Below are 72,089 nucleotides of genomic sequence, written 5' to 3'. Positions count from 1 at the left end.
AGTGTCCCGCTACGTGCACCCCTCTGACCAGATGGGCAGCTCCTCACCGGATGTCACCGGCAGCGATGAAGACGGGCTCCTTGCTCTCCTGGCTGGTAATGCTGTCCACCGAGAACTGCGAGATGTTGTCACAGCTGTTGGTGTGGATCTCTGGGAGCTGGAGGGGGAGAGGACAGTAAGACCACGCTGCTCCACAACGGTGGGGGGTGGTCCAAGAGGGCGGCACTCACCTCCACCTGCAGCTCCCCAATGTCATCCACAGACCAGGCCTCGTCGTCGTTGTCATAGTTGGGCACAGTGGTGAAGCTGCTTGCCCTCTGCTCGTGGGTGATGCCACACTCTGGAAGGTTCTCCACCGAGCGCGTGCTGCGAATCCGATTCTCTGGAATCCGGGCTGGAACCGTGGAGGTTTCAAAGTTCTCACACTCGAGAACTTCCACGTAGATTAAATATGGAGCCTAGAACACGACCATAAGTGTTACCCCTTTCCCATCAGTCATGGTGGCTACAGCCAGAGCAGGCCCTGGGAGGGACGTACCTTGTCCTTGGAGTTTAGGACCACGGCCTGGGTGTGGGGCACTCGCACGACATGGTGGTCGAAGCCGGCCGTAGGGAGCCAGACGCGGGCCGGCAGCTTGTGGTTGAGCAGCGAGAGCTCCGAGATGAGGCGCTGTGTCTTCTGCTCCTTGGTGGGGAGGGTGGCCAGTCTCTTTCCGATGGCCATGAGAGACTTGATGAACTCCCTCTCCGGAGCGAGCCGCACAGGCTGAGGAGGAAAGAGACAGTGACGGGAGGTCAAGAGGGGACCGCTGGGTCACCCACAACAAATCCGAGGAGCCGCCGTCCGACCCAGGACCCATCACTCCTCATCTCCACAATGCAGGAAGGATCAGCAGGCCTCAGCCACACTCCCAATATAACCACCCCCATCATCTGCCCAGCCGACACACAAGACAGAAGAGAGACAGGAGTGTTGGGAGTCATTGGTTCTCCACCCTCAATCACATCCTACAGAGAAGCAGCATTTCCTCTGCCCGGCGGCCATGATGACTGATAACAGAGGGCGGACAGGACTACAGAGCTGGGGAAGGTCCCAGACCCTCAGCATCAGCACAACGGAACTAAACCCAGCACAGACAAGATGGCGGAGGACAAACCTGTCACCCATCATGCACTGCAGCTGACCACCTCCAGGGTTTAGTTTCATCATGGCGGCTGAAGAGGTGGACCCCACCGCTGCTGTACTACCCCGTCCTGACATGCGGCCGTAGCAGACACAACATGCATGAGCGGCAGCAGACACAAGACAAGGGGGCGGGCAGAAGAAGCCAGAGGGCGGCCATGATGGCGTACAGGACGGGTGCAGATGTGGGGGCTCCGCCCCCCAGACCTCACGGCTCCGGCTGCCCCCTGCATGCGAGGGAGGGGGCTGCACTTTATTTCCGCAGAGGAAATGCTGATGGGACAGAAAAAGCCAGTAAGACCCTCAGCCGACTACACGAAGACCGTCACTTACGGAGGAGAAGGACCTATCGAGGCTTTCCGAGCTGGAGGAGAGGTCCTGGGGAGGAGGGGGATGGGTGCGGGGAGAGAAAGGGAGAGGTTTAGCAGCTCCGGTTATCATGACATCATCAGTACCCCAGACCTCCCCCCACCGAGACATGGGGGGAGGAGGGGGCAGATAATATGAAGAAGCAAGTCCCAAATCTATCGAGGGGAACTGACCTCTCAGATGGGGGGAGGGGTGTCCAGTATTAGAAGGGTCTGCCACCTGAGCCTGATAGCGGAGGCCACCCCCCTCCTCCCCATGGCGGACACAGACCGTGGAGTCAGAAGAGGAAAAACAGCGCCCCCTGTACGTCCTAATACTGGAGAGGGAACTGCGGCTGACAACAGAGAGCAACAACTCAACCAAGCACAGAAAGGAGCCAAGCATGAGGGCACATCATCTGCTCCGCTCGCCGCCCCCTCCCAGACCCTGCCGCTCGCCGCCCCCTCCCAGACCCCGCCGCTCCGCTCGCCGCCCCCTCCCAGACCCCGCCGCTCCGCTCGCCGCCCCCTCCCAGACCCCGCCGCTCCGCTCGCCGCCCCCTTCCAGACCCCGCCGCTCCGCTCGCCGCCCCCTCCCAGACCCCGCCGCTCCGCTCGCCGCCCCCTCCCAGACCCCGCCGCTCCGCTCGCCGCCCCCTCCCAGACCCCGCCGCTCCGCTCGCCGCCCGCTCCCAGACCCCGCCGATCCTATCGAGGGGAACTGACCTCTCAGATGGGGGGGAGGGGTGTCCAGTATTAGGAGAAGGGTCTGCCACTTGAGCCTGATAGTGGAGGCCACCCCCCCTCCTCCCCATGGCGGACACAGACCGTGGAGTCAGAAGAGGAAAAACAGCGCCCCCCCGCCGCTCCGCACACCGCCCTCCTCCCAGACTCCGCCGCTCCGCTCACTGCCCCCTCCCAGACCCAGACCCCACCAATCCGGTTACAGCCCCCTCCCGGACCTCGCCGATCCACTCGCCGTCCCCTCCCAGACCCCACCAATCCGGTTACAGCCCCCTCCCAGACCCCACCAATCCGGTTATAGCCCCCCCCCCCCCCCCTCAGACCCCATTGATCCGCTCACCGTCCCCTCGGATCCACTCGCCGTCCCCTCCCAGACCCCACCAATCCGGTTACAGCCCCCTCCCAGACCCCACCAATCCGGTTATAGCCCCCTCCCAGACCCCACCAATCCGGTTATAGCCCCCTCCCAGACCCCACCAATCCGGTTATAGCCCCCCCCCTCAGACCCCATTGATCCGCTCACCGTCCCCTCCGATCCACTCGCCGCCCCCTCCCAGACACCACCAATCCGGTTATAGCCCCCTCCCAGACCCCACCAATCCGGTTATAGCCCCCTCCACTCGCCGCCCCCTCCCAGACCCCGCCGATCCACTCGCTGCCCCCTCCCAGACCCCGCCGATCCACTCGCTGCCCCCTCCCAGACCCCGCCGATCCACTCGCCGCCCCCTCCCAGACCCTGCCGCTCGCCGCCCCCTCCCAGACCCCGCCGATCCACTCGCTGCCCCCCTCCCAGACCCCGCCGATCCACTCGCTGCCCCCTCCCAGACCCCGCCGATCCACTCGCCGCCCTCTCCCAGACCCCGCCGATATACTCACCACTCGCTGCCCCCTCCCAGACCCCGCCGATCCACTCGCCGCCCCCTCCCAGACCCCGCCGCTCCGCTCGCCGCCCGCTCCCAGACCCCGCCGATCCTATCGAGGGGAACTGACCTCTCAGATGGGGGGGAGGGGTGTCCAGTATTAGGAGAAGGGTCTGCCACTTGAGCCTGATAGTGGAGGCCACCCCCCCTCCTCCCCATGGCGGACACAGACCGTGGAGTCAGAAGAGGAAAAACAGCGCCCCCCCGCCGCTCCGCACACCGCCCTCCTCCCAGACTCCGCCGCTCCGCTCACTGCCCCCTCCCAGACCCAGACCCCACCAATCCGGTTACAGCCCCCTCCCGGACCTCGCCGATCCACTCGCCGTCCCCTCCCAGACCCCACCAATCCGGTTACAGCCCCCTCCCAGACCCCACCAATCCGGTTATAGCCCCCCCCCCCCCCCTCAGACCCCATTGATCCGCTCACCGTCCCCTCGGATCCACTCGCCGTCCCCTCCCAGACCCCACCAATCCGGTTACAGCCCCCTCCCAGACCCCACCAATCCGGTTATAGCCCCCTCCCAGACCCCACCAATCCGGTTATAGCCCCCTCCCAGACCCCACCAATCCGGTTATAGCCCCCCCCCCTCAGACCCCATTGATCCGCTCACCGTCCCCTCCGATCCACTCGCCGCCCCCTCCCAGACACCACCAATCCGGTTATAGCCCCCTCCCAGACCCCACCAATCCGGTTATAGCCCCCTCCACTCGCCGCCCCCTCCCAGACCCCGCCGATCCACTCGCTGCCCCCTCCCAGACCCCGCCGATCCACTCGCTGCCCCCTCCCAGACCCCGCCGATCCACTCGCCGCCCCCTCCCAGACCCTGCCGCTCGCCGCCCCCCTCCCAGACCCCGCCGATCCACTCGCTGCCCCCTCCCAGACCCCGCCGATCCACTCGCTGCCCCCTCCCAGACCCCGCCGATCCACTCGCTGCCCCCTCCCAGACCCCGCCGATCCACTCGCCGCCCTCTCCCAGACCCCGCCGATATACTCACCACTCGCTGCCCCCTCCCAGACCCCGCCGATCCACTCGCCGCCCCCTCCCAGACCCTGCCGCTCGCCGCCCCCTCCCAGACCCCGCCGATCCACTCGCTGCCCCCTCCCAGACCCCGCCGATCCACTCGCTGCCCCCTCCCAGACCCCGCCGATCCACTCGCTGCCCCCTCCCAGACTCCGCCGATCCACTCGCCGCCCCCTCCCAGACCCCGCCGATCCACTCGCCGTGGATGCACACAAGCCCACTCTAGGCACACATCTTTAGTACCCCAGTCTACCACAAGGGGATGCGGCAGATAGCTCAGCTTAGTAATTCCAAGGGATGACAGAGGCAAAGACAAGAGACCAAGGGGTCATGTAAGCTTTACTGGGGACCTCAAAGTCCTCTGTGCTGCAGTGATAGGAAGTACAAGGAAAAAATGTGGCCCCAAGTCACAGTCTAGGCTCAACCTGCGGCCGTCCAGCTGTTGCAAAACTACAGCTCCCACAATGCCCTTCTGTAGGATGATAGCTGTAGGCTGTCCGTGAATGATGGGAGTTGTAGTTTTGCAACAGCTGGAGGGCCGCAGGTTGAGCATGCCTGCTCTAGACTAACACCTATAAAGAGAGGACTCCCATCATCCCCCTGTGACTTCCTACTCTCATCATCCCAGCGACCCTACTCTTTCCATCCTCCATGTAACCAGATCACCTCTAACAATATGTTCACGGCCATCATCTCTGTGATAACGAGGCGCTGCCGTCTCCCCATCACAACCAATCACAGGGCAGCTTTCTTCTTCCATAACACTAAGTGAAAGCTGCATGGCGATTGGCTGCAGCTTTACAGCGTCATAGACCTCACCCCCCCCCCCCATTATCCATGTGCATACCCTCCAGCAGATGGCGCAGCCATGAGTGCCCTCTACACACCCAGGGGCCCGCCCGCTCCTCACCTCCTCGTCATTCTCCACCTTGGGGTTGCTCGCCGTCCTCTTCAGGTTGCTGCTGAGGCTGATGCTGGCGGTGGCGTCAGATTTGGACCTCTGATGGGTCCTCTTGGAGGGGGACAGGCCGGTGTCGGGGGCCAGGCCCAGCGCTGGCAGCTCCCGCTTCTTGTGAGCCGGCTTCAGCTCATCAGACAGGATGAGTTTGCGCAGCTTGGTCCCGCGGGAATAGCGCTGCGCGGAGATGTGCATGTCGGAGGAGTAGGCCCCCAGGAGCCAGGCGCACTGCAGGGAGAAGTTGATGCTCTGCCGGCAGCGGTGGACCACGTACGGCTTTATGGCGTCGCCCACGTCCTCGTCCATGTGGATGTACATGTTGAGGAGCTGCGGCAGGTAGAAGTCCACGTCCTCGTTCCTGAAGTAGAAGAGGCGATTCCCGATGTAGGCCTGCACGCCCGGCTCCTTGGAGTTGTACAGGTACGAGATCGCCATGGAAATGTCAAAGAGCTTGCACTCAAACAGACGCAGGAGCCACGACTGCTTGGCCGAGTTATTCTTCTGCCTCCGCCGGGCGTTCTTCACGCTGTTGATGTCCGTCACAGCCTCGTCCTCCTCACAGATCCTCTCCCCATTGGTGGTCTGCTCTTCGGCCCCCAGTTTCTCCAGGCTCTCCGAGGAGGCGCTGTGCATCAGCTTCACCTGCTCCAGGACATCCTCGCAGGCTTTCTGCGCCACGTCCGGGTCTATCACCAGAGACACCACCCCCTCTGTAATGACGCAGAGAGGGGCGCTGCTGCCCGCCAGGGGCGCCTGCTCTGAAGGCTTGACGGCGGCCGGCTCCACCATGGCGTCTCCCATATCACCCCACAAATCGGATCTGGAAAGGACCAAGCAGAAGAAGGTAAGAGGAGATCAGCGAGGAGCCGTCCAGGCATCACCCGTCACACAGAGAACCCCCCATGTCCTCCGACAGTCAGGGGCGCCCCCAGCTGCTCTGCCTCAGACCCCCACAGATATGGACGGGCGTCACTCCGCGGCCAGGATGTGCCGAGAGTCGGAGGACAATGGCTGCAGGAGCTACATGGAAACTGAGTGACACCTGAGCCGCAGCGTCCGGGCGATGACGACAACACAAAGCAAACATGTCAAACAAGTCTACATACACCCTGCGGAGGCTGCCGGCAAAGAGCGCAAGCTCCTGGGATCAGCCCCCATCCACACAGCTAGAGCGCAAGCTCCCGGGCTCAGCCTCTCTCCAGACAACTAGAGCGCAAGCTCCCGGGCTCAGCCTCCATCCACACAGCTAGAGCGCAAGCTCCCGGGCTCAGCCCCCATCCACACAGCTAGAGCGCAAGCTCCCGGGCTCAGCCTCCATCCACACAGCTAGAGAGCAAGCTCCCGGGCTCAGCCCCCATCCACACAGCTAGAGCGCAAGCTCCCGGGCTCAGCCTCTCTCCAGACAACTAGAGCGCAAGCTCCCGGGCTCAGCCTCCATCCACACAGCTAGAGCGCAAGCTCCCGGGCTCAGCCCCCATCCACACAGCTAGAGCGCAAGCTCCCGGGCTCAGCCTCCATCCACACAGCTAGAGAGCAAGCTCCCGGGCTCAGCCCCCATCCACACAGCTAGAGCGCAAGCTCCCGGGCTCAGCCCCCATCCACACAGCTAGAGCGCAAGCTCCCGGGCTCAGCCTCTCTCCAGACAACTAGAGCGCAAGCTCCCGGGCTCAGCCTCCATCCACACAGCTAGAGCGCAAGCTCCCGGGCTCAGCCCCCATCCACACAGCTAGAGCGCAAGCTCCCGGGCTCAGCCCCCATCCACACAGCTAGAGCGCAAGCTCCCGGGCTCAGCCTCCATCCACACAGCTAGAGCGCAAGCTCCCGGGCTCAGCCCCCATCCACACAGCTAGAGCGCAAGCTCCCGGGCTCAGCCCCCATCCACACAGCTAGAGCGCAAGCTCCCGGGCTCAGCCCCCATCCACACAGCTAGAGCGCAAGCTCCCGGGCTCAGCCCCCATCCACACAGCTAGAGAGCAAGCTCCCGGGCACAGCCCCCATCCACACAGCTAGAGCGCAAGCTCCCAGGCTCAGCCCCCATCCACACAGCTAGAGCGCAAGCTCCCGGGCTCAGCCCCCATCCACACAGCTAGAGCGCAAGCTCCCGGGCTCAGCCCCCATCCACACAGCTAGAGCGCAAGCTCCCGGGCTCAGCCCCAATCCACACAGCTAGAGCGCAAGCTCCCGGGCTCAGCCCCCATCCACACAGCTAGAGCGCAAGCTCCCGGGCTCAGCCCCCATCCACACAGCTAGAGCGCAAGCTCCCGGGCTCAGCCCCCATCCACACAGCTAGAGCGCAAGCTCCCGGGCTCAGCCCCCATCCACACAGCTAGAGCGCAAGCTCCCGGGCTCAGCCCCCATCCACACAGCTAGAGCGCAAGCTCCCGGGCTCAGCCCCCATCCACACAGCTAGAGCGCAAGCTCCCGGGCTCAGCCCCCATCCACACAGCTAGAGAGCAAGCTCCCGGGCTCAGCCCCCATCCACACAGCTAGAGCGCAAGCTCCCGGGCTCAGCCTCCATCCACACAGCTAGAGCGCAAGCTCCCGGGCTCAGCCCCCATCCACACAGCTAGAGAGCAAGCTCCCGGGCACAGCCCCCATCCACACAGCTAGAGCGCAAGCTCCCGGGCTCAGCCCCCATCCACACAGCTAGAGCGCAAGCTGGACACACATCACTATATACAGTGTACAGGGGGGACACATCACTATATACAGTGTACAGGGGGGGACACACCACTATATACAGTGTACAGGGGGGGGGACACACCACTATATACAGTGTACAGGGGGGGACACACCACTATATACAGTGTACAGGGGGGGACACACCACTATATACAGTGTACAGGGGGGGGGACACACCACTATATACAGTGTACAGGGGGGGGACACACCACTATATACAGTGTACAGGGGGGGGACACATCACTATATACAGTGTACAGGGGGGACACACCACTATATACAGTGTACAGGGGGGGGACACACCACTATATACAGTGTACAGGGGGGGACACACCACTATATACAGTGTACAGGGGGGGACACACCACTATATACAGTGTACAGGGGGGGACACACCACTATATACAGTGTACAGGGGGGGACACACCACTATATACAGTGTACAGGGGGGGACACACCACTATATACAGTGTACAGGGGGGGGACACACCACTATATACAGTGTACAGGGGGGGGACACACCACTATATACAGTGTACAGGGGGGGGGGACACACCACTATATACAGTGTACAGGGGGGGGACACACCACTATATACAGTGTACAGGGGGGGACACACCACTATATACAGTGTACAGGGGGGGACACACCACTATATACAGTGTACAGGGGGGGACACACCACTATATACAGTGTACAGGGGGGGACACACCACTATATACAGTGTACAGGGGGGGACACACCACTATATACAGTGTACAGGGGGGGACACACCACTATATACAGTGTACAGGGGGGGACACACCACTATATACAGTGTACAGGGGGGGACACACCACTATATACAGTGTACAGGGGGGGACACACCACTGTATATACAGTGTACAGGGGGGGACACACCACTATATACAGTGTACAGGGGGGGACACACCACTATATACAGTGTACAGGGGGGGACACACCACTATATACAGTGTACAGGGGGGGACACACCACTATATACAGTGTACAGGGGGGGACACACCACTATATACAGTGTACAGGGGGGGACACACCACTATATACAGTGTACAGGGGGGGACACACCACTATATACAGTGTACAGGGGGGGACACACCACTATATACAGTGTACAGGGGGGGACACACACTGTATATAGTGTACAGGGGGGGACACACCACTATATACAGTGTACAGGGGGGGACACACCACTATATACAGTGTACAGGGGGGGACACACCACTATATACAGTGTACAGGGGGGGACACACCACTATATACAGTGTACAGGGGGGGACACACCACTATATACAGTGTACAGGGGGGGACACACCACTATATACAGTGTACAGGGGGGGACACACCACTATATACAGTGTACAGGGGGGGACACACCACTATATACAGTGTACAGGGGGGGACACACCACTATATACAGTGTACAGGGGGACACACACCACTATATACAGTGTACAGGGGGACACACACCACTATATACAGTGTACAGGGGGGACACACCACTATATACAGTGTACAGGGGGGGACACACCACTATATACAGTGTACAGGGGGGGACACACCACTATATACAGTGTACAGGGGGGGACACACCACTATATACAGTGTACAGGGGGGGACACACCACTATATACAGTGTACAGGGGGGGACACACCACTATATACAGTGTACAGGGGGGACACACCACTATATACAGTGTACAGGGGGGGGACACACCACTATATACAGTGTACAGGGGGGGACACACCACTATTATACAGTGTACAGGGGGACACACACACTATATACAGTGTACAGGGGGGGACACACCACTATATACATTGTACAGGGGGGGACACACCACTATATAACAGTGTACAGGGGGGGACACACCACTATATACAGTGTACAGGGGGGGACACACCACTATATACAGTGTACAGGGGGGGACACACCCACTATTATACAGTTTACAGGGGGGGACACACCACTATATACAGTGTACAGGGGGGACACACCACTATATACAGTGTACAGGGGGGGACACACCACTATATACAGTGTACAGGGGGGGACACACCACTATATACAGTGTACAGGGGGGGACACACCACTATATACAGTGTACAGGGGGGGACACACCACTATATACAGTGTACAGGGGGGGACACACCACTATATACAGTGTACAGGGGGGGACACACCACTATATACAGTGTACAGGGGGGGACACACCACTATATACAGTGTACAGGGGGGGACACACCACTATATACAGTGTACAGGGGGGGACACACCACTATATACAGTGTACAGGGGGGGACACACCACTATATACAGTGTACAGGGGGGGGGCACACCACTATATACAGTGTACAGGGGGACACACACCACTATATACAGTGTACAGGGGGGGACACACACCACTATATACAGTGTACAGGGGGGGACACACCACTATATACAGTGTACAGGGGGGGACACCCCACTATATACAGTGTACAGGGGGGACACACCACTATATACAGAGTACAGGGGGGGACACACCACTATATACAGTGTACAGGGGGGGGACACACCACTATATACAGTGTACAGGGGACACACATCACTATATACAGTGTACAGGGGGACACACACCACTATATACAGTGTACAGGGGGGGACACACCACTATATACAGTGTACAGGGGGGGACACACCACTATATACAGTGTACAGGGGGGACACACCACTATATACAGTGTACAGGGGGGGACACACCACTATATACAGTGTACAGGGGGGACACACCACTATATACAGTGTACAGGGGGGGACACACCACTATATACAGTGTACAGGGGGGGACACACCACTATATACAGTGTACAGGGGGGACACACACCACTATATACAGTGTACAGGGGGGGACACACCACTATATACAGTGTACAGGGGGGGGACCACCACTATATACAGTGTACAGGGGGGGACACACCACTATATACAGTGTACAGGGGGGGACACACCACTATATACAGTGTACAGGGGGGGACACACCACTATATACAGTGTACAGGGGGGGGGGGGGACACACCACTATATACAGTGTACAGGGGACACACACCACTATATACAGTGTACAGGGGGGGGACACACCACTATATACAGTGTACAGGGGGGGACACACCACTATATACAGTGTACAGGGGGGGACACACCACTATATACAGTGTACAGGGGGGGACACACCACTATATACAGTGTACAGGGGGGGACACACCACTATATACAGTGTACAGGGGGGGACACACCACTATATACAGTGTACAGGGGGGGACACACCACTATATACAGTGTACAGGGGACACACATCACTATATACAGTGTACAGGGGGGACACACACCACTATATACAGTGTACAGGGGGGGACACACCACTATATACAGTGTACAGGGGGGGGGACACACCACTATATACAGTGTACAGGGGGGGACACACCACTATATACAGTGTACAGGGGGGACACACCACTATATACAGTGTACAGGGGGGGACACACCACTATATACAGTGTACAGGGGGGGGACACACCACTATATACAGTGTACAGGGGGGGACACACCACTATATACAGTGTACAGGGGGACACACACCACTATATACAGTGTACAGGGGGGACACACACCACTATATACAGTGTACAGGGGGGACACACACCACTATATACAGTGTACAGGGGGGGGGACACACCACTATATACAGTGTACAGGGGGGGGACACACCACTATATACAGTGTACAGGGGACACACATCACTATATACAGTGTACAGGGGGGACACACACCACTATATACAGTGTACAGGGGGGGACACACCACTATATACAGTGTACAGGGGGGGGACACCACTATATACAGTGTACAGGGGGGGACACACCACTATATACAGTGTACAGGGGGGGACACACCACTATATACAGTGTACAGGGGGGGGACACACCACTATATACAGTGTACAGGGGGGGGGGACACACCACTATATACAGTGTACAGGGGACACACACCACTATATACAGTGTACGGGGGGGGACACACCACTATATACAGTGTACAGGGGGGGACACACCACTATATACAGTGTACAGGGGGGGGACACACCACTATATACAGTGTACAGGGGGGGACACACCACTATATACAGTGTACAGGGGGGGGACACACCACTATATACAGTGTACAGGGGGGGGGGGACACACCACTATATACAGTGTACAGGGGACACACACCACTATATACAGTGTACGGGGGGGGACACACCACTATATACAGTGTACAGGGAGGGGACTCAGACATATACACACACACCAGAGGGCAGCGCTCGCCCCGGGCTCCCCCTCACCTGCTCAGCCGGTCACTCGGTGTTTTCCATCACGGGTTCAGTGCTCTGCGCTCCCGGCCCAGCTTCTTCCTCCGCCATCTCCGGCTCTCCTCCTAACACCATAGAGACAGACAACATAGGCTAGACAGCGCACCATAGAGTCTAAGCTCCTCCACTGACAGTCGGCATAGAGCGGCCCCCAGATAACCAGAGAGTATGAAACGCAGTTACAGAGCGCCCTCAGAACACCAGCGAGTACGGGAGCCAGGTATTGAACGTCATGGAAAGCACCATAGAGAAAAAGTAGCTGGGTAGACGCGCCGGAGGATTGGAGGAATCCAAACCGGCTGCTGTCTCCTTATTGACCCCACTGGTGAATGGACTACAACTCCCAGCGCGCACAGGACAGGTCCTCCTTTATCAGTACTGTACCAAGGCCTGGAGCCATGTTTATTAGACTGGCAAATGTCAATGTCTGTGACAAGATGAGCGGGAGTTCAGCGGGGGCGGCCCCTGATCACAGGAGGAGAGCATGTAGTCCTGATAGACAGTCCCTCGCAGAGCGGGACCAGCACCAGTCATGATGTATTCCTGCCGCCCAGCCATATTGGTGGTAACCCCTCTCTCCCAGCGTGGCTGAAGTGCTTACCTGGACGGCAGTTATATCAATAGGGTCTCGGGGTGCACCTCTAATGCCAGAAGCCCCTGACCCTGAAGTGCATTATGGGAGATGTGGTCACCACCTACAATGCTGTATAGTAAAGGAAACCGTCAGCATGGAGGACCAGGGATCCGCAGGGTTATTGCTGCTAGTAGCTGTGTTAACAGGAGACACCATAATGGTGAGCTCAGTCATCCCTACAGCACATGAAATAACCGGAAGGAGTGGCGGTGATCTGATGGAAATGACGAGCTCTGGAGAGGACAGGACTCGCTCATCTCTACACACATGAAATAATCGGAAGGAGCGGCGGTGATCTGATGGAAATGACGAGCTCTGGAGAGGACAGGCCTCGCTCATCCCTACAGCACATGAAATAATCGGAAGGAGCGGCGGTGATCTGATGGAAATGACGACCTCTGGAGAGGACAGGCCTCGCTCATCTCTACACACATGAAGTAACCGGAAGGAGTGGCGGTGATCTGATGGAAATGACGAGCTCTGGAGAGGACAGGCCTCGCTCATCCCTACAGCACATGAAATAATCGGAAGGAGCGGCGGTGATCTGATGGAAATGACGACCTCTGGAGAGGACAGGCCTCGCTCATCTCTACACACATGAAGTAACCGGAAGGAGTGGCGGTGATCTGATGGAAATGACGAGCTCTGGAGAGGACAGGCCTCGCTCATCCGTCCACACATGAAATAATCGGAAGGAGCGGCGGTGATCTGATGGAAATGACGAGCTCTGGAGAGGACAGGCCTCCCTCATCCCTACACACATGAAGTAACCAGAAAGAGCGGCGGTGATCTGATGGAAATGATGACCTCTGGAGAGGACAGGCCTCCCTCATCCCTACACACAAGAAATAACCGGAAGGAGCGGCGGTGATCTGATGAAAATGACGAGCTCTGGAGAGGACAGGCCTCCCTCATCTCTACACACATGAAATAACCGGAAGGAGCGGTGGTGATCTGATGAAAATGATGACCTCTGGAGAGGACAGGCCTCGCTCATCCCTACAGCACACATGAAGTAACCAGAAAGAGCGGCAGTGATCTGATGGAAATGACGAGCTCTGGAGAGGACAGGCCTCGCTCATCCGTCCACACATGAAATAACCGGAAGGAGCGGCGGTGATCTGATGGAAATGACGAGCTCTGGAGAGGACAGGCCTCGCTCATCTCTACACACATGAAGTAACCGGAAGGAGCGGCGGTGATCTGATGGAAATGATGACCTCTGGAGAGGACAGGCCTCCCTCATCCCTACACACAAGAAATAACCGGAAGGAGCGGCGGTGATCTGATGGAAATGACGAGCTCTGGAGAGGACAGGCCTCCCTCATCTCTACACACATGAAATAACCGGAAGGAGCGGTGGTGATCTGATGGAAATGATGACCTCTGGAGAGGACAGGCCTCGCTCATCCCTACAGCACACATGAAGTAACCAGAAAGAGCGGCAGTGATCTGATGGAAATGACGAGCTCTGGAGAGGACAGGCCTCCCTCATCCCTACACACATGAAGTAACCAGAAAGAGCGGCGGTGATCTGATGGAAATGGCGACCTCTGGAGAGGACAGGCCTCGCTCATCCGTACAGCACACATGAAGTAACCAGAAAGAGCGGCGGTGATCTGATGGAAATGACGACCTCTGGAGAGGACAGACCTCCCTCAACCCTTCACACATGAAGTAATCAGAAGGAGCGGTGGTGATCTGATGGAAATGACGAGCTCTGGAGAGGACAGGTTTCGCTCATCCCTACACAAATGAAAAAACCGGAAGGAGCGGCAGTGATCTGATGGAAATGACGACCTCTGGAGAGGACAGGCCTCGCTCATCTCTACACACATGAAATAACCGGAAGGAGCGGTGGTGATCTGATGGAAATGATGAGCTCTGGAGAGGACAGGCCTCGCTCATCCCTACACACATGAAATAATAAGAAGGAGCGGTGGTGATCTCATGGAAATGACGACCTCTGGAGAGGACAGGCCTCGCTCATCCCTACAGCACATGAAATAATAAGAAGGAGCGGCGGTGAAATGATGGAAATAATGAGCTCTGGAGAGGACAGGCCTCGCTCATCCCTACACACATGAAATAATAAGAAGGAGCGGCGGTGATCTGATGGAAATGATGAGCTCTGGAGAGGACAGGCCTCGCTCATCCCTACACACATGAAGTAACCGGAAGGAGCGGCGGTGATCTGATGGAAATGATGAGCTCTGGAGAGGACAGGCCTCGCTCATCCCTACACACATGAAGTAACCGGAAGGAGCGGCGGTGATCTGATGGAAATGATGAGCTCTGGAGAGGACAGGCCTCGCTCATCCCTACACACATGAAATAATAAGAAGGAGCGGTGGTGATCTGATGGAAATGACGACCTCTGGAGAGGACAGGCCTCGCTCATCCCTACATCACATGAAATAATCGGAAGGAGCGGCGGTGATCTGATGGAAATGATGAGCTCTGGAGAGGACAGACCTCCCTCATCCCTACACACATGAAATAACCGGAAGGAGCGGCAGTGATCTGAAGGCAATGACGAGCTCTGGAGAGGACAGGCCTCCCTCATCCCTACACACATGAAATAACCGGAAGGAGCGGCGGTGATCTGATGGAAATGACGAGCTCTGGAGAGGACAGGCCTCGCTCATCCCTACAGCACACATTAAAAAATAACCGGAAGGAGTGGCGGTGATCTGATGGAAATGACGAGCTCTGGAGAGGACAGGCCTCCCTCATCCCTACACACATGAAATAACCGGAAGGAGTGGCGGTGACATGATGAAAATAGCGAGCTCTGGAGAGGACAGGCCTCGATCATCCCTACAGCACATGAAATAACCGGAAGGAGCGGCAGTGATCTGAAGGCAATGACGAGCTCTGGAGAGGACAGGCCTCGCTCATCCCTACAGCACATGAAATAACCGGAAGGAGCGGCAGTGATCTGAAGGCAATGACGAGCTCTGGAGAGGACAGGCCTCCCTCATCCCTACACACATGAAATAACCGGAAGGAGTGGCGGTGATCTGATGGAAATGATGAGCTCTGGAGAGGACAGGCCTCGCTCATCCCTACAGCACACATGAAATAACCGGAAGGAGTGGCGGTGATCTGATGGAAATGACGAGCTCTGGAGAGGACAGGCCTCCCTCATCCCTACACACATGAAATAACCGGAAGGAGTGGCGGTGACATGATGAAAATAGCGAGCTCTGGAGAGGACAGGCCTCGATCATCCCTACAGCACATGAAATAACCGGAAGGAGCGGCAGTGATCTGAAGGCAATGACGAGCTCTGGAGAGGACAGGCCTCGCTTATCCCTACAGCACATGAAATAACCGGAAGGAGTGGCGGTGATCTGATGGAAATGACGAGCTCTGGAGAGGACAGGCCTCCCTCATCCCTGCAGCACACATGAAATAACCAGAAGGAGCGGCGGTGATCTGATGGAAATGGCGAGCTCTGGAGAGGACAGGCCTCCCTCATCCCTACACAGATGAAGTAACCGGAAGGAGCGGCGGTGATCTGATGGAAATGACGACCTCTGGAGAGGACAGGCCTCCCTCATCCCCACACACATGAAATAACCGGAAAGAGTGGTGGTGATCTGATGGAAATGACGACCTCTGGAGAGGACAGTCCTCGCTCCTCCCTACATACATGAAATAATCGGAAGGAGCGGCAGTGATCTGATGGAAATGATGAGCTCTGGAGAGGACCGGCCTCGCTCATCTCTACACACATGAAATAACCGGAAGGAGCGGCGGTGATCTGATGGAAATGATGAGCTCTGGAGAGGACAGGCCTCGCTCATCCCTACACACATGAAATAACCGGAAGGAGCGGCGGTGATCTGAAGGAAATGGCGAGCTCTGGAGAGGACAGACCTCCCTCAACCCTTCACACATGAAGTAACCGGAAGGAGCGGCGGTGATCTGATTGAAATGACGAGCTCTGGAGAGGACAGGCCTCGCTCATCCCTACACACATGAAGTAACCGGAAGGAGCGGCGGTGATCTGATGGAAATGGCGAGCTCTGGAGAGGACAGGCCTCCCTCATCCCTACACACATGAAATAACCGGAAGGAGTGGCGGTGATCTGATGGAAATGGCGAGCTCTGGAGAGGAAAGGCCTACCTCATCCCTACACACATGAAATAACCGGAAGGAGTGGCGGTGATCTGATGGAAATGGCGAGCTCTGGAGAGGACAGGCCTCCCTCATCCCTACACACATGAAATAACCGGAAGGAGTGGCGGTGATCTGATGGAAATGGCGAGCTCTGGAGAGGACTGGCCTCGCATATCCCTACAGCACACATGAAATAACCGGAAGGAGTGGCGGTGATCTGATGGAAATGGCGAGCTCTGGAGAGGACAGGCCTCCCTCATCCCTACACACATGAAATAACCGGAAGGAGTGGCGGTGATCTGATGGAAATGGCGAGCTCTGGAGAGGACAGGCCTCCCTCATCCCTACACATATGAAGTAACCGGAAGGAGCGGCGGTGATCTGATGGAAATGACGACCTCTGGAGAGGACAGGCCTCCCTCATCCCCACACACATGAAATAACCGGAAAGAGCGGTGGGGATCTGATGGAAATGACGACCTCTGGAGAGGACAGTCCTCGCTCCTCCCTACACATATGAAGTAACTGAAAGGAGCTGCGGTGATCTGATGGAAATTACGAGCTCTGGAGAGGACAGTCCTCGCTCATCCCTACACATATGAAGTAACCGGAATGAGCGGCGGTGATCTGATGGAAATGACGACCTCTGGAGAGGGCAGTCCTCGCTCATCCCTACACATATGAAGTAACCGCAAGGAGCGGCGGTGATCTGATGGAAATGACGAGCTCTGGAGAGGACAGGCCTCGCTCATCCCTACACATATGAAGTAACCGGATTGAGCGGCGATGATCTGATGGAAATGAGCTCTGGAGAGGACAGGCCTCCCTCATCCATACACACATGAAGTAATCGGATCGAGTGGCGATGATCTGATGGAAATGGCGAGCTCTGGAGAGGACCGGCCTCGCTTATCCCTACACATATGAAGTAACCGGAAGGAGTGGCGGTGATCTGATGGAAATGGCGACCTCTGGAGAGGACAGGCCTCCCTCATACCTTCACACATGAAATAATAAGGAGCGGCAGTGATCTGATGGAAATGGCGACCTCTGAAGAGGACAGGCCTCGCTCATCTCTACACACAAGAAATAACCGGAAGGAGCGGCGGTGATCTAATGGAAATGACGAGCTCTGGAGAGGACAGGCCTCGATCATCCCTACAGCACATGAAATAACCGGAAGGAGCGGCGATGATCTGATGGAAATGATGAGCCCTGGAAAGGACAGGCCTCGCTCATCTCTACACACATGAAGTAACCTGAAGGAGCAGTGGTGAACTGATCGAAATGGCGAGCTCCGGAGAGGACCGGCCTTGCTCATCTCTACACACATGAAATAATCAGGAGCGGTGGTGATGTGATGGAAATGGCGAGCTCTAGAGAGGACCGGCCTCCCTTATACCTTCACACATGAAATAAAAAGGAGTGGCGGTAATCTGATGGAAATGGCGACCTCTGAAGAGGACAGGCCTCGCTCATCCCTACATACATGAAGTAATCGGAAGGAGCAGTGGTGATCTGAAGGAAATGACTAGCTCCGGAGAGGACCGGCCTCGCTCATCTCTACACACATGAAATAATCAGAAGGAGCGGTGGTGATCTGATGGAAATGGCAAGCTCTGTAGAGGACAGGCCTCCCTCATCCCTGCATCACATGAAATAATCGGAAGGAGCGGTGGTGATATGAAAATGGCGAGCTCTGGAGAGGACAGGCCTCGCTCATCTCTACAGCACACATGAAATAACCGGAAGGAGCGGTGGTGATCTGATGAAAATGGCGAGCTCTGGAGAGGACAGGCCTTGCTCATCCCTACAGCACATGAAATAACCGAAAGGAGCGGTGGTGATCTGATGAAAATAGCGAGCTCTGGAGAGGACAGGCCTCGCTCATCCCTACACACATGAAATAATCGGAAGGAGCGGTGGTAATATGAAAATGTCGAGCTCTGGAGAGGACAGGCCTCCCTCATCCCTACATCACATGAAATAACCGGAAGGAGCGGTGGTTATATCATGAAAATGGCGAGCTCTGGAGAGGACAGGCCTCGATCATCCCTAAAGCACACATGAAAAAACTGAAAGGAGCGGCGGTGAACTGAAGGCAATGACGAGCTCTGGAGAGGACAGGCCTTGCTCATCCCTACACATATGAAGTAACCGGAAGGAGCGGCGATGATCTGATGGAAATGGCGACCTCTGGAGAGGACCGGCCTCGCTCATCCCTACACATATGAAGTAACCAGAAGGAGTGGCGGTGATCTGATGGAAATGAGCTCTGGAGAGGACCGGCCTCGCTCATCCCTACACACATGAAATAACTGGAAGGAGCGGCGGTGATCTGATGGAAATGATGAGCTCTAGAGAGGACCGGCCTCCCTCATCCCGTCACACATGAAGTAATCGGATCGAGTGGCGATGATCTGATGGAAATGACGAGCTCTGGAGAGGACAGGCCACCCTCATCCCTTCAGACATGAAATAACCGGAAGGAGCGGCAGTGATCTGATGGAAATGGCGAGCTCTAGAGAGGACCGGCCTCCCTCATACCTTCACACATGAAATAATAAGGAGCGGCAGTGATCTGATGGAAATGGCGACCTCTGAAGAGGACAGGCCTCGCTCATCTCTACACACAAGAAATAACCGGAAGGAGCTGTGGTGATCTGATGAAAATGGCGAGCTCTGGAGAGGACAGGCCTCACGTATCCCAACACACATGAAATAACCGGAAGGAGCGGCGGTGATCTGATGGAAATGGCAAGCTCTGGAGAGGACAGGCCTCGCTCATCTCTACAGCACATGAAATAACCGGAAGGAGCGGTGGTGATCTGATGAAAATGGCGAGCTCTGGAGAGGACAGGCCTCGCTCATCCCTACAGCACACATAAAATAACCGGAAGGAGCGGCGATGATCTGATGGAAATGATGCGCGCTAGAGAGGACAGGCCTCGCTCATCCCTACTGCACATGAAATAACCGAAAGGAGTGGCAGTGATCTGATGGAAATGAGCTCTGGAGAGGACAGGCCTCGCTCATCCCTACACACATGAAATAACCGGAAGGAGCGGCGGTGATCTGATGGAAATGAGCTCTGGAGAGGACAGGCCTCACTCATCCCTACAGCACATAAAATAACCGGAAGGAGCGGCGATGATCTGATGGAAAGGGGCGAGCTCTAGAGAAGACAGGCCTCCCTCATCCCTACACACATGAAATAATCGGAAGGAGCGGTGGTGATCTGATGAAAATGATGAGCTCTAGAGAAGACAGGCCTCCCTCATCCCTACAGCACACATGAAATAACCGGAAGGAGCGGCGATCTGATGGAAATGATGAGCTTTGGAGAGGACAGGCCTCGCTCATCCCTACACACATGAAGTAACCGGAAGGAGCGGCGGTGATCTGATGGAAATGGCGAGCTCTGGAGAGGACAGGCCTCCCTCATCCCTACACACATGAAATAACCGGAAGGAGTGGCGGTGATCTGATGGAAATGGCGAGCTCTGGAGAGGACTGGCCTCGCATATCCCTACAGCACACATGAAATAACCGGAAGGAGTGGCGGTGATCTGATGGAAATGGCGAGCTCTGGAGAGGACAGGCCTCCCTCATCCCTACACACATGAAATAACCGGAAGGAGTGGCGGTGATCTGATGGAAATGGCGAGCTCTGGAGAGGACAGGCCTCCCTCATCCCTACACATATGAAGTAACCGGAAGGAGCGGCGGTGATCTGATGGAAATGACGACCTCTGGAGAGGACAGGCCTCCCTCATCCCCACACACATGAAATAACCGGAAAGAGCGGTGGTGATCTGATGGAAATGACGACCTCTGGAGAGGACAGTCCTCGCTCCTCCCTACACATATGAAGTAACTGAAAGGAGCTGCGGTGATCTGATGGAAATTACGAGCTCTGGAGAGGACAGTCCTCGCTCATCCCTACACATATGAAGTAACCGGAATGAGCGGCGGTGATCTGATGGAAATGACGACCTCTGGAGAGGGCAGTCCTCGCTCATCCCTACACATATGAAGTAACCGCAAGGAGCGGCGGTGATCTGATGGAAATGACGAGCTCTGGAGAGGACAGGCCTCGCTCATCCCTACACATATGAAGTAACCGGATTGAGCGGCGATGATCTGATGGAAATGAGCTCTGGAGAGGACAGGCCTCCCTCATCCATACACACATGAAGTAATCGGATCGAGTGGCGATGATCTGATGGAAATGGCGAGCTCTGGAGAGGACCGGCCTCGCTTATCCCTACACATATGAAGTAACCGGAAGGAGTGGCGGTGATCTGATGGAAATGGCGACCTCTGGAGAGGACAGGCCTCCCTCATACCTTCACACATGAAATAATAAGGAGCGGCAGTGATCTGATGGAAATGGCGACCTCTGAAGAGGACAGGCCTCGCTCATCTCTACACACAAGAAATAACCGGAAGGAGCGGCGGTGATCTAATGGAAATGACGAGCTCTGGAGAGGACAGGCCTCGATCATCCCTACAGCACATGAAATAACCGGAAGGAGCGGCGATGATCTGATGGAAATGATGAGCCCTGGAAAGGACAGGCCTCGCTCATCTCTACACACATGAAGTAACCTGAAGGAGCAGTGGTGAACTGATCGAAATGGCGAGCTCCGGAGAGGACCGGCCTTGCTCATCTCTACACACATGAAATAATCAGGAGCGGTGGTGATGTGATGGAAATGGCGAGCTCTAGAGAGGACCGGCCTCCCTTATACCTTCACACATGAAATAAAAAGGAGTGGCGGTAATCTGATGGAAATGGCGACCTCTGAAGAGGACAGGCCTCGCTCATCCCTACATACATGAAGTAATCGGAAGGAGCAGTGGTGATCTGAAGGAAATGACTAGCTCCGGAGAGGACCGGCCTCGCTCATCTCTACACACATGAAATAATCAGAAGGAGCGGTGGTGATCTGATGGAAATGGCAAGCTCTGTAGAGGACAGGCCTCCCTCATCCCTGCATCACATGAAATAATCGGAAGGAGCGGTGGTGATATGAAAATGGCGAGCTCTGGAGAGGACAGGCCTCGCTCATCTCTACAGCACACATGAAATAACCGGAAGGAGCGGTGGTGATCTGATGAAAATGGCGAGCTCTGGAGAGGACAGGCCTTGCTCATCCCTACAGCACATGAAATAACCGAAAGGAGCGGTGGTGATCTGATGAAAATAGCGAGCTCTGGAGAGGACAGGCCTCGCTCATCCCTACACACATGAAATAATCGGAAGGAGCGGTGGTAATATGAAAATGTCGAGCTCTGGAGAGGACAGGCCTCCCTCATCCCTACATCACATGAAATAACCGGAAGGAGCGGTGGTTATATCATGAAAATGGCGAGCTCTGGAGAGGACAGGCCTCGATCATCCCTAAAGCACACATGAAAAAACTGAAAGGAGCGGCGGTGAACTGAAGGCAATGACGAGCTCTGGAGAGGACAGGCCTTGCTCATCCCTACACATATGAAGTAACCGGAAGGAGCGGCGATGATCTGATGGAAATGGCGACCTCTGGAGAGGACCGGCCTCGCTCATCCCTACACATATGAAGTAACCAGAAGGAGTGGCGGTGATCTGATGGAAATGAGCTCTGGAGAGGACAGGCCTCGCTCATCCCTACACACATGAAATAACTGGAAGGAGCGGCGGTGATCTGATGGAAATGATGAGCTCTAGAGAGGACCGGCCTCCCTCATCCCGTCACACATGAAGTAATCGGATCGAGTGGCGATGATCTGATGGAAATGACGAGCTCTGGAGAGGACAGGCCACCCTCATCCCTTCAGACATGAAATAACCGGAAGGAGCGGCAGTGATCTGATGGAAATGGCGAGCTCTAGAGAGGACCGGCCTCCCTCATACCTTCACACATGAAATAATAAGGAGCGGCAGTGATCTGATGGAAATGGCGACCTCTGAAGAGGACAGGCCTCGCTCATCTCTACACACAAGAAATAACCGGAAGGAGCTGTGGTGATCTGATGAAAATGGCGAGCTCTGGAGAGGACAGGCCTCACGTATCCCAACACACATGAAATAACCGGAAGGAGCGGCGGTGATCTGATGGAAATGGCAAGCTCTGGAGAGGACAGGCCTCGCTCATCTCTACAGCACATGAAATAACCGGAAGGAGCGGTGGTGATCTGATGAAAATGGCGAGCTCTGGAGAGGACAGGCCTTGCTTATCCCTACAGCACACATAAAATAACCGGAAGGAGCGGCGATGATCTGATGGAAATGATGCGCGCTAGAGAGGACAGGCCTCGCTCATCCCTACTGCACATGAAATAACCGAAAGGAGTGGCAGTGATCTGATGGAAATGAGCTCTGGAGAGGACAGGCCTCGCTCATCCCTACACACATGAAATAACCGGAAGGAGCGGCAGTGATCTGATGGAAATGAGCTCTGGAGAGGACAGGCCTCACTCATCCCTACAGCACATAAAATAACCGGAAGGAGCGGCGATGATCTGATGGAAAGGGGCGAGCTCTAGAGAAGACAGGCCTCCCTCATCCCTACACACATGAAATAATCGGAAGGAGCGGTGGTGATCTGATGAAAATGATGAGCTCTAGAGAAGACAGGCCTCCCTCATCCCTACAGCACACATGAAATAACCGGAAGGAGCGGCGATCTGATGGAAATGATGAGCTTTGGAGAGGACAGGCCTCGCTCATCCCTACACACATGAAGTAACCGGAAGGAGCGGCGGTGATCTGATGGAAATGGCGAGCTCTGGAGAGGACAGGCCTCCCTCATCCCTACACACATGAAATAACCGGAAGGAGTGGCGGTGATCTGATGGAAATGGCGAGCTCTGGAGAGGACAGGCCTACCTCATCCCTACACACATGAAATAACCGGAAGGAGTGGCGGTGATCTGATGGAAATGGCGAGCTCTGGAGAGGACAGGCCTCCCTCATCCCTACACACATGAAATAACCGGAAGGAGTGGCGGTGATCTGATGGAAATGGCGAGCTCTGGAGAGGACTGGCCTCGCATATCCCTACAGCACACATGAAATAACCGGAAGGAGTGGCGGTGATCTGATGGAAATGGCGAGCTCTGGAGAGGACAGGCCTCCCTCATCCCTACACACATGAAATAACCGGAAGGAGTGGCGGTGATCTGATGGAAATGGCGAGCTCTGGAGAGGACAGGCCTCCCTCATCCCTACACATATGAAGTAACCGGAAGGAGCGGCGGTGATCTGATGGAAATGACAACCTCTGGAGAGGACAGGCCTCCCTCATCCCCACACACATGAAATAACCGGAAAGAGCGGTGGTGATCTGATGGAAATGACGACCTCTGGAGAGGACAGTCCTCGCTCCTCCCTACACATATGAAGTAACTGAAAGGAGCTGCGGTGATCTGATGGAAATTACGAGCTCTGGAGAGGACAGTCCTCGCTCATCCCTACACATATGAAGTAACCGGAATGAGCGGCGGTGATCTGATGGAAATGACGACCTCTGGAGAGGGCAGTCCTCGCTCATCCCTACACATATGAAGTAACCGCAAGGAGCGGCGGTGATCTGATGGAAATGACGAGCTCTGGAGAGGACAGGCCTCGCTCATCCCTACACATATGAAGTAACCGGATTGAGCGGCGATGATCTGATGGAAATGAGCTCTGGAGAGGACAGGCCTCCCTCATCCATACACACATGAAGTAATCGGATCGAGTGGCGATGATCTGATGGAAATGGCGAGCTCTGGAGAGGACCGGCCTCGCTTATCCCTACACATATGAAGTAACCGGAAGGAGTGGCGGTGATCTGATGGAAATGGCGACCTCTGGAGAGGACAGGCCTCCCTCATACCTTCACACATGAAATAATAAGGAGCGGCAGTGATCTGATGGAAATGGCGACCTCTGAAGAGGACAGGCCTCGCTCATCTCTACACACAAGAAATAACCGGAAGGAGCGGCGGTGATCTAATGGAAATGACGAGCTCTGGAGAGGACAGGCCTCGATCATCCCTACAGCACATGAAATAACCGGAAGGAGCGGCGATGATCTGATGGAAATGATGAGCCCTGGAAAGGACAGGCCTCGCTCATCTCTACACACATGAAGTAACCTGAAGGAGCAGTGGTGAACTGATCGAAATGGCGAGCTCCGGAGAGGACCGGCCTTGCTCATCTCTACACACATGAAATAATCAGGAGCGGTGGTGATGTGATGGAAATGGCGAGCTCTAGAGAGGACCGGCCTCCCTTATACCTTCACACATGAAATAAAAAGGAGTGGCGGTAATCTGATGGAAATGGCGACCTCTGAAGAGGACAGGCCTCGCTCATCCCTACATACATGAAGTAATCGGAAGGAGCAGTGGTGATCTGAAGGAAATGACTAGCTCCGGAGAGGACCGGCCTCGCTCATCTCTACACACATGAAATAATCAGAAGGAGCGGTGGTGATCTGATGGAAATGGCAAGCTCTGTAGAGGACAGGCCTCCCTCATCCCTGCATCACATGAAATAATCGGAAGGAGCGGTGGTGATATGAAAATGGCGAGCTCTGGAGAGGACAGGCCTCGCTCATCTCTACAGCACACATGAAATAACCGGAAGGAGCGGTGGTGATCTGATGAAAATGGCGAGCTCTGGAGAGGACAGGCCTTGCTCATCCCTACAGCACATGAAATAACCGAAAGGAGCGGTGGTGATCTGATGAAAATAGCGAGCTCTGGAGAGGACAGGCCTCGCTCATCCCTACACACATGAAATAATCGGAAGGAGCGGTGGTAATATGAAAATGTCGAGCTCTGGAGAGGACAGGCCTCCCTCATCCCTACATCACATGAAATAACCGGAAGGAGCGGTGGTTATATCATGAAAATGGCGAGCTCTGGAGAGGACAGGCCTCGATCATCCCTAAAGCACACATGAAAAAACTGAAAGGAGCGGCGGTGAACTGAAGGCAATGACGAGCTCTGGAGAGGACAGGCCTTGCTCATCCCTACACATATGAAGTAACCGGAAGGAGCGGCGATGATCTGATGGAAATGGCGACCTCTGGAGAGGACCGGCCTCGCTCATCCCTACACATATGAAGTAACCAGAAGGAGTGGCGGTGATCTGATGGAAATGAGCTCTGGAGAGGACAGGCCTCGCTCATCCCTACACACATGAAATAACTGGAAGGAGCGGCGGTGATCTGATGGAAATGATGAGCTCTAGAGAGGACCGGCCTCCCTCATCCCGTCACACATGAAGTAATCGGATCGAGTGGCGATGATCTGATGGAAATGACGAGCTCTGGAGAGGACAGGCCACCCTCATCCCTTCAGACATGAAATAACCGGAAGGAGCGGCAGTGATCTGATGGAAATGGCGAGCTCTAGAGAGGACCGGCCTCCCTCATACCTTCACACATGAAATAATAAGGAGCGGCAGTGATCTGATGGAAATGGCGACCTCTGAAGAGGACAGGCCTCGCTCATCTCTACACACAAGAAATAACCGGAAGGAGCTGTGGTGATCTGATGAAAATGGCGAGCTCTGGAGAGGACAGGCCTCACGTATCCCAACACACATGAAATAACCGGAAGGAGCGGCGGTGATCTGATGGAAATGGCAAGCTCTGGAGAGGACAGGCCTCGCTCATCTCTACAGCACATGAAATAACCGGAAGGAGCGGTGGTGATCTGATGAAAATGGCGAGCTCTGGAGAGGACAGGCCTTGCTTATCCCTACAGCACACATAAAATAACCGGAAGGAGCGGCGATGATCTGATGGAAATGATGCGCGCTAGAGAGGACAGGCCTCGCTCATCCCTACTGCACATGAAATAACCGAAAGGAGTGGCAGTGATCTGATGGAAATGAGCTCTGGAGAGGACAGGCCTCGCTCATCCCTACACACATGAAATAACCGGAAGGAGCGGCAGTGATCTGATGGAAATGAGCTCTGGAGAGGACAGGCCTCACTCATCCCTACAGCACATAAAATAACCGGAAGGAGCGGCGATGATCTGATGGAAAGGGGCGAGCTCTAGAGAAGACAGGCCTCCCTCATCCCTACACACATGAAATAATCGGAAGGAGCGGTGGTGATCTGATGAAAATGATGAGCTCTAGAGAAGACAGGCCTCCCTCATCCCTACAGCACACATGAAATAACCGGAAGGAGCGGCGATCTGATGGAAATGATGAGCTTTGGAGAGGACAGGCCTCGCTCATCCCTACACACATGAAATATTCGGAAGGAGCGGCAGTGATCTGAAGAAAATGACGAGCTCTGGAGAGGACAGGCCTCCCTCATCCGTCCACACATGAAATAACTGAAAGGAGCAGTGGAGATCTGATGGAAATGGCGAGCTCTGGAGAGGACAGGCTTCGCTCATCCCTACACACACATGAAGTAATCAGAAGGAGCAGCAGTGATCTGATGGAAATGGCGAGCTCTAGAGAGGACCGGCCTCCCTCATACCTTCACACATGAAATAATAAGGAGTGGCGGTGATCTGATGGAAATGGCGACCTCTGAAGAGGACAGGCCTCGCTCATCACTACATACATGAAGTAATCGGAAGGAGCGGTGGTGATCTGAAGGAAATGACTAGCTCTGGAGAGGACAGGCCTCGCTCATCTCTACACACATGAAATAATCAGAAGGAGCGGTGGTGATCTGATGGAAATGGCGAGCTCTGTAGAGGACAGGCCTCCCTTATCCCTGCATCACATTAAATAATCGGAAGGAGCGGTGGTGATATGATGAAAATAGCAAGCTCTGGAGGGGACAGACCTTGCTCATCCCTACAGCACACATGAAATAACCGGAAGGAGCGGTGGTGATATGATAAAAAAAATGGTGAGCTCTGGAGCGGACAGGCCTCGATCATCCCTACAGCACACATGAAATAACCGGAAGGAGCGGCAATTATCTGATGGAAATGAGCTCTGGAGAGGACAGGCCCCGCTCATCCCTACAGCACATGAAATAACCGGAAGGAGCGGTGGTTATATGATGAAAATGGCGAGCTCTGGAGAGGACCGGCCTTGCTCATCCCTACAGCACACATGATGAAATAACCGGAAGGAGCGGCGATGATGTGATGGAAATGATGCGCTCTAGAGAGCACAGGCCTCACTCATCACTACAGCACATGAAATAACCGAAAAGAGCGGTGGTGATCTGATGAAAATAGCGAGCTCTGGAGAGGACAGGCCTCACTCATCGCTACACACATGAAATAACCGGAAGGAGCGGCAGTGATCTGAAGGCAATGACGAGCTCTGGAGAGGACAGGCCTCGCTCATCCCTACACACATGAAATAACCGGAAGGAGCGGCAGTGATCTGATGGAAATGAGCTCTGGAGAGGACAGGCCCCGCTCTTCCCTACAGCACATGAAATAACCGGAAGGAGCGGTGGTTATATGATGAAAATGGCGAGCTCTGGAGAGGACCGGCCTTGCTCATCCCTACAGCACACATGATGAAATAACCGGAAGGAGCGGCGATGATGTGATGCAAATGATGCGCTCTAGAGAGCACAGGCCTCGCTCATCCCTACAGCACATGAAATAACCGAAAGGAGCGGTGGTGATCTGATGAAAATAGCGAGCTCTGGAGAGGACAGGCCTCGCTCATCGCTACACACATGAAATAACCGGAAGGAGCGGCAGTGATCTGAAGGCAATGACGAGCTCTGGAGAGGACAGGCCCCGCTCATCCCTACAGCACATGAAATAACCGAAAGGAGCGGTGGAGATCTGATGAAAATAGCGAGCTCTGGAGAGGACAGGCCTCGCTCATCCCTACACACATGAAATAACCGGAAGGAGCGGCAGTGATCTGATGGAAATGAGCTCTGGAGAGGACAGGCCTCGCTCATCCCTACAGCACATGAAATAACCGGAAGGAGCAGCAGAAGGAGCGGCAGTGATCTGAAGGCAATGACGAGCTCTGGAGAGGACAGGCCTCGCTCATCCCTACACACAAGAAATAACCGGAAGGAGCAGTGGTGAACTGATGGAAATGGCGAGCTCTAGGGAGGACAGGCCTCGCTCATCCCTACACACATATAATAATCGGAAGGAGCAGCAGAAGGAGCGGCAGTGATCTGAAGGCAATGACGAGGTCTGGAGAGGACAGGCCTCGCTCATCCCTACACACATGAAATAACCGGAAGGAGCGGCGGTGATCTGATGGAAATGGCGAGCTCTGAAGAGGACAGGCCTCGCTCATCTCTACAGCACACATGAAATAACCAGAAGGAGTGGCGGTGATCTGATGGAAATGATGAGCTCTGGAGAGGACCGGCCTCCCTCATACCTTCACACATGAAATAATAAGAAGGAGTGGCGGTGATCTGATGGAAATGGCGACCTCTGAAGAGGACAGGCCTCGCTTATCCCTACACATATAATAATCGGAAGGAGCGGTGGTGATCTGATGGAAATAGTAAGCTCAGGAGAGGACAGGCCTCCCTTATCCCTCCAGACATGAAATAACCGGAAGGAGCAGTGGTGAACTGATGGAAATGGCGAGCTCTAGGTAAGGACAGGCCTCGCTCATCCCTACACATATAATAATCGGAAGGAGCGGTGGTGATCTGATGGAAATAGTGAGCTCTGGAGAGGACAGGCCTTGCTCATCCCTACACACAAGAAATAACCGGAAGGTGCAGTGGTGATCTGATGGAAATGGCGAGCTCTAGGGAGGACAGGCCTCGCTCATCCCTACACACATATAATAATCGGAAGGAGCAGCGATGATCTGATGGAAATAAGCTCTGGAAAGAACAGGCCTCGCTCATCCCTACAGCACACATGAAATAACCAGAAGGAGCTGCAATGATCTGATGGAAATGATGAGCTCTGGAGAAGACAGGCCTCGCTCATCTCTACACACATAAAAAATAACCGGAAGGAGCGGCGGTGATCTGATGAAAATGCGGAGCTCTGGAGAGGACAGGCCTCGCTCATTTCTACAGCACACATGAAATAACCAGAAAGAGCGGCGGTGATCTGATGGAAATGGGGAGCTCTGGAGAGGACAGGCCTCGCTCATTTCTACAGCACACATGAAATAACCGGAAAGAGCGGCAATTATCTGATGGAAATGAGCTCTGGAGAGGACAGGCCCCGCTCATCCCTACAGCACATGAAATAACCGGAAGGAGCGGTGGTTATATGATGAAAATGGCGAGCTCTGGAGAGGACCGGCCTTGCTCATCCCTACAGCACACATGATGAAATAACCGGAAGGAGCGGCGATGATGTGAAGGCAATGACGAGCTCTGGAGAGGACAGGCCTCGCTCATCCCTACATACATGAAATAACCGGAAGGAGCGGCGGTGATCTGATGGAAATGCGGAGCTCTGGAGAGGACAGGCCTCGCTCATTTCTACAGCACACATGAAATAACCGGAAAGAGCGGCGGTGATCTGATGGAAATGGGGAGCTCTGGAGAAGACAGGCCTCGCTCATTTCTACAGCACACATGAAATAACCGGAAAGAGCGGCAGTGATCTGATGGAAATGGCGAGCTCTAGAGAGGACAGGCCTCCCTTATCCCTCCACACATGAAATAACCGGAAGGAGCGGCAGTGATCTGATGGAAATGACGACCTCTGGAGAGGACAGGCCTCGCTCATTTCTACAGCACACATGAAATAACCGGAAGGAGCGGCAGTGATCTGATGGAAATGATGCGCTCTGGAGAGGACAGGCCTCGCTCATCTCTACACACATGAAATAACCGGAAGGAGCGGCAGTGATCTGATGGAAATGGCGACCTCTGGAGAGGACAGGCCTCGCTCATCCCTACACACATGAAATAACCGGAAGGAGCGGCAGTGATCTGATGGAAATGGCGACCTCTGGAGAGGACAGGCCTCGCTCATCTCTACACACATGAAATAACCGGAAGGAGCGGCAGTGATCTGATGGAAATGGCGACCTCTGGAGAGGACAGGCCTCGCTCATCTCTACACACATGAAATAACCGGAAGGAGCGGCGGTGATCTGAAGGAAATTACTAGCTCTGGAGAGGACAGGCCGCGCTCATCCATACACACATGAAATAACCGGAAGGAGCGGCGGTGATCTGAAGGAAATGACTAGCTCTGGAGAGGACAGGCCACTCTCATCCATACACACATGAAGTAACCAGAAGGAGCGGCGGTGATCTGAAGGAAATGACTAGCTCTGGAGAGGACAGGCCGCGCTCATCCCTACACACATGAAGTAACCAGAAGGAGCGGCGGTGATCTGAAGGAAATGGCGAGCTCTGGAGAGGACAGGCCTCCCTCATACCTACACACATGAAGTAACCGGAACGAGTGGCGGTGATCTGAAGGAAATGGCAAGCTCTGGAGAGGACAGGCCTCCCTCATCCCTACACACATGAAATAACCGGAAGGAGCAGCGGTGATCTGATGGAAATGACGAGCTCTGGAGAGGACAGGCTTCGCTCATCCCTACACACATGAAATAACCGGAAGGAGCGGCAGTGATCTGATGGAAATGATGCGCTCTGGCGAGGACAGGCCTCCCTCATCCCTACACAAATGAAGTAACCGGAAGGAGCGGCAGTGATCTGAAGGAAATGGCGAGCTCTGGAGAGGACAGGCCTCGCTCATCCCTACAGCACATGAAATAACCGAAAGGAGCGGTGGTTATATGATGGAATTGACTACCTCTGGAGAGGACAGGCCTCCCTCATCCCTACACACATGAAATAACCGGAAGGAGCTGCGATGATCTGATGGAAATGGCGACCTCTGGAGAGGACAGGCCTCCCTCATCCCTACAGACATGAAGTAACCGGAAGGAGCGGCGGTGATCTGAAGGAAATGACGAGCTCTGGAGAGGACAGGCCTCCCTCATCCCTACAGCACACATGAAATAACCGGAAAGAGCGGCGGTGATCTGATGGAAATGACGACCTCTGGAGAGGACAGGCCTTGCTCATCCCTACACACAAGAAATAACCGGAAGGAGCGGCAGTGATCTGATGGAAATGACGAGCTCTGGAGAGGACAGGCCTCCCTCATCCCTACAGCACACATGAAATAATCGGAAGGAGCGGCGATTTGTAAGAAATCTCTTTTTACCATTGTGAACAATTAACAAATGATACAAACATTGATGCGCGGCTCCTGTGGGGGCGGTGTATATATTAGGATGATGTCATGGCTGTGACATTATGGCTCTTCTCCTGCTCCAGGAACAGTGACAGCTCCGCTATGCAGACATTTTGGGGCGATCTGGTTATAGGGTCTCCAGGCCTCACTTCATTCAGTCTGTCCAATGGTGGGGGCCTTATCAGAACCTTGCTGCTGCTTTTGGCTGTCTCCGGGACGTACAGTCCACTGAGCAAAGCTCTGTCGGCCATCTTGGATGACACTGACCTGGTTTGGAACAGTCTCGGCAGCCATCTTTGTGTCACTCCCAGCTGTAGCTTCCATGGGGTCTACTGTTCTGTGAGACACTATCAGCTGGTTGTCAGGGATGAAGGGCCTGGGAAGCACGCTGGCCTCCCTATCACTGTCTTTCCTTGTGCCGTCCATGACGACCCTCCCTGCAGCCATGTTTCCTTGATTAGATGATTTGGCAGGAGAGGCATCCATCTTTCTTGGACGACCCCGCTTTCTCCTGGACGGTCCTTCCTCTGTAGACATCCCAGCAGCTGCTGCCGCCGGGCGCTTGGTTCCTTTACTGTCCGCCGTGCTGCCTGCCGCTGCAAAGTCTTTGCTGCCGTTCTGCTTGGTTTTGCTTAGAGCGTGAGATTCCAGATTAGTCATGTCAGGGAGAATCATGCTGATGACAGGGGGCGCCACCGGCTGAGAGACCAGTCCTGTGCCGTTCACTCCAGTCACTGTAAGGGGCATCCCGTGTGTGAAAGGCAGGGGGGACACTTTCAATTGTCCTGGGATTAGATTTGGTGCCAGCACAGGTGGGTTAAATCGGACAGGGGGGCTGGAGCTGATATACTTCTCTTCTGTAGGAAGTCGGGGTAAGAGAACTGGGAGACGGGCCACCAGGGCATCAACCTGTGGACTGTTGGCCGGCTTCTGAGGTTCTGGGGGGCGCTTCTTCACCTGTGGGGGGCTGCTGGGAAGGTTGTTTGTAGTCTTGTTCTGAAAGCAAAAACATGACATCATTGGCAGAAGAGCTAACCCTTAACCAGAGCACTGCCCAGACCAATGCAATCCAACACAGAGCACTGCCCACCCCACTGCCACAGGCTACATGCCAGACCAATGCAATCCAACACAGAGCACTGCCCACCCCACTGCCACAGGCTACATGCCAGACCAATGCAATCCAACAAAGAGCACTGTCCAGACCAAGGCCAGAAGTTACATGCTAGACCAATGCAATCCAACACAGAGCACTGTCCAGACCAAGGGCAGAGGTTACATGCCAGACCAATGCAATCCAACAAAGAGCACTGTCCAGACCAAGGGCAGAGGCTACATGCCAGACCAATGCAATCCAACACAGAGCACTGTCCAGACCAAGGGCAGAGGCTACATGCTAGACCAATACAATCCAACACAGAGCACTGTCCAGACCAAGGGCAGAGGTTACATGCCAGACCAATGCAATCCAACACAGAGCACTGTCCAGACCAAGGGCAGAGGTTACATGCCAGACCAATGCAATCCAACAAAGAGCACTGTCCAGACCAAGGGCAGAGGCTACATGCCAGACCAATGCAATCCAACACAGAGCACTGTCCAGACCAAGGGCAGAGGCTACATGCTAGACCAATACAATCCAACACAGAGCACTGTCCAGACCAAGGGCAGAGGTTACATGCCAGACCAATGCAATCCAACACAGAGCACTGTCCAGACCAAGGGCAGAGGTTACATGCCAGACCAATGCAATCCAACAAAGAGCACTGTCCAGACCAAGGGCAGAGGCTACATGCCAGACCAATGCAATCCAACACAGAGCACTGTCCAGACCAAGGGCAGAGGCTACATGCTAGACCAATACAATCCAACACAGAGCACTGTCCAGACCAAGGGCAGAGGTTACATGCCAGACCAATGCAATCCAACACAGAGCACTGTCCAGACCAAGGGCAGAGGCTACATGCCAGACCAATGCAATCCAACAAAGAGACCCCACTGCCATACGCTACATGTTAGACCAGGTGTCGGCAACCCGCGGCTCTTTTGAACCTTTGCCGCGGCTCCGGCGGGGCAGGCACTGTGCGGAGGGGCAGGCACTGAGATGAGCGCTTCCATTGTAAAAGCGAAGCGCTCATCTCCATAGTGATCTGTTTGTATCGCCGTCCTCAGGACAGCGATACAAACAGAAGGCTGTGCGGAGGAGCAGGGCAGGGAGGTGTGTCCCTTTCCTGTTCCTCTGATAATGGCACTACTAGGCCGGCAGCCTATCAGAGGCCAGCGTAGGCGGTGCGATGACGTCATGGCGCCACCTGAGCCGTACAGCGCTGGAGTCGGGACACAGGTCGGAAGAGGCCTGCATCGCATCGCTCCAAAGAGGTAACTATAAGTGTTCATTATTTATTTTTTAACTGGCAGTCTGGCACATAATGGGGGGGCCCTGTTATTATACTGGCACATGATTTGGGGGGGGGGGTGGGTGTCTGGTATTACTACTGGCACATGATTGGGGGGGTCTGGTATTACTGGCACATGATTGAGGGGGTCTGGTATTACTGGCACATGATTGGGGGGGTCTGGTATAGTGACACATGATTGGGGGGGTCTGGTATTACTACTGGCACATTATTGGGGGGGTCTGGTATTACTGCCACATGATTGGGGAGGTCTGGTATTACTGGCACATGATTGGAGGGGGGTCTGGTATTACTGGCACATGATTGGGGGGGTCTGGTATTACTGGCACATGATTGGAGGGGGGTCTGGTATTACTGGCACATGATTGGAGGGGGGTCTGGTATTACTGGCACATGATTGGAGGGGGGTCTGGTATTACTGGCACATGATTGGGGGGTCTGGTATTACTGGCACATGATTGGGGGGGGGGGGCTGGTATTACTGGCACATGATTGGGGGGGTCTGGTATTACTGGCACATGATTGGAGGTGGGTCTGGTATTACTGGCACATGATTGGAGGGGGGTCTGGTATTACTGGCACATGATTGGAGGGGGGTCTGGTATTACTGGCACATGATTGGGGGGGTCTGGTAAAGGTAAATTAAATATTTTAATTAGCTATTAATTTGCAAAAATATATTTTACATTGTTAAGTGAAAAAGTAAATTTTTTCTTCAGACTGACAGCTGACTGCACGGTCCTGTATAAACAATATATGCAGTGTTAGATTTGTTTTAAATGTCGCAATGGTTTTGCGGCTCCCAGGTTTTTTTTTTTCCTTCGGAAACGGGTCCAAGTGGCTCTTTATGTCTTAAAGGTTGCAGACCCCTGGCAATCCAACACAGAGCACTGCCCAGACCAAGGCCAGAGGCTACATGACAGACCAAAGCAATCCAACACAGAGCACTGCCCAGACCAAGGCCAGAGGCTACATGACAGACCAAAGCAATCCAACACAGAGCACTGCCCAGACCAAGGCCAGAGGCTACATGACAGACCAAAGCAATCCAACACAGAGCACTGCCCAGACCAAGGCCAGAGGCTACATGACAGACCAAAGCAATCCAACACAGAGCACTGCCCAGACCAAGGCCAGAGGCTACATGACAGACCAAAGCAATCCAACACAGAGCACTGCCCAGACCAAGGCCAGAGGCTACATGACAGACCAAAGCAATCCAACACAGAGCACTGCCCAGACCAAGGCCAGAGGCTACATGACAGACCAAAGCAATCCAACACAGAGCACTGCCCAGACCAAGGCCAGAGGCTACATGGCAGACCAAAGCAATCCAACACAGATTACTGCCCACCTCGTTGCTACATGCCAGACCAATGCAATCCAACACAGAGCACTGCCCAGACCAAGGCCAGAGGCTACATGACAGACCAAAGCAATCCAACACAGAGCACTGCCCAGACCAAGGCCAGAGGCTACATGACAGACCAAAGCAATCCAACACAGAGCACTGCCCAGACCAAGGCCAGAGGCTACATGACAGACCAAAGCAATCCAACACAGATTACTGCCCAGACCAAGGCCAGAGGCTACATGACAGACCAAAGCAATCCAACACAGAGCACTGCCCAGACCAAGACCAGAGGCTACATGACAGACCAAAGCAATGCAACACAGAGCACTGCCCAGACCAAGGGCAGAGGCTACATGACAGACCAAAGCAATCCAACACAGAGCACTGCCCAGACCAAGGCCAGAGGCTACATGACAGACCAAAGCAATCCAACACAGAGCGCTGCCCAGACCAAGGCCAGAGTCTACATGACAGACCAAAGCAATCCAACACAGAGCACTGCCCAGACCAAGGCCAGCGGCTACATGACAGACCAAAGCAATCCAACACAGATTACTGCCCACCTCGTTGCTACATGCCAGACCAATGCAATCCAACACAGAGAACTGCCCAGACCAAGGCCAGCGGCTACATGACAGACCAAAGCAATCCAACACAGATTACTGCCCACCTCGTTGCTACATGCCAGACCAATGCAATCCAACACAGAGCACTGCCCAGACCAAGGCCACAGGATACATGCCAGACCAATGCAATCCAACACAGAGCACTGCCCAGACCAAGGCCACAGGATACATGCCAGACCAAAGCAATCCAACACAAAGCACTGCCCAGACCAAGACAAGAGGCTACATGCCAGACCAATGCACTCAAACACAGATTACTGCCCACCTCGTTGCTACATGCCAGACCAATGCAATCCAACACAGAGCACTGCCCAGACCAAGGCCAGCGGCTACATGACAGACCAAAGCAATCCAACACAGATTACTGCCCACCTCGTTGCTACATGCCAGACCAATGCAATCCAACACAGAGCACTGCCCAGACCAAGGCCACAGGATACATGCCAGACCAATGCAATCCAACACAGAGCACTGCCCAGACCAAGGCCACAGGATACATGCCAGACCAAAGCAATCCAACACAAAGCACTGCCCAGACCAAGACAAGAGGCTACATGCCAGACCAATGCACTCAAACACAGATTACTGCCCACCTCGTTGCTACATGCCAGACCAATGCAATCCAACACAGAGAACTGCCCAGACCAAGGCCAGAGGCTACATGACAGACCAATGCAATCCAACACAGAGCACTGCCCAGACCAAGGCCACAGGATACATGCCAGACCAATGCAATCCAACACAGAGCACTGCCCAGACCAAGGCCACAGGATACATGCCAGACCAATGCAATCGAACAAAGAGACCCCACTGCCATACGCTACATGCTAGACCAATGCAATCCAACACAGAGCACTGCCCAGACCAAGGCCACAGGATACATGCCAGACCAATGCAATCCAACAAAGAGACCCCACTGCCATACGCTACATGCTAGACCAATGCAATCCAACACAGAGCACTGCCCAGACCAAGGCCACAGGATACATGCCAGACCAATGCAATCCAACAAAGAGCACTGCCCACCCCACTGCCACAGGATACATGCCAGACCAATGCAATCCTACAAACAGCACTGCCCACCCCGCTGCCACAGGATACATGCCAGACCAATGCAATCCAACAAAGAGACCCCGCTGCCATAGGCTGCATGCCAGACCAGCACAATCCAACACAAAGAACTGTCCATGCCGCCACCACCACTGCTAAAAGCCAGACCAAAGCAATCCAACACAGAATGCTGCCCACCCGGCCGCCAGACCAAAGGAATGCAACCAGGAACAATGCCCACTCCACTGCCAGAGCTACAAGCCAGACCAAAGCAATCCAACCCAGAACACTGCCAACCCTGCTGGCAAAGCCACAGATACAAATCAGACATATGGCACCCACCTTAGAGGTTACTTCTGCTCCGCTATCAGGAGACCCCGGCCGCTTACTCCCTGCTGCATCTGGCGGCTGTTTGTGAATCTTCTGCCCACTGCTCTGAGAATTGTCTGCCCCAAACAGAAGAGACAATAAATGACGGAGAACGTGAACACGGACGTGAGACCCAGGCACAGAGGGACGGGACGCCAACGTGAGGGTGAAATCACCTGAGAGCACCATGGAGAGGACCAGCTCGGCATTGGCACTGCGGGGGTTAATGATGTGCTGCTGAATGAGGAACTGGGCGACCTCCACCACATTGTTGAAAGATCTCTTCAGGATCTTCTCGGCCCAGTTACAGATGAGGGCGCAGGAGGCGTGGATGACGTCATTATTGTACGACTGGACCAGGTCCGTCAGCTCCGACTGTGGAGAAGGACGCGTGGATGTAAGACGTGTATGGGGGAGGGGGGGGACACACTGACGGAGGGGCGCTTACACTTTCTGTCATCTTCAGGTCCAGGCTGGGTAGCGGTGGCATGCTCACCATACTCTTCCTCCGCAGACCGCTGTAGCAATACGTTCATTGGGTTAAGAATAAAACAATGGATGTGACCCCCCCCCCCCCCCGTACATTATATGTACTGTACCAATATAACCCCTTATATTACACCCCACTATATACAGTGACCGCTGCAGCCATGGATGTGACCCCCTGTACATTATCTGTCCTGTACCAATATAACCCCTTATATTACACCCCACTATATACAGTGACCGCTGCAGCCATGGATGTGATCCCCCGTACATTATCTGTCCTGTATCTATATATCCCCTTATATTACACCCCACTCTATACAGTGACCGCTGCAGCCATGGATGTGACCCCCGTACATTATCTGTCCTGTATCTATATATCCCCTTATATTACACCCCACTCTATACAGTGACCGCTGCAGCCATGGAGGTGATCCCTGTACATTATCTGTCCTGTATCTATATATCCCCTTATATTACACCCCACTATATACAGTGACCGCTGCAGCCATGGATGTGACCCCTGTACATTATCTGTCCTGTATCTATATATCCCCTTATATTACACCCCACTATATACAGTGACCGCTGCAGCCATGGATGTGATCCCCCGTACATTATCTGTCCTGTATCTATATATCCCCTTATATTACACCCCACTATATACAGTGACCGCTGCAGCCATGGATGTGACCCCCGTACATTATCTGTCCTGTATCTATATATCCCCTTATATTACACCCCACTATATACAGTGACCGCTGCAGCCATGGATGTGACCCCCCGTACATTATCTGTCCTGTATCTATATATCCCCTTATATTACACCCCACTATATACAGTGACCGCTGCAGCCATGGATGTGATCCCTGTACATTATCTGTCCTGTATCTATATATCCCCTTATATTACACCCCACTATATACAGTGACCGCTGCAGCCATGGATGTGACCCCCTGTACATTATCTGTCCTGTATCTATATATCCCCTTATATTACACCCCACTATATACAGTGACCGCTGCAGCCATGGATGTGACCCCCGTACATTATCTGTCCTGTATCTATATAACCCCTTATATTACACCCCACTCTATACAGTGACCGCTGCAGCCATGGATGTGGTCCCCGTACATTATCTGTCCTGTATCTATATATCCCCTTATATTACACCCCACTATATACAGTGACCGCTGCAGCCATGGATGTGACCCCTGTACATTATCTGTCCTGTATCTATATATCCCCTTATATTACACCCCACTATATACAGTGACCGCTGCAGCCATGGAGGTGATCCCTGTACATTATCTGTCCTGTATCTATATATCCCCTTATATTACACCCCACTCTATACAGTGACCGCTGCAGCCATGGATGTGACCCCCGTACATTATCTGTCCTGTATCTATATATCCCCTTATATTACACCCCACTATATACAGTGACCGCTGCAGCCATGGATGTGACCCCCCGTACATTATCTGTCCTGTATCTATATATCCCCTTATATTACACCCCACTCTATACAGTGACCGCTGCAGCCATGGATGTGATCCCCTGTACATTATCTGTCCTGTATCTATATATCCCCTTATATTACACCCCACTCTATACAGTGACCGCTGCAGCCATGGATGTGATCCCCTGTACATTATCTGTCCTGTATCTATATATCCCCTTATATTACACCCCACTATATACAGTGACCGCTGCAGCCATGGATGTGACCCCTGTACATTATCTGTCCTGTATCTATATATCCCCTTATATTACACCCCACTATATACAGTGACCGCTGCAGCCATGGATGTGACCCCCTGTACATTATCTGTCCTGTATCTATATATCCCCTTATATTACACCCCACTATATACAGTGACCGCTGCAGCCATGGATGTGACCCCTGTACATTATCTGTCCTGTATCTATATATCCCCTTATATTACACCCCACTATATACAGTGACCGCTGCAGCCATGGAGGTGATCCCTGTACATTATCTGTCCTGTATCTATATATCCCCTTATATTACACCCCACTCTATACAGTGACCGCTGCAGCCATGGATGTGACCCCCTGTACATTATCTGTCCTGTATCTATATAACCCCTTATATTACACCCCACTATATACAGTGACCGCTGCAGCCATGGATGTGACCCCCTGTACATTATCTGTCCTGTATCTATATATCCCCTTATATTACACCCCACTATATACAGTGACCGCTGCAGCCATGGATGTGATCCCTGTACATTATCTGTCCTGTATCTATATATCCCCTTATATTACACCCCACTCTATACAGTGACCGCTGCAGCCATGGATGTGATCCCTGTACATTATCTGTCCTGTATCTATATATCCCCTTATATTACACCCCACTATATACAGTGACCGCTGCAGCCATGGATGTGATCCCCTGTACATTATCTGTCCTGTATCTATATATCCCCTTATATTACACCCCTCTCTATACAGTGACCGCTGCAGCCATGGATGTGACCCCCCGTACATTATCTGTCCTGTATCTATATAATCCCTTATATTACACCCCACTATATACAGTGACCGCTGCAGCCATGGATGTGACCCCCCGTACATTATCTGTCCTGTATCTATATATCCCCTTATATTACACCCCCCTATATACAGTGACCGCTGCAGCCATGGATGTGACCCCTGTACATTATCTGTCCTGTATCTATATAACCCCTTATATTACACCCCACTCTATACAGTGACCGCTGCAGCCATGGATGTGATCCCTGTACATTATCTGTCCTGTATCTATATATCCCCTTATATTACACCCCACTCTATACAGTGACCGCTGCAGCCATGGATGTGACCCCTGTACATTATCTGTCCTGTATCTATATAACCCCTTATATTACACCCCACTCTATACAGTGACCGCTGCAGCCATGGATGTGATCCCTGTACATTATCTGTCCTGTATCTATATATCCCCTTATATTACACCCCACTATATACAGTGACCGCTGCAGCCATGGATGTGACCCCCGTACATTATCTGTCCTGTATCTATATATCCCCTTATATTACACCCCACTATATACAGTGACCGCTGCAGCCATGGATGTGACCCCTGTACATTATCTGTCCTGTATCTATATAACCCCTTATATTACACCCCACTCTATACAGTGACCGCTGCAGCCATGGATGTGACCCCCCGTACATTATCTGTCCTGTATCTATATATCCCCTTATATTACACCCCACTCTATACAGTGACCGCTGCAGCCATGGATGTGATCCCCCGTACATTATCTGTCCTGTATCTATATAACCCCTTATATTACACCCCACTCTATACAGTGACCGCTGCAGCCATGGAGGTGACCCCTGTACATTATCTGTCCTGTATCTATATAACCCCTTATATTACACCCCACTATATACAGTGACCGCTGCAGCCATGGATGTGACCCCTGTACATTATCTGTCCTGTATCTATATAACCCCTTATATTACACCCCACTATATACAGTGACCGCTGCAGCCATGGATGTGACCCCTGTACATTATCTGTCCTGTATCTATATAACCCCTTATATTACACCCCACTCTATACAGTGACCGCTGCAGCCATGGATGTGACCCCTGTACATTATCTGTCCTGTATCTATATATCCCCTTATATTACACCCCACTCTATACAGTGACCGCTGCAGCCATGGATGTGATCCCTGTACATTATCTGTCCTGTATCTATATATCCCCTTATATTACACCCCACTATATACAGTGACCGCTGCAGCCATGGATGTGACCCCCGTACATTATCTGTCCTGTATCTATATATCCCCTTATATTACACCCCACTATATACAGTGACCGCTGCAGCCATGGATGTGACCCCTGTACATTATCTGTCCTGTATCTATATAACCCCTTATATTACACCCCACTCTATACAGTGACCGCTGCAGCCATGGATGTGACCCCCGTACATTATCTGTCCTGTATCTATATATCCCCTTATATTACACCCCACTCTATACAGTGACCGCTGCAGCCATGGATGTGATCCCCTGTACATTATCTGTCCTGTATCTATATAACCCCTTATATTACACCCCACTATATACAGTGACCGCTGCAGCCATGGATGTGACCCCCGTACATTATCTGTCCTGTATCTATATATCCCCTTATATTACACCCCACTATATACAGTGACCGCTGCAGCCATGGATGTGACCCCCCGTACATTATCTGTCCTGTATCTATATATCCCCTTATATTACACCCCACTCTATACAGTGACCGCTGCAGCCATGGATGTGACCCCTGTACATTATCTGTCCTGTATCTATATATCCCCTTATATTACACCCCACTATATACAGTGACCGCTGCAGCCATGGATGTGACCCCCGTACATTATCTGTCCTGTATCTATATATCCCCTTATATTACACCCCACTATATACAGTGACCGCTGCAGCCATGGATGTGACCCCCCGTACATTATCTGTCCTGTATCTATATATCCCCTTATATTACACCCCACTCTATACAGTGACCGCTGCAGCCATGGATGTGACCCCTGTACATTATCTGTCCTGTATCTATATATCCCCTTATATTACACCCCACTATATACAGTGACCGCTGCAGCCATGGATGTGACCCCTGTACATTATCTGTCCTGTATCTATATAACCCCTTATATTACACCCCACTCTATACAGTGACTGCTGCAGCCATGGATGTGACCCCCTGTACATTATCTGTCCTGTATCTATATAACCCCTTATATTACACCCCACTCTATACAGTGACCGCTGCAGCCATGGATGTGATCTCTGTACATTATCTGTCCTGTATCTATATAACCCCTTATATTACACCCCACTATATACAGTGACCGCTGCAGCCATGGATGTGACCCCCGTACATTATCTGTCCTGTATCTATATATCCCCTTATATTACACCCCACTATATACAGTGACCGCTGCAGCCATGGATGTGACCCCCTGTACATTATCTGTCCTGTATCTATATATCCCCTTATATTACACCCCACTATATACAGTGACCGCTGCAGCCATGGATGTGACCCCTGTACATTATCTGTCCTGTATCTATATAACCCCTTATATTACACCCCTCTCTATACAGTGACCGCTGCAGCCATGGATGTGACCCCCCGTACATTATCTGTTCTGTATCTATATATCCCCTTATATTACACCCCACTCTATACAGTGACCGCTGCAGCCATGGATGTGACCCCCTGTACATTATCTGTCCTGTATCTATATATCCCCTTATATTACACCCCACTATATACAGTGACCGCTGCAGCCATGGATGTGACCCCTGTACATTATCTGTCCTGTATCTATATATCCCCTTATATTACACCCCACTATATACAGTGACCGCTGCAGCCATGGATGTGACCCCTGTACATTATCTGTCCTGTATCTATATAACCCCTTATATTACACCCCACTATATACAGTGACCGCTGCAGCCATGGATGTGATCCCCTGTACATTATCTGTCCTGTATCTATATAACCCCTTATATTACACCCCACTATATACAGTGACCGCTGCAGCCATGGATGTGATCCCTGTACATTATCTGTCCTGTATCTATATATCCCCTTATATTAGACCCCACTATATACAGTGACCGCTGCAGCCATGGATGTGACCCCCGTACATTATCTGTCCTGTATCTATATATCCCCTTATATTACACCCCACTCTATACAGTGACCGCTGCAGCCATGGATGTGATCCCTGTACATTATCTGTCCTGTATCTATATAACCCCTTATATTACACCCCCCTATATACAGTGACCGCTGCAGCCATGGATGTGACCCCTGTACATTATCTGTCCTGTATCTATATAATCCCTTATATTACACCCCACTATATACAGTGACCGCTGCAGCCATGGATGTGATCCCTGTACATTATCTGTCCTGTATCTATATATCCCCTTATATTACACCCCACTCTATACAGTGACCGCTGCAGCCATGGATGTGACCCCCTGTACATTATCTGTCCTGTATCTATATATCCCCTTATATTACACCCCACTATATACAGTGACCGCTGCAGCCATGGATGTGATCCCTGTACATTATCTGTCCTGTATCTATATATCCCCTTATATTACACCCCACTATATACAGTGACCGCTGCAGCCATGGATGTGATCCCCTGTACATTATCTGTCCTGTATCTATATAACACCTTATATTACACCCCACTATATACAGTGACAGCTGCAGCCATGGATGTGATCCCCGTACATTATCTGTCCTGTATCTATATATCCCCTTATATTACACCTCACTCTATACAGTGACCGCTGCAGCCATGGATGTGACCCCCGTACATTATCTGTCCTGTATCTATATATCCCCTTATATTACACCCCACTCTATACAGTGACCGCTGCAGCCATGGATGTGACCCCCTGTACATTATCTGTCCTGTATCTATATATCCCCTTATATTACACCCCACTATATACAGTGACCGCTGCAGCCATGGATGTGACCCCTGTACATTATCTGTCCTGTATCTATATATCCCCTTATATTACACCCCACTCTATACAGTGACCGCTGCAGCCATGGATGTGATCCCCTGTACATTATCTGTCCTGTATCTATATATCCCCTTATATTACACCCCACTATATACAGTGACCGCTGCAGCCATGGATGTGACCCCCTGTACATTATCTGTCCTGTATCTATATATCCCCTTATATTACACCCCACTATATACAGTGACCGCTGCAGCCATGGATGTGACCCCCTGTACATTATCTGTCCTGTATCTATATATCCCCTTATATTACACCCCACTATATACAGTGACCGCTGCAGCCATGGATGTGACCCCCCTGTACATTATCTGTCCTGTATCTATATATCCCCTTATATTACACCCCACTATATACAGTGACCGCTGCAGCCATGGATGTGACCCCTGTACATTATCTGTCCTGTATCTATATATCCCCTTATATTACACCCCACTCTATACAGTGACCGCTGCAGCCATGGATGTGATCCCTGTACATTATCTGTCCTGTATCTATATATCCCCTTATATTACACCCCACTATATACAGTGACCGCTGCAGCCATGGATGTGATCCCTGTACATTATCTGTCCTGTATCTATATATCCCCTTATATTACACCCCACTCTATACAGTGACCGCTGCAGCCATGGATGTGACCCCCCGTACATTATCTGTCCTGTATCTATATATCCCCTTATATTACACCCCACTATATACAGTGACCGCTGCAGCCATGGATGTGACCCCCCGTACATTATCTGTCCTGTATCTATATATCCCCTTATATTACACCCCACTATATACAGTGACCGCTGCAGCCATGGATGTGACCCCTGTACATTATCTGTCCTGTATCTATATATCCCCTTATATTACACCCCACTCTATACAGTGACCGCTGCAGCCATGGATGTGATCCCCTGTACATTATCTGTCCTGTATCTATATATCCCCTTATATTACACCGCACTATATACAGTGACCGCTGCAGCCATGGATGTGACCCCCTGTACATTATCTGTCCTGTATCTATATATCCCCTTATATTACACCCCACTCTATACAGTGACCGCTGCAGCCATGGATGTGATCCCTGTACATTATCTGTCCTGTATCTATATATCCCCTTATATTACACCCCACTCTATACAGTGACCGCTGCAGCCATGGATGTGATCCCCTGTACATTATCTGTCCTGTATCTATATAATCCCTTATATTACACCTCACTATATACAGTGACCGCTGCAGCCATGGATGTGATCCCCCTGTACATTATCTGTCCTGTATCTATATATCCCCTTATATTACACCCCACTCTATACAGTGACCGCTGCAGCCATGGATGTGATCCCCTGTACATTATCTGTCCTGTATCTATATAATCCCTTATATTACACCTCACTATATACAGTGACCGCTGCAGCCATGGATGTGACCCCTGTACATTATCTGTCCTGTATCTATATAATCCCTTATATTACACCCCACTCTATACAGTGACCGCTGCAGCCATGGATGTGACCCCTGTACATTATCTGTCCTGTATCTATATATCCCCTTATATTACACCCCACTATATACAGTGACCGCTGCAGCCATGGATGTGACCCCTGTACATTATCTGTCCTGTATCTATATATCCCCTTATATTACACCCCACTATATACAGTGACCGCTGCAGCCATGGATGTGAACCCTGTACATTATCTGTCCTGTATCTATATATCCCCTTATATTACACCTCACAATATACAGTGACCGCTGCAGCCATGGATGTGACCCCCGTACATTATCTGTCCTGTATCTATATAACCCCTTATATTACACCCCACTCTATACAGTGACCGCTGCAGCCATGGATGTGACCCCTGTACATTATCTGTCCTGTATCTATATATCCCCTTATATTACACCCCACTCTATACAGTGACCGCTGCAGCCATGGATGTGACCCCTGTACATTATCTGTCCTGTATCTATATATCCCCTTATATTACACCCCACTATATACAGTGACCGCTGCAGCCATGGATGTGACCCCCCGTACATTATCTGTCCTGTATCTATATAACCCCTTATATTACACCCCACTATATACAGTGACCGCTGCAGCCATGGATGTGACCCCTGTACATTATCTGTCCTGTATCTATATATCCCCTTATATTACACCCCACTATATACAGTGACCGCTGCAGCCATGGATGTGACCCCCGTACATTATCTGTACTGTATCTATATAACCCCTTATATTACACCTCACTCTATACAGTGACCGCTGCAGCCATGGATGTGACCCCCTGTACATTATCTGTCCTGTATCTATATATCCCCTTATATTACACCCCACTATATACAGTGACCGCTGCAGCCATGGATGTGACCCCCTGTACATTATCTGTCCTGTATCTATATATCCCCTTATATTACACCCCACTATATACAGTGACCGCTGCAGCCATGGATGTGATCCCTGTACATTATCTGTCCTGTATCTATATATCCCCTTATATTACACCCCACTCTATACAGTGACCGCTGCAGCCATGGCTGTGATCCCCCGTACATTATCTGTCCTGTATCTATATATCCCCTTATATTACACCCCACTATATACAGTGACCGCTGCAGCCATGGATGTGACCCCCTGTACATTATCTGTCCTGTATCTATATATCCCCTTATATTACACCCCACTCTATACAGTGACCGCTGCAGCCATGGATGTGACCCCCTGTACATTATCTGTCCTGTATCTATATATCCCCTTATATTACACCCCACTATATACAGTGACCGCTGCAGCCATGGATGTGACCCCTATACATTATCTGTCCTGTATCTATATAACCCCTTATATTACACCCCACTATATACAGTGACCGCTGCAGCCATGGATGTGACCCCTGTACATTATCTGTCCTGTATCTATATAACCCCTTATATTACACCCCACTATATACAGTGACCGCTGCAGCCATGGATGTGACCCCCGTACATTATCTGTCCTGTATCTATATATCCCCTTATATTACACCCCACTATATACAGTGACCGCTGCAGCCATGGATGTGACCCCTGTACATTATCTGTCCTGTATCTATATAACCCCTTATATTACACCCCACTATATACAGTGACCGCTGCAGCCATGGATGTGACCCCCGTACATTATCTGTCCTGTATCTATATAACCCCTTATATTACACCCCACTATATACAGTGACCGCTGCAGCCATGGATGTGATCCCCCGTACATTATCTGTCCTGTATCTATATATCCCCTTATATTACACCTCACTCTATACAGTGACCGCTGCAGCCATGGATGTGACCCCCGTACATTATCTGTCCTGTATCTATATAACCCCTTATATTACACCCCACTCTATACAGTGACCGCTGCAGCCATGGATGTGACCCCCCGTACATTATCTGTCCTGTATCTATATATCCCCTTATATTACACCCCACTATATACAGTGACCGCTGCAGCCATGGATGTGATCTCTGTACATTATCTGTCCTGTATCTATATAACCCCTTATATTACACCCCACTATATACAGTGACCGCTGCAGCCATGGATGTGACCCCCGTACATTATCTGTCCTGTATCTATATAACCCCTTATATTACACCCCACTATATACAGTGACCGCTGCAGCCATGGATGTGACCCCCTGTACATTATCTGTCCTGTATCTATATATCCCCTTATATTACACCCCACTCTATACAGTGACCGCTGCAGCCATGGATGTGACCCCCGTACATTATCTGTCCTGTATCTATATATCCCCTTATATTACACCCCACTCTATACAGTGACCGCTGCAGCCATGGATGTGACTTTTGTACATTATCTGTCCTGTATCTATATATCCCCTTATATTACACCCCACTCTATACAGTGACCGCTGCAGCCATGGATGTGATCCCTGTACATTATCTGTCCTGTATCTATATATCCCCTTATATTACACCCCACTATATACAGTGACCGCTGCAGCCATGGATGTGATCCCTGTACATTATCTGTCCTGTATCTATATAACCCCTTATATTACACCCCACTATATACAGTGACCGCTGCAGCCATGGATGTGACCCCTGTACATTATCTGTCCTGTATCTATATATCCCCTTATATTACACCCCACTATATACAGTGACCGCTGCAGCCATGGATGTGACCCCCGTACATTATCTGTCCTGTATCTATATAACCCCTTATATTACACCCCACTCTATACAGTGACCGCTGCAGCCATGGATGTGACCCCCTGTACATTATCTGTCCTGTATCTATATATCCCCTTATATTACACCCCACTATATACAGTGACCGCTGCAGCCATGGATGTGACCCCTGTACATTATCTGTCCTGTATCTATATATCCCCTTATATTACACCCCACTATATACAGTGACCGCTGCAGCCATGGATGTGATCCCTGTACATTATCTGTCCTGTATCTATATATCCCCTTATATTACACCCCACTATATACAGTGACTGCTGCAGCCATGGATGTGATCCCTGTACATTATCTGTCCTGTATCTATATATCCTCTTATATTACACCCCACTATATACAGTGACCGCTGCAGCCATGGATGTGACCCCTGTACATTATCTGTACTGTACCAATATAACCCCTTATATTACACCCCACTATATACAGTGACTGCTGCAGCCATGGATGTGACCCCTGTACATTATCTGTCCTGTATCTATATATCCCCTTATATTACACCCCACTATATACAGTGACCGCTGCAGCCATGGATGTGACCCCCTGTACATTATCTGTCCTGTATCTATATATCCCCTTATATTACACCCCACTATATACAGTGACCGCTGCAGCCATGGATGTGACCCCCTGTACATTATCTGTCCTGTATCTATATATCCCCTTATATTACACCCCACTCTATACAGTGACTGCTGCAGCCATGGAGGTGATCCCCCGTACATTATCTGTCCTGTATCTATATATCCCCTTATATTACACCCCACTCTATACAGTGACCGCTGCAGCCATGGATGTGACCCCTGTACATTATCTGTCCTGTATCTATATATCCCCTTATATTACACCCCACTCTATACAGTGACCGCTGCAGCCATGGATGTGATCCCCCTGTACATTATCTGTCCTGTATCTATATATCCCCTTATATTACACCCCACTATATACAGTGACCGCTGCAGCCATGGATGTGACCCCCCTGTACATTATCTGTCCTGTATCTATATATCCTCTTATATTACACCCCACTCTATACAGTGACCGCTGCAGCCATGGATGTGATCCCCTGTACATTATCTGTCCTGTATCTATATATCCCCTTATATTACACCCCACTCTATACAGTGACCGCTGCAGCCATGGATGTGACCCCCGTACATTATCTGTCCTGTATCTATATATCCCCTTATATTACACCCCACTATATACAGTGACCGCTGCAGCCATGGATGTGACCCCCTGTACATTATCTGTCCTGTATCTATATATCCCCTTATATTACACCCCACTATATACAGTGACAGCTGCAGCCATGGATGTGATCCCTGTACATTATCTGTCCTGTATCTATATAACCCCTTATATTACACCCCACTATATACAGTGACCGCTGCAGCCATGGATGTGACCCCCCGTACATTATCTGTCCTGTATCTATATAACCCCTTATATTACACCCCACTCTATACAGTGACCGCTGCAGCCATGGATGTGACCCCCGTACATTATCTGTCCTGTATCTATATATCCCCTTATATTACACCCCACTATATACAGTGACCGGTGCAGCCATGGATGTGACCCCCTGTACATTATCTGTCCTGTATCTATATATCCCCTTATATTACACCCCACTATATACAGTGACCGCTGCAGCCATGGATGTGACCCCTGTACATTATCTGTCCTGTATCTATATATCCCCTTATATTACACCCCACTCTATACAGTGACCGCTGCAGCCATGGATGTGACCCCCCGTACATTATCTGTCCTGTATCTATATATCCCCTTATATTACACCCCACTATATACAGTGACCGCTGCAGCCATGGATGTGACCCCCCGTACATTATCTGTCCTGTATCTATATAACCCCTTATATTACACCCCACTCTATACAGTGACCGCTGCAGCCATGGATGTGACCCCCGTACATTATCTGTCCTGTATCTATATATCCCCTTATATTACACCCCACTATATACAGTGACCGGTGCAGCCATGGATGTGACCCCCTGTACATTATCTGTCCTGTATCTATATATCCCCTTATATTACACCCCACTCTATACAGTGACCGCTGCAGCCATGGATGTGATCCCCCTGTACATTATCTGTCCTGTATCTATATATCCCCTTATATTACACCCCACTCTATACAGTGACCGCTGCAGCCATGGATGTGACCCCCGTACATTATCTGTCCTGTATCTATATATCCCCTTATATTACACCCCACTCTATACAGTGACCGCTGCAGCCATGGAGGTGATCCCTGTACATTATCTGTCCTGTATCTATATATCCCCTTATATTACACCCCACTATATACAGTGACCGCTGCAGCCATGGATGTGACCCCTGTACATTATCTGTCCTGTATCTATATATCCCCTTATATTACACCCCACTATATACAGTGACCGCTGCAGCCATGGATGTGATCCCCCGTACATTATCTGTCCTGTATCTATATATCCCCTTATATTACACCCCACTATACACAGTGACCGCTGCAGCCATGGATGTGACCCCCGTACATTATCTGTCCTGTATCTATATATCCCCTTATATTACACCCCACTATATACAGTGACCGCTGCAGCCATGGATGTGACCCCCCGTACATTATCTGTCCTGTATCTATATATCCCCTTATATTACACCCCACTATATACAGTGACCGCTGCAGCCATGGATGTGACCCCTGTACATTATCTGTCCTGTATCTATATATCCCCTTATATTACACCCCACTCTATACAGTGACCGCTGCAGCCATGGATGTGACCCCCCGTACATTATCTGTCCTGTATCTATATATCCCCTTATATTACACCCCACTATATACAGTGACCGCTGCAGCCATGGATGTGACCCCCCTGTACATTATCTGTCCTGTATCTATATATCCTCTTATATTACACCCCACTCTATACAGTGACCGCTGCAGCCATGGATGTGATCCCCTGTACATTATCTGTCCTGTATCTATATAACCCCTTATATTACACCCCACTCTATACAGTGACCGCTGCAGCCATGGATGTGACCCCCGTACATTATCTGTCCTGTATCTATATATCCCCTTATATTACACCCCACTATATACAGTGACCGCTGCAGCCATGGATGTGACCCCCTGTACATTATCTGTCCTGTATCTATATATCCCCTTATATTACACCCCACTCTATACAGTGACCGCTGCAGCCATGGATGTGATCCCCCTGTACATTATCTGTCCTGTATCTATATAACCCCTTATATTACACCCCACTCTATACAGTGACCGCTGCAGCCATGGATGTGACCCCCGTACATTATCTGTCCTGTATCTATATATCACCAGTCTAGTGAGTACAGAACACATGAAGGATATTTGGACTGTCCTCTTCCTCCCAGCCTCCTGGCCTTGATATTAGGGAATATCTCTCGAATAATCTTCCCAAAGTTGGCCACACTGAGGGGTCTGCCGCACAGGTTGTCACAGTAACGCCTATGGTAAAAGGCAAAACGGTGGCCTGTGAAGCGGTGACAGTGGTGCGCAGTGATACCACCATGCAGCCAGCACCATACTCACTTGTAAGCGTCATACACGTCCTGTTTGGGTAAGCAGGTGTCAGTGTGTTCCTCCAGGTGATTGCGGATCCACGTGCACGCGTGCATATGTTCAGCGGTGGTCACGGAGCTCACGTCCAGGCTGCTCAGACACAAAAAGCCTATTACTGGCCGCATCACAACAGAAAATGCTGACATGCTGCAGTCTGGATTAGGGCCCTCAGAGACATAGGGTCCGTGAGCGGCATAGATCGTGCTCACGGGAGCGCACAGCATCATAGATTACAATGACGCTGTGCACGTCGGGGGGCCCCGAGGGCTATTTTCCTGCACTCACAAAATCATGAGTACAGGACAATAGCAGCGTGGCAGCCCGATGTGCACAGCGTCCTTGTAATCTATGATGCTGTGCGCTCCCGTGAGCACGATCTATGCCCCCTCACGGACCCTATGTCTCTGAGGCCATACGGTCCTGTGCAAGGGCCCTTACTAGGAGGAATGGACCGATAGTACTACTACCACCCCCATGTGCAGTAGTAAATGATTTGGGCTGGGTTGCTACTGCCTAAGTTGCACTGTTTTCTATGGGGTGTGTATGGTATTACTTAAAGGGGTTGTTCCTCCAGTGAGAATGTCTAGTAAGAGCGGAGTGGCGCCTAAGCCTGTGCGCCATTCATCTCAAGGGGACAGCTGGAGATGGCGAGGACTGTACTGGGCATCAACAGTGCTAGAGATGAACGGAGCAGCACCACACGTGATTGGACATGTATCCCCTACGTGCTGCCAGCCTGGATCTGCTGTAAAGGAATCCAGCTGCATCCATACTGGGAGGACTGGGATACGTATAAAGCTCTGCCCGCTCCCTGCTGGTACCTTTTCTCTGGGCCGCTGGGTCCTGGTGGAAGCTGCAGATACAGGTACAGTTTGTCATAATCTGACAACTTCTGAACGTCGCCCTGTAGAGAGAAGCAGGACGGTGGTCAGGGCTGTGACACCCACATGGAGGAGAGCCGAGGTGAGGACTACCTACCAGGATGCTGTCCACTTTACTCTGAACTGATTTCCTGAAAGAGAAGGCGACAAGAAGTAAACGTAAGCGAGACGGACTGAGGCAAGTATCAGGAGATACAGGACAATCACCCCGAGCATCCCTCAAAGTCTCGGGGAGATAAGGTCTTTGGTGGGATCTGAAGAAGGTGAATGCAGCACACAAACCTGAGATTATTGGGGACCCCGAGGAGTGGGAGAAGACTGAAGGGGGAGGAACACTTCTGCAGGGGCAGTATGGAGGGAACGTGTGACTGCAGCCGTCACCACAAACCCTCCGCATACTGCGCGCTCTCTGTTCATCTCCACTGAATGGGGGTCAACCTCTAGGTGAGGGGTCCCCAGCGCATAGAGGTGGTGTCAAGCGGTTCTGCAAAAAATCCGTCATGTGACCCTAGCCTTAGGGTGTCCATTTTCCCTGCTGGATTTTCTACATTTTACTAATAATCCTAATCCTTTTATGACACTAATCCCATACAGCAGGCGCCCGCGCAGACATTGTAAAGCAGGTGAACCCCAGAGGAGAGCGTCAGCTCGGGGGCCACACACAGCTGTAGAACAGGAGAGGAGCTGCTCACGAGATGCGGTTGCGCAGTTTCTGCAGGAGATTGCTGGGCTCGGTGTCTTCCTGGACGTCTCCAGCCGTCAGTCCTTCCTTCGTAGAAATGCTTTCATACAGCACGTCCTCGGCCATTCCCGCCGGTGTACAGGACCTGAGGAACACAAGGGGCGACATTCACACTGACATATCAGTGCCCGTCATCTGGTGCCGAGGGGCCTGACACATGAGACTGTAGTCTTACACATCACCAGTATACTACAGTCACTACCACACCCCAGTCACCAGTATACTACAGTCACTACTACACCCCAGTCACTACTACACCCCACAGTCACCAGTATACTACCGTCACTACTACACCCCACAGTCACCAGTATACTCCAGTCACTACCACACTACAGTCACCAGTATACTACAGTCACTACCACACCCCAGTCACCAGTATACTACAGTCACTACTACACCCCAGTCACTACTACACCCCACAGTCACCAGTATACCCAGTCACTACTACACCCCACAGTCACCAGTATACCCAGTCACTACCACACTACAGTCACCAGTATACTACAGTCACTACTACACCCCACAGTCACCAGTATACTCCAGTCACTACCACACTACAGTCACCAGTATACTACCGTCACTACTACACCCCACAGTCACCAGTATACTCCAGTCACTACCACAGTCACCAGTATACTACAGTCACTACCACACCCCAGTCACCAGTATACTACAGTCACTACTACACCCCAGGCACTACTACACCCCACAGTCACCAGTATACCCAGTCACTACTACACCCCACAGTCACCAGTATACTACCGTCACTACTACACCCCACAGTCACCAGTATACTCCAGTCACTACCACAGTCACCAGTATACTCCAGTCACTACCACAGTCACCAGTATACTACAGTCACTACTACACCCCACAGTCACCAGTATACTACAGTCACTACCACACTACAGTCACCAGTATACTACAGTCACTACCACACTACAGTCACCAGTATACTACAGTCACTACTACACCCCACAGTCACCAGTATACTACAGTCACTACTACACCCCACAGTCACCAGTATACTACAGTCACTACCACACTACAGTCACCAGTATACTACAGTCACTACTACACCCCACAGTCACCAGTATACTACAGTCACTACTACACCCCACAGTCACCAGTATACTACAGTCACTACCACACTACAGTCACCAGTACACCCCAGTCACTACTACACCCCACAGTCACCAGTATACTACAGTCATTACTACACCCCACAGTCACCAGTATACTACAGTCACTACTACACCCCACAGTCACCAGTATACTACAGTCACTACTACACCCCACAGTCACCAGTACACTACCGTCACTACTACACCCCAGTCACTACTACACCCCACAGTCACCAGTATACTACAGTCACTACTACACCCCACAGTCACCAGTACACTACCGTCACTACTACACCCCACAGTCACCAGTACACTACCGTCACTACTACACCCCAGTCACTACTACACCCCACAGTCACCAGTATACTACAGTCACTACCACACCCCACAGTCACCAGTATACTACAATCACTACCACACCCCACAGTCACCAGTATACTACAATCACTACCACACCCCACAGTCACCAGTATACCCCAGTCACTACCACACCCCACAGTCACCAGTATACTACAAACACTACCACATCCCACAGTCACCAGTATACTACAGTCACTACCACACTACAGTCACCAGTATACTACAGTCACTACCACACTACAGTCACCAGTATACCCAGTCACTACCACACTACAGTCACCAGTATACTACAGTCACCAGTATACTACAGTCACTACTACACCCCACAGTCACCAGTATACTACAGTCACTACCACACTATAGTCACCAGTATACTACAGTCACTACCACACTACAGTCACCAGTATACTACAGTCACTACCACACTACAGTCACCAGTATACTACAGTCACTACCACACTACAGTCACCAGTATACTACAGTCACTACTACACCCCACAGTCACCAGTATACTACAGTCACTACCACACTACAGTCACCAGTATACTACAGTCACTACCACACTACAGTCACCAGTATACTACAGTCACTACCACACTACAGTCACCAGTATACTACAGTCACTACCACACTACAGTCACCAGTATACCCCAGTCACTACCACACCCCACAGTCACCAGTATACCCCAGTCACTACTACACCCCACAGTCACCAGTATACTACAGTCACTACTACACCCCACAGTCACCAGTATACTACAGTCACTACTACACCCCACAGTCACCAGTATACTACAGTCACTACTACACCCCACAGTCACCAGTATACTACAGTCACTACTACACCCCACAGTCACCAGTATACTACAGTCACTACTACACCCCACAGTCACCAGTATACTACAGTCACTACCACACTACAGTCACCAGTACACCCCAGTCACTACTACACCCCACAGTCACCAGTATACTACAGTCACTACTACACCCCACAGTCACCAGTATACTACAGTCACTACTACACCCCACAGTCACCAGTATACTACAGTCACTACTACACCCCACAGTCACCAGTATACTACAGTCACTACTACACCCCACAGTCACCAGTATACTACAGTCACTACTACACCCCACAGTCACCAGTATACTACAGTCACTACTACACCCCACAGTCACCAGTATACTACAGTCACTACCACACTACAGTCACCAGTACACCCCAGTCACTACTACACCCCACAGTCACCAGTATACTACAGTCACTACTACACCCCACAGTCACCAGTATACTACAGTCACTACTACACCCCACAGTCACCAGTATACTACAGTCACTACTACACCCCACAGTCACCAGTACACTACTGTCACTACTACACCCCAGTCACTACTACACCCCACAGTCACCAGTATACTACAGTCACTACTACACCCCACAGTCACCAGTATACTACAGTCACTACTACACCCCACAGTCACCAGTATACTACAGTCACTACTACACCCCACAGTCACCAGTATACTACAGTCACTACTACACCCCACAGTCACCAGTATACTACAGTCACTACTACACCCCACAGTCACCAGTATACTACAGTCACTACTACACCCCACAGTCACCAGTACACTACCGTCACTACTACACCCCAGTCACTACTACACCCCACAGTCACCAGTATACTACAGTCACTACTACACCCCACAGTCACCAGTATACTACAGTCACTACTACACCCCACAGTCACCAGTATACTACAGTCACTACTACACCCCACAGTCACCAGTATACTACAGTCACTACTACACCCCACAGTCACCAGTATACTACAGTCACTACTACACCCCACAGTCACCAGTACACTACCGTCACTACTACACCCCAGTCACTACTACACCCCACAGTCACCAGTATACTACAGTCACTACCACACCCCACAGTCACCAGTATACCCCAGTCACTACCACACCCCACAGTCACCAGTATACCCCAGTCACCAGTATACTACAGTCACTACTACACCCCACAGTCACCAGTATACTCTGGTCGCTGTTTAGTTATTATTAGGTTGTTACCCTGTAGTATGGAGTATTCTGTCATTATTGGGGTGTATAGTCGTTATTGGGGGGTCCGGTCACTATTGGGGTGTTATCCTGTAGTACGGGGTGTTCGGGTTCGGTCTTTACTGGGGTGTTTGGTTACTATTGGAGTGTTTGCGTCACTATTGGGGGGTATGGACATTATTGGTGTGTTCAGGTCACTATTGGGGTGTTATCCTGTAGCACTGGGTGTTGGGGTCCAGTCACTATTGGGGGGGTACAGTCACTATTGGGGTCTTATCCTGTAGTGCAGGGTGTTCGGTCATTATTGGGGTGTTCAGTCACTATTGGGGGTCCGGTCAGTATTGGGGTGTTATCCTGTAGCACGGGGTGTTCGGGTTCGGTCATTACTGGGGTGTTCGGTCATTATTGGGGGGTCCAGTCAGTATTGGGGTCTTATCCTGTAGTATGGGTGTTCGGGTTCGGTCACTATTGGGGGGTCCGGTCAGTATTGGGTGTTCGGGTTCGGTCACTATTGGAGGGTCCGGTCAGTATTGGGGTGTTCGGTCACTATTGGGGGGTCCTGGTCAGTATTGGGGTCTTATCCTGTAGTATGGGGTGTTCGGGTTCAGTTACTATTGGGGGGTCCGGTCAGTATTGGGGTCTTGTCCTGTAGTGCAGGGTGTTCGGTCATTATTGGGGTGTTCAGTCACTATTTGGGGGTCCGGTCAGTATTGGGGTCTTATCCTGTAGTGCAGGGTGTTCGGGTTCAGTTACTATTGGGGGGTCCGGTCAGTATTGGGGTGTTCGGTCAGGACATTATTGGGGTGTTCGGGTTCGGTCACTATTGAGGGGTCCGGTCAGTATTGGGGTGCTCGGTTCGGTCATTATTGGGGGGGAATCCGGTCAGTATTGGGGGGTCCGGTCAGTATTGTGGTGTCATCCTGTAGTGCAGGGTGTTCGGTTCGGTCATTATTGGGGTGTTTAGTCACTATTGCGGGGTCCGGACAGTATTGGGGTCTTATCCTGTAGTGCAGGGTGTTCGGTTCGGTCAGTATTGGGGTGTTCAGTCACTATTGGGGGGTCTGGTCAGTATTGGGGTGTTCGGGTTTGGTCACGATTGAGGGGTCTGGTCAGTATTGGGGTGTTCGGTCCGGACATTATTGGGGTGTTCGGTCCGGACATTATTGGGGTGTTCGGTCCGGACATTATTGGGGTGTTCGGTCCGGACATTATTGGGGTGTTCGGTCCGGACATTATTGGGGTGTTCGGTCACTATTGGGGGGTTCGGTCAGTATTGGGGTGTTCGGTCCGGACATTATTGGGGTGTTCGGTCACTATTGGGGGGGTTCGGTCAGTATTGGGGTGTTCGGTCCGGACATTATTGGGGTGTTTAGTCACTATTGGGGGTTCGGTCAGTATTGGAGTGTTCGGTCACTATTGGGGGTCCGGTCAGTATTGGGGTGTTTGGTCACTATTGGGGGGTCCGGTCACTATTGGGGGTCCGGTCACTATTGGGGTGTTCGGTCAGTATTGGGGTGTTCGGTCAGTATTGGGGGGTCCGGTCACTATTGGGGTGTTCGGTTCGGTCAGTATTGGGGTGTTCGGTCACTATTGGGGGGTCCGATCAGTATTGGGGTGTTCTGTCACTATTGGGGGGTCCAATCAGTATTGGGGTGTTCTGTCACTATTGGGGGGTCCGGTCAGTATTGGGGTGTTCGGTTAGTATTGGGGTGTTCTGTCACTATTGGGGGGTCGGATCAGTATTGGGGTGTTCGGTCACTATTGGGGGGTCCGATCAGTATTGGGGTGTTCAGTCTGGATATTTTTGTTGTGTTGTCAGTATTGGGGTGTTCGGTCACTATTGGGGAGTCCGGTCAGTATTGGGGTGTTCGGTTCAGTCAGTATTGGGGTGTTCAGTCACTATTGAGGGGTTCGGTCAGTATTGGGGTGTTCGGTCACTATTGGGGGGTCCGATCAGTATTGGGGTGTTCTGTCACTATTGGGGGGTCCAATCAGTATTGGGGTGTTCTGTCACTATTGGGGGGTCCGGTCAGTATTGGGGTGTTCGGTTAGTATTGGGGTGTTCTGTCACTATTGGGGGGTCGGATCAGTATTGGGGTGTTCGGTCACTATTGGGGGGTCCGATCAGTATTGGGGTGTTCAGTCTGGATATTTTTGTGGTGTTGTCAGTATTGGGGTGTTCGGTCACTATTGGGGAGTCCGGTCAGTATTGGGGTGTTCGGTTCAGTCAGTATTGGGGTGTTCAGTCACTATTGAGGGGTTCGGTCAGTATTGGGGTGTTCGGTCACTATTGGGGGTCCGATCAGTATTGGGGTGTTCTGTCACTATTAGGGTATTCGGTTCAGTTAGTATTGGGGTGTTCTGTCACTATTGGGGGGTCCGGTCAGTATTGGGGTGTTCGGTTACTATTGGGAGATCCGGTTCGGTCAGTATTAGGGTGTTCTGTCACTATTGAGGGGTCCGGTCAGTATTGGGGTGTTCGGTCACTATTGAGGGGTTCGGTCAGTATTGAGGTGTTCTGTCACTATTGAGGGGTCCGGTCAGTATTGAGGTGTTCGGTCACTATTGAGGGGTCCGGTCAGTATTGAGGTGTTCTGTCACTATTGAGGGGTCCGGTCAGTATTGAGGTGTTCGGTCAGTATTGGGGTGTTCGGTTCGGTCACTATTGGGGGATCCGGTTCGGTCAGTATTGAGGTGTTCGGTCACTATTGAGGGGTCCGGTCAGTATTGAGGTGTTCTGTCACTATTGGGGGGTCCGGTCACTATTGAGGGGTCCGGTCAGTATTGGGGTGTTCGGTTCGGTCACTATTGGGGGATCCGGTTCGGTCAGTATTGAGGTGTTCGGTCACTATTGAGGGGTCCGGTCAGTATTGAGGTGTTCTGTCACTATTGAGGGGTCCGGTCAGTATTGAGGTGTTCGGTCACTATTGGGGGGTCCGGTCAGTATTGGGGTGTTCGGTCACTATTGGGGGGTCCGGTCAGTATTGGGGTGTTCGGTTCGGTCACTATTGGGGGATCCGGTTCGGTCAGTATTAGGGTGTTCTGTCACTATTGAGGGGTCCGGACATTATTGGGGTGTTCTGTCACTATTGAGGGGTCTGGTCAGTATTGGAGTGTTCGGTCACTATTGGGGGTCCGGTCAGTATTGGGGTGTTTGGTCACTATTGGGGGGTCCGGTCACTATTGGGGGTCCGGTCACTATTGGGGTGTTCGGTTATTATTGGGGTGTTCGGTTAGTATTGGGGGGTCTGGTCACTATTGGGGTGTTCGGTCACTATTGAGGGGTCCGGTCACTATTGGGGTGTTCGGTTCGGTCAGTATTGGGGTGTTCAGTCACTATTGAGGGGTCCGGTCAGTATTGGGGTGTTCGGTCACTATTGGGGGGTCCGATCAGTATTGGGGTGTTCTGTCACTATTGGGGGGTCCAATCAGTATTGGGGTGTTCTGTCACTATTGGGGGGTCCGGTCAGTATTGGGGTGTTCGGTTAGTATTGGGGTGTTCTGTCACTATTGGGGGGTCGGATCAGTATTGGGGTGTTCGGTCACTATTGGGGGGTCCGATCAGGATTGGGGTGTTCAGTCTGGACATTTTTGTGGTGTTGTCAGTATTGGGGTGTTCGGTCACTATTGGGGAGTCCGGTCAGTATTGGGGTGTTCGGTTCAGTCAGTATTGGGGTGTTCTGTCACTATTGGGGTATTCGGTTCGGTCAGTATTGGGGTGTTCAGTCACTATTGAGGGGTTCGGTCACTATTGGGGGGTCCGGTCAGTATTAGGGGGTCCGGTCACTATTGGGGTATTCGGTTCGGTCAGTATTGGGGTGTTCTGTCACTATTAGGGTATTCGGTTCGGTCAGTATTGGGGTGTTCTGTCACTATTGGGGGGTCCGGTCAGTATTGGGGTGTTCGGTCACTATTGGGGGATCCGGTTCGGTCAGTATTAGGGTGTTCTGTCACTATTGAGGGGTCCGGTCAGTATTGAGGTGTTCGGACACTATTGGGGGGTCCGGTCAGTATTGGGGTGTTTGGTTAGTATTGAGGGGTTCCGTCTGATCAGTATTGGGGTGTTCAGTTATTATTGGGGGGTCTGGACATTATTGGGGTGTTCGGTCAGTATTGGGGGGAACGGTCCGGTCACTATTGGGGGGTCCGGTCAGTATTGGGGCGTTCGGTCAGTATTGGGGGGTCCGGACACTATTGGGGTGTTCTGTTAGTATTGGGGTGTTCGGACAGTATTGGGGTGTTCGGACACTATTGGGGGGTTCGGTCAGTATTGGGGGGTTCGGTCAGTATTGGGGGGTTCGGTCACTATTGGGGGGTCTGGTCACTATTGAGGTGTTCGGTCCGGACATTATTGGGGTGTTCGGTCCGGTCACTATTGGGGTGTTCTGTTAGTATTGGGGTGTTCGGACACTATTGGGGGGTCCGGTCAGTATTGGGGTGTTTGGTTAGTATTAAAGGGTTCCGTCCGATCAGTATTGGGGTGTTCAGTTATTGGGGGGGTCCGGACATTATTGGGGTGTTCGGTCAGTATTGGGGTAATCGGTCCGGTCAGTATTGGGGGGTTCAGTCAGTATTGGGGTGTTTAGTCCGGTCAGTATTGGGGGGTCCGGTTAGTATTGGGGTGTTTAGTCCGGTCAGTATTGGGGTGTTCGGTCCGGACATTATTGGGGTGTTCGGTCAGTATTGGGGTAATCGGTCCGGTCAGTATTGGGGGGTTCAGTCAGTATTGGGGTGTTTAGTCCGGTCAGTATTGGGGGGTTCAGTCAGTATTGGGGTGTTTAGTCCGGTCAGTATTGGGGTGTTCGGTCCGGACATTATTGGGGGGTCCGGTCAGTATTGGGGGGTCCGGTCAGTATTGGGGGGTTTAGTCCGGTCAGTATTGGGGGGTTCAGTCAGTATTGGGGTGTTTAGTCCGGTCAGTATTGGGGTGTTTAGTCCGGACAGTATTGGGGGGTCCGGTCACTATTGGGGGGTTTAGTCCGGTCAGTATTGGGGGGTTCAGTCAGTATTGGGGTGTTTAGTCCGGTCAGTATTGGGGTGTTTAGTCCGGACAGTATTGGGGGGTCCGGTCAGTATTGGGGGGTCCGGTCACTATTGGGGGGTCCGGTCAGTATTGGGGGGTCCGGTCAGTATTGGGGGGTTCAGTCCAGACATTATTGGGGTGTTCGGTCAGTATTGGGGGGTCCGTTCCGGTCAGTATTGGGGGGGTCCGGTCACTATTGGGGGGTCCGGTCACTATTGGGGGGTGCCCTATTCTCGGGCTCAGGACTCGGGCGTCTCCCCACATGCGGTGTCTGCTATTACTCGGGTCACCCCGGCTCTGGGCGGGATATTGTTACCCGATGACCTCATCCTCAGTTATTTCACCCCCACGTGTCTCCGCCCACTCGTGACAGCCGCCTATCGCGATATGATAGCTTGAGCGGGTAACACCCGCTGCACGGGGATGCGGGGTCGGTAACGACCTGTGTGACTCGTCTCCGGGGGCCCGGACGTAACAACCCCGAGGACACGGCTGAGAATCCCCGGGAATCCACCTACCGCCGCCACGGGAGCCTCCGCCGAGTCCTTTTTTCTGATTGGCTGAGAGCGCCGCGTCTCTTCCCTCAGGCTGGATATTTCATTGGCCGCTGTGTCGAAACTTACCAGGAGACTGAAAAAACGGGAGTTTTCATTGGACGATGCTCCGACTCTGCTTAGTAACCTTAATGTGATTGGCTCGCGATGTTAGGCGCGCAAAAAGGGAGTGTGTTTTGTGTCACAACATTCAAGGTGGGTTGAGACGCAGTGGAGTAACGAGACCAGGCCCCTCCGGAAAGTGCTGTCGTCATGGGAGGGCGGGGCTTATAGAAAGTGTGACCATGCTGGGGGTTGTAGTCCCAGCTCCATGAGAGTAGCACGCTGGAGCCTGGTAGCTGCCTGCTGTGCTGACAGGTGGTCTGAGGATGTTGTGGCAGAGGAGCTGACAATCTACTTACTGTGGGCGCCCTGTAAGTATAGCGGTGTATGGCGGTATAGTGTGACGTATAGCGGTGTATGGCGGTATAGTGTGACCGTATAGTGGTGTATGGCGGTATAGTGTGACCGTATAGTGATATATAGCGGTATAGTGTGACCGTATAGTGGTATATAGCGGTATAGTGTGACCGTATAGTGATATATAGCGGTATAGTGTGACCGTATAGTGGTATAGTGTGACCGTATAGTGGTATATAGCGGTATAGTGTGACCGTATAGTGATATATAGCGGTATAGTGTGACCGTATAGTGGTATAGTGTGACCGTATAGTGGTATATAGCGGTATAGTGTGACCGTATAGTGGTATAGTGTGACCGTATAGTGGTATATAGCGGTATAGTGTGACCGTATAGTGATATATAGCGGTATAGTGTGACCGTATAGTGGTATAGTGTGACCGTATAGTGGTATATAGCGGTATAGTGTGACCGTATAGTGATATATAGCGGTATAGTGTGACCGTATAGTGGTATAGTGTGACCGTATAGTGGTATATAGCGGTATAGTGTGACCGTATAGTGATATATAGCGGTATAGTGTGACCGTATAGTGGTATAGTGTGACCGTATAGTGGTGTATGGCGGTATAGTGTGACCGTATAGTGGTGTATGGCGGTATAGTGTGACCGTATAGTGGTGTATGGCGGTATAGTGTGACCGTATAGTGGTGTATGGCGGTATAGTGTGACCGTATAGTGATATATAGCGGTATAGTGTGACCGTATAGTGGTGTATGGCGGTATAGTGTGACCGTATAGTGGTATAGTGTGACCGTATAGTGGTATAGTGTGACCGTATAGTGGTGTATGGCGGTATAGTGTGACCGTATAGTGGTATATAGCGGTATAGTGTGACCGTATGGCGGTATAGTGTGACCGTATAGTGGTGTATGGCGGTATAGTGTGACCGTGTAGCGGTGTATGGCGGTATAGTGTGACCGTGTAGCGGTGTATGGCGGTATAGTGTGACCGTGTAGCGGTGTATGGCGGTATAGTGTGACCGTGTAGCGGTGTATGGCGGTATAGTGTGACCGTGTAGCGGTGTATGGCGGTATAGTGTGACCGTATAGCGGTGTATGGCGGTATAGTGTGACCATATAGCGGTGTATGGCGGTATAGTGTGACCGTATGGCGGTATAGTGTGACCGTATAGCGGTGTATGGCGGTATAGTGTGACCATATAGCGGTGTATGGCGGTATAGTGTGACCGTATAGCGGTGTATGGCGGTATAGTGTGACCGTATAGCGGTGTATGGCGGTATAGTGTGACCGTATGGCGGTATAGTGTGACCGTATAGTGGTGTATGGCGGTATAGTGTGACCGTATAGTGGTGTATGGCGGTATAGTGTGACCGTATAGTGGTATAGTGTGACCGTATAGTGGTGTATGGCGGTATAGTGTGACCGTATAGTGGTATATAGCGGTATAGTGTGACCGTATGGCGGTATAGTGTGACCGTATAGTGGTGTATGGCGGTATAGTGTGACCGTGTAGCGGTGTATGGCGGTATAGTGTGACCGTGTAGCGGTGTATGGCGGTATAGTGTGACCGTATAGCGGTGTATGGCGGTATAGTGTGACCGTATAGCGGTGTATGGCGGTATAGTGTGACCGTATAGCGGTGTATGGGCGGTATAGTGTGACCGTATAGCGGTGTATGGCGGTATAGTGTGACCGTATAGCGGTGTATGGCGGTATAGTGTGACCGTATAGCGGTGTATGGCGGTATAGTGTGACCGTATAGCGGTGTATGGCGGTATAGTGTGATCGTATAGCGGTGTATGGCGGTATAGTGTGACCGTATAGCGGTGTATGGCGGTATAGTGTGACCGTATAGCGGTGTATGGCGGTATAGTGTGACCGTATAGCGGTGTATGGCGGTATAGTGTGACCGTATAGCGGTGTATGGCGGTATAGTGTGACCGTATAGCGGTGTATGGCGGTATAGTGTGACCGTATGGCGGTATAGTGTGACCGTATAGCGGTGTATGGCGGTATAGTGTGACCGTATAGCGGTGTATATGGCGGTATAGTGTGACTGTATGGCGGTATAGTGTGACCGTATGGCGGTACCATAGCGTGACCGAATGGCGGTACCGTAGCGTGACCGTATGGCGGTACCGTAGCGTGACCGTACGGCGGTACCATAGCGTGACCGTACGGCGGTACCATAGCGTGACCGTACGGCGGTACCATAGCGTGACCGTATGGCTGTACCATAGCGTGACCGTATGGCTGTACCATAGCGTGACCGTATGGCGGTACCATAGCGTGACCGTGAATAGTGATTGATGGACCGGATCCCGCCAAGTGCCCGACGTCGGTGTCTGATCGTAAGGTTACCCCATGTTGAGTTCCGAGATCTTTAATCTCTATGGGCAGCGTAATAGCGGCTCCGATCCCCGCCCAGCGTTATTCCTGTCTGTCACCGGAAATGGTGGAAGAATTCCAATGTAGTCGCCCCTCCTGACCCCTGGGGTTACCTTGGAGGGTGTCGGGCGCTGTTAGCTGCCGTCCCTCGGAGGGTGTCGGGCGCTGTTAGCTGCCGTCCCTCGGAGGGTGTCGGGCGCTGTTAGCTGCCGTCCCTCGGAGGGTGTCGGGCGCTGTTAGCTGCCGTCCCTCGGAGGGTGTCGGGCGCTGTTAGCTGCCGTCCCTCGGAGGGTGTTTTTTGCGGTTCCCTAATGTGCAAATTCAGAAGAGGCACGGTATTAACCCCTTAACACATACGTGGCGGGTGCCGACTGTATCATACAGCAATCACCTGCCCGCAATTATGAGGAGAGGCAATCACGTCGCCCCCATCATTTAACCCCTCAGGTGCTGCAATCAGCATGGAGTCGCAGGGCTCCAATCGGTTGCCATGGCAGCCTGGACGCTGCTGAAGCCATGGCAATCTCCATGCTGAGCTGTGCACGAGGCAGAGCTCAGCAGGGACTGTGTAAAAATCCTATTCACCCCAATACAGCTCTATTAGGGTGAACAGGACACGGGTTCTAGCCCCCTAAGGGGGCTAATAGTTCTTAAAAAAAAATAAAAAAATTTACATATAAAAATATATAAATAATCGGAAAAAAATGAACATATTGGGTATCGCCACATCTGAAAATGTCTGAACTATTAAAATGTATAAAAATAATATTCCAGTGCAGTGAACGCCATAACGGAAAAAAATATCCCTCCCAAAAATTTAATAATTATGTTCAAAATGGCGCCATTTAAAACTACAGTTCATTACGGAGAAACAAGCCCCTGTGGACGCAAATATACAAACGGTATGGGTGTCAGAAAACGGCCAAGCCAAGAAAATATCTATTTTATTTTTTTGTTTTTTCAAAGATTTTTATTTTCAAGTAACAAAATAAAAACGACCCCAGTTTGTCATCGATGTGGTCCGGACGTCGGAACAGAAAACCGCAAAAGTTATGGCTGTTGGAAGGTAGGGTGGAAAAAACGAGAAATAAGAAAGCGACTTCAGCCTCGTATTTTATTGGATGTAATCCCACCGGGCCCCCACGAGTAGACTGAGGGCCCCTCAGTAGAGTATCTGGCACTAGGCTCCTCCTAATTAGAAGCAGTGACCCGTCATCGGCCGCTACACCCAGATGTCGGAGGTGCAGTCTCCTCCAGGGTACCTGGGCTCATGGACAAGCACCGGCCCATGTGGCTCCTTCACAAAATCTACCAGGAAATCAGGGTTCACCTTGAGCCCGCCGTCCGCGGTGTCCACATCGACCCGCAGCATGACACAGCCGTCCCTAGAGGAGAAGAGACGTCAGTCGTGGCCCAGAGGGGCCACACATCAATTACACATTAAGCCTCCCCCACTCTGAGATCATTGTACAGGGATCTGGGCGCGAGGGCAGCGCCACTTCATGGACAAATAATGTGTAAAATCCCAGCTGCCAGACATGATCCCGTTCTCACCAGTATCCTGTGTCACCCCAGTATCACCAGTATCCAGTGTCACCAGTATCTGGGATCAGGCCTCCAGATTCTTATTAGTAACTCAATCTCCTCCAAATATCTAATCGGATCCCACAGAACTGGACGAGACCAGACGCTGATCTCAGGAGACAAGATGGCTGACCTCGGGGGGCGCCACGTGCCGATCATTTCTTACCGGATCATGTCGGGGTAGAACTGCTTGTCCCAGGCGCTGTACAGAGACGTGGTCACATAGAGCCTCCTCCCGTCCAGGCTGAGCTGGATCATCTGGGGGCCCCCGGGGACCCTCCTCCCCTATAAGACACACAGGACAGGAGATAATAGTATGGTGATATGGGGCCCTCCTCCCCTGTGAGACACACAGGACAGGAGATGATAGTGAGGAGACATGGTCATATGGGGCCCTCCTCCCCTAGAAGACACACAGGACAGGAGATGATAGTGAGGAGACATGGTCATATGGGGCCCTCCTCCCCTAGAAGACACACAGGACAGGAGATGATAGTATGGTGATACGGGGCCCTCCTCCCCTAGAAGACACACAGGACAGAAGAAGATAGTGAGGAGACATGGTCATATGGGGCCCTCCTCCCCTAGAAGACACACAGGACAGGAGTGATAGTATGGTGATATGGGGCCCTCCTCCCCTAGAAGACACATAGGACACAGAAGATGATAGTGAGGAGACATGGTCATATGGGGCCCTCCTCCCCTATAAGACACATAGGACACAGAAGATGATAGTGAGGAGACATGGTAGTATGGGGCCCTCCTTCCCTAGAAGACACATAGGACACAGAAGATGATAGTGAGGAGACATGGTCATATGGGGCCATCCTCCCCTAGAAGACACATAGGACACAGAAGAAGATAGTGAGGAGACATGGTCATATGGGGCCCTCCTCCCCTAGAAGAAACACAGGACATGAGTGATAGTATGGGGCTCCGGGCCCCTCTTCCTCTATAAGACGCACGGATCATGTCCTGGATCTCATCCGTGCTTTCTCCGGCATGGATTTCTGTTCTCACCTTTATAAGTAATGGATCCGGTGGGGCGTGCAGCTCATTGTCTTCCACAACGGTCACTGGACCCCCCTTCACAATGCAGCCCCCTATAAATACCTGTATGGAAGAGGCACATGATCAGGGGGCACTAGTCTGGGCGTATGTACTAGGCCCTCGCTAGGTGGCCACATACCTGTCCCACCATTCTGGGGTGACGGATGTTGGTGATGTCGTACTGCCTGACGTCTCCATGAAGCCAGTTGTTGAAGTAGAGGAAGCGATCATCCAGTGAAATCACAATGTCTGAGATGAACCCTGGTAGGTCAAAGAGAAAGCTTGAGGGCCCCAAAACCTCAGGTTGTGTAATAGAGCCAGAGATTGAGCGGACGAGGACCGAGATGAGCGAGGATCCCTACAACAAGCAAGAACACTGGCTTACCTGGCATTTCCGGTAATATCCATCCTTCCACCTTCTTACTTCTGACCTGGATGACCTTCTCGGTCTTCCACTGTCCACCCTGTGACCAGAGAAGACAACATGTGAGATCCACTGTGGTCACAGACAACATGACTGAGAGGACTGAAGCTCCAGAGAAGACCATGAGGAGCCTGAAGACCTCAAGAAAGGACATTGTAGAGAAGAGCTTGTCGTATGCCACCAGAAGTGACCCCTGTTTGGGGCTCCTCACCTCTGTCTTATAAATCCGAAGTACTGAACTGCTGAGAGCACAACACATCAAGGCCTGGTCCGAATCTGGATTATGTAAGAACCGGATACCAAGAGGTACTTGTCCGTCCTCCCCGAGATCCAGGCTCTGTATACGGGTGTGCTTGGTCCAGTCCCATACATGTAACCGGCGGCCGTAGTGTCCTGGAATGAAAACCTAATTTAGGCCCAAGTCACCCACAGCACATAGGGAAGGCAGTGGATAGAAGAGGTTTGGTTAGTAGTGGTCACCCTTCATCTTACCAGCTTGGACATCTTCAATTCTGAAGCCTTTACTAAACACCCTTGGGGCTCCCCACTCGGTGCTGATCATGACGTTGTGCCGCGGTTGGTACCAGAAGTCGTAGCCGAATGGTGCCGCTTGTCCTTCTGCCTCCCAGTTCCCCTTCACTTCGAACGTCTCGCCATCCAGCAAAACAAAGCCTCCTGAGATGTGGAGCAGAAGTTACTGGAGCAGTCCAATGTATTATAGGCCAGCACTCAGATCGCGGTAACATTAGGGGGCACTCTCACCTTTGCCATTCCCTTCAGGGTCTCCCATAGCACTGATCATGATCTCCCCGCAGCCCAGGCAGTGCGAGGTGTGCAGGTTCCCCAGGCCGCACTTCTTCTTCACATCTTCAGCTTCCACAACCTGTAGAGCGGACACATAATGGTCAGCACCCAGGAGACACAGAAAAACTCGACAACCTCAGGTGGTACCCACCTTGTGCAGACAAGGGGCTCGTGGGTCAGTGCCCACATCTACCACGTAGACCCTGGAGGATATGAGACAGGGCAAGATCAGCTTGTTCCTCACTTTAGAAGGGTCCCCAAAGCAACTGCTGCAGGTGTTCCAGCCCGAGTGGTGCAGCTCATCGTCCAGGTGGGGCATCGGCAGACGGTGAATGACCTGGAAAATGGAGAACGAATCACCTGCGCTCCCCGAGGAGAACCTACACTCACCCACAGAGCTCACACTCTGATGCATCATGAGCCCCTAGTGATAGACCACATAGATGATACCTGGCAGTACTGCAGAGACTCGGGGCTTACATCCACAGTGGCCAAGTAGTCCGGCTGCTTAATCCCGGTGCAGCGATAGACACACGGCACATACATGATCTCCTCTGGTGGACCTGCACATAGATGGACCTGTCAGACGAGCTGCGCGGCAGTATGGGGGGTTCTGGGGAGAGCACCCCAATAACAGCATCCTACCTTTCATGGCTTCCGAGGGGGATCTGAATCCTGGTCCACAGCGTCTGCATCCAGCTGAAGAGTGAAGAGATAGAAGTGACGCTCCTCAGAGCCAGGAAGACCCCTGAGTGCCGGCCCCCCAGAATGAGCACCTACATCAGTACTTACACCACGGAAACACCAAGAAACCACAACTCTGCCAGACAGAATATGAAGGAGATCGCCATCTGCCCCCAAAGTGTAAACTCATCCTCACAATAACACTACACACTGAAGAACTACAACCCCCAGCATGGCAGGCTTCTAGGATAGCCAGACACTGGGAGGACTGGGGGTCACACTTTACCCTGGAGTGGGTCACTCACCTGAGGTCTTACTCATGGTGTGGTCGCCTCCTGCTCTCCCCAGCAGTGCCTCCGTCTGATCTGATAGTCTAGGCACAGTGCCCGTAACACACCCGGATTATAGCCGCACCTCGGAGCGGGCGAGGGTAAGCTCTGAGAGGAATGGGGCCCCTGCCCCCAATACATGTGTGCCAGGTCCTCTAAGTAACCCCCCACATATCACACCCAGTGCTACAGACCTACTACACCCAGTGCTACAGACCTACTACACCCAGTGCTACAGACCTACTACACCCAGTGCTACAGACCTACTACACCCAGTGCTACAGACGTACTACACCCAGTGCTACAGACGTACTACACCCAGTGCTACAGACGTACTACACCCAGTGCTACAGACGTACTACACCCAGTGCTACAGACCTACTACTTCCTGACCAATCCCTTAGCACTGCACAACCTCTTTAAGACCAGGTATGTTATCCTGGGCATTACTTGCAGTGTTGCTCACAATCATATGAATCACTTAAAGGGAAAGTCCTCCTATTGTGTAGGTAGGTACTAGTTTAGCAGGTGACCATCTGGGACGTGACTGCTTGTAACCATCTGCTGCAGCTGAGGTTCCTCCACCCCACAAGTGGTGCAGCTCCCTCTACAAGGCGGAGGGGCGACGTTTCCGCCCTCCTCTACCTGGCCACACATCCCCCAGGTAGGGGCAGGGCCCCAAATACTTCTGGAGGCTT

General features: G+C 52.0%; 4 protein-coding genes and 1 long non-coding RNA gene across 9 annotated transcripts in view; 1 reads left to right on the top strand and 4 right to left on the bottom strand.

Moving 5' to 3' along the window:
* Window positions 1–12,396, bottom strand: part of PI4KB (phosphatidylinositol 4-kinase beta) — a 16,423-nt gene extending 4,027 nt beyond the window's left edge. Inside the window, exons 1-6 of one of the 2 annotated variants that reach the window (XM_040411876.1) lie at window positions 12,239–12,396; window positions 5,127–5,994; window positions 1,517–1,561; window positions 539–766; window positions 231–458; window positions 48–157 (exon numbers count right to left, since the gene is read on the bottom strand). In XM_040411876.1, the coding sequence (XP_040267810.1) occupies window positions 48–157; window positions 231–458; window positions 539–766; window positions 1,517–1,561; window positions 5,127–5,975 (1,460 nt within the window). In that variant the 5' untranslated portion in view covers window positions 5,976–5,994; window positions 12,239–12,396. The remainder of the gene's footprint in view (window positions 1–47; window positions 158–230; window positions 459–538; window positions 767–1,516; window positions 1,562–5,126; window positions 5,995–12,238) is intronic. The other variant, XM_040411877.1, reaches the window with a different exon arrangement.
* Window positions 12,397–28,227: 15,831 nt separating this feature from the next.
* Window positions 28,228–29,342, bottom strand: LOC120982037. The gene is made up of 3 exons (XR_005774827.1): window positions 29,159–29,342; window positions 28,726–28,890; window positions 28,228–28,392 (listed from the first exon to the last, which is right to left on the bottom strand). It is a non-coding gene; the product is annotated as an uncharacterized LOC120982037 (long non-coding RNA).
* Window positions 29,343–31,958: 2,616 nt separating this feature from the next.
* Window positions 31,959–63,873, bottom strand: RFX5 (regulatory factor X5). 4 transcript variants are annotated; one of them, XM_040411884.1, is made up of 10 exons: window positions 63,671–63,872; window positions 54,529–54,663; window positions 53,934–53,967; window positions 53,777–53,859; window positions 52,926–53,045; window positions 52,725–52,841; window positions 38,437–38,518; window positions 38,165–38,363; window positions 37,962–38,065; window positions 31,959–33,168 (listed from the first exon to the last, which is right to left on the bottom strand). In XM_040411884.1, exons 2-10 carry the CDS (start codon window positions 54,642–54,644, stop codon window positions 32,323–32,325), a joined length of 1,701 nt encoding a protein of 566 aa, XP_040267818.1. In that variant the 5' UTR covers window positions 54,645–54,663; window positions 63,671–63,872; the 3' UTR covers window positions 31,959–32,322. The 4 variants fall into 4 exon arrangements, with proteins under 4 accessions (XP_040267818.1, XP_040267819.1, XP_040267820.1 ...); XM_040411885.1 differs by having other exon boundaries at window positions 63,595–63,672; XM_040411886.1 differs by lacking the exon at window positions 63,671–63,872 and adding an exon at window positions 63,469–63,544.
* On the top strand, window positions 54,736–58,248 carry LOC120981585 (sialidase-like). The gene is made up of 3 exons (XM_040411122.1): window positions 54,736–54,743; window positions 56,666–57,474; window positions 57,505–58,248. Exons 1-3 carry the CDS (start codon window positions 54,736–54,738, stop codon window positions 58,131–58,133), a joined length of 1,446 nt encoding a protein of 481 aa, XP_040267056.1. The 3' UTR covers window positions 58,134–58,248.
* A 3,651-nt stretch (window positions 63,874–67,524) lies between the features above and the next one.
* On the bottom strand, window positions 67,525–71,678 carry LOC120982024 (methanethiol oxidase-like). Its single transcript, XM_040411890.1, has 12 exons — window positions 71,368–71,678; window positions 71,024–71,077; window positions 70,829–70,941; window positions 70,530–70,715; window positions 70,337–70,457; window positions 70,067–70,249; window positions 69,786–69,967; window positions 69,536–69,614; window positions 69,290–69,411; window positions 69,121–69,213; window positions 68,267–68,385; window positions 67,525–67,901 (listed from the first exon to the last, which is right to left on the bottom strand). Exons 1-12 carry the CDS (start codon window positions 71,381–71,383, stop codon window positions 67,739–67,741), a joined length of 1,431 nt encoding a protein of 476 aa, XP_040267824.1. The 5' UTR covers window positions 71,384–71,678; the 3' UTR covers window positions 67,525–67,738.
* Between the last annotated feature and the right edge of the window lie 411 nt (window positions 71,679–72,089).

The sequence above is a fragment of the Bufo bufo genome, chromosome 11, assembly GCF_905171765.1.
Source record: "Bufo bufo chromosome 11, aBufBuf1.1, whole genome shotgun sequence".
Taxonomy (NCBI): domain Eukaryota; kingdom Metazoa; phylum Chordata; class Amphibia; order Anura; family Bufonidae; genus Bufo; species Bufo bufo.
This window is presented reverse-complemented; position numbering and strand designations above follow the sequence as displayed.

Excerpts from the sequence above, each read along its gene's own strand:
- RFX5 (XM_040411884.1), bottom strand. The coding sequence starts at position 54,644 with ATGGCCGAGGACGTGCTGTATGAAAGCATTTCTACGAAGGAAGGACTG. Across the intron at positions 53,968-54,528 it reads AAACTGCGCAACCGCATCTC|GAAATCAGTTCAGAGTAAAG; the intron begins GTGAGCAGCTCC and ends CTTCTCTTTCAG. Across the intron at positions 53,046-53,776 it reads CCCAGCGGCCCAGAGAAAAG|CCTGGACGTGAGCTCCGTGA; the intron begins GTACCAGCAGGG and ends GTGTCTGAGCAG.
- LOC120981585 (XM_040411122.1), top strand. Across the intron at positions 57,475-57,504 it reads ACTACACCCCACAGTCACCA|TCACCAGTATACTACAGTCA; the intron begins GTATACTACAGT and ends TACACCCCACAG.
- LOC120982024 (XM_040411890.1), bottom strand. Across the intron at positions 69,412-69,535 it reads GATATTACCGGAAATGCCAG|GGTTCATCTCAGACATTGTG; the intron begins GTAAGCCAGTGT and ends TTGACCTACCAG. Across the intron at positions 69,214-69,289 it reads ACCCCAGAATGGTGGGACAG|GTATTTATAGGGGGCTGCAT; the intron begins GTATGTGGCCAC and ends TCTTCCATACAG.